We start from the raw sequence: 72,089 nt of genomic DNA, 5'->3' as shown, positions 1-72,089 counted from the left end.
GTTTGTAAAAAAGATTTCTGTTATTGTTTGGGATGCACTTGATTACTTTGATATTAAATAACCGTATTTAAATAGAGAATTGGGCCAAATAAGTTGTTCATTGTTAAGTTATCAGTAAAAGTTGAGCATGAAGAGTGTTGAATACAGAAAATTTATACCTAAATTATATACATCATGAAATTAGTTTAAAATTTTACGTAGAGATGAATTTTTTAGTCCAACATGATAGTGTCATTTCAGTAAACTTTTTGGATTATTACTATGATACTGATAATCAGAAAGGTTGGTATCAGCTGTATTTGTCATTACACCACACACAAATGGATATCATTCTTATTTGGTTGGGCACATTTTGATATGAATTGTTGATAGTTTTCAGTTTAGTAGGACATAGCTTTAAAACCTTATCAATGGATTAAGTTTGACAGTGTCAGCTGCTTTGTTAATATCATTTTAATGATCTATGCAATCAGTGATTTTAGTATATAACAGACAGACATATGAACCACCTGCAATTTTGTCTGAAAGCAAACACATCTAATGAAAGGATGGAGAATTATAGAGCTTGTTATACCAGTAGTAATTTTTACCTGACATTCAGTCAGTCTGATCCAAAAATTTTATTGCATGTTTTTTACTTTTATGACAGTTTTTAGGCAATCATACTTAAAAAAAAAGAAGAGGTATGCTTGCCAATAAAACAACTCTCCACAAGAGACCATATGACACAGAAGTTAACAATTATAAATGAATAATTTAGATATTTCATTCTTTAACGATTTTGTCCTGTTAATCTGATCATTTACACTCTTTTAATTAAATGCATCACTTGACTGCCACATTGGAATGGACTACTGACATTTAGCTATGCAAATGACCCACATTTATGTCACATCATCTATGACGTAACTCTCACAACATTGAGCGCCAAATTTTACTCAATCCAGTTTCTCTGTCTCCATATTAAAAACGTCTTATATATGACTTCATGTAGGGTTCTACCAAAGGTTCCCTTCACCCAGTAAAAATATGTAAAATTTCAAAATTTCAATAAAAACTTTTTAAGATAATGAAAAAAATGTTGTTTTCACGTTACTCTTTGTACCCGAAATTTCCATAAAACTCCCCCAATTCAAACTTAGACCATATGCGGATCCAGGGGGGGGGGGGGGGGGGGGGCCAGGCCCCCCCTTTCTTGGGAAAAATTTGGTTGCTTATATAGGGAATCATTGAAGCATGACTGGAGCGGGCCCCCTCTTAGGTCAGTCAGCGCCCCCCCCCCCCCCCCCCCCCCCCCCCCCCCCCTCCCCCTAAGGAAAAGTTCTGGATCCGCCACTGTAGACTGGGAGTAAATTCGTTCTCTGCCCTAAATGGGAGTATTATTTCACAAATGAAAAGTAATGTGTTGAAGTGTTCTGTATTTTCCAAGAAATATATATTGATTGTTGATTTAGAACATATTGGCTGCTATTTTACATGGAGTTTCAGTGGATGAGAGGTCTAAATAGTCAAACTACTGTATCACTGGCAAGTCAATACTGAGGTTTTGAGTTCAAATCCAGCACAGGGCAGGTGTACTTGACCAATGATCAATTATTATCAACCATCAGTACATTACTATAATAAGTGCTATGTATTTACTATCAATGGCTTTATGTTTTACACTTCAGATGGTACTATGAAGGCTAAAAGAGGAAAGTATAGATTGAGTCCAAATGAAGAGGCACAGCTAGTTAAAGATGAAACTGAGAGAAGACGTAAACAGAGAATTATACAAGTAATTAAACATAAAAGTTTAATATTCATATACCGCATATAATACCTGTAATCTAGAAAACATTGCTGAATCACCAGTAGAGAAATTGTGTCTTGACAATGGCTAAAAATTATAGTTTTAATCTGTAAACATGGTAAAGCTCTTCATCTTTGTATTTGGCCTTCCAACTGTTATAATATGAGCGTCACTGATGTGTCTTATGAAATCGAAATGTATGTCTGGCATAAAAAATTACAAGCCTGGAATCGATCTTTCATGAGTTTTTTTCCTTATTCACTAGTTATAAATCTATGAAGTTATTCAATGTTTTTTTCTATACAATGGTTAATTCTTTAACACATTTACATGCTTAAAATAATTCGAGCTTGCTGCCTCTGTAAAAAAAAATTTTTTTACACCATATTTATTTAAAACTAATGAAGCTAGACAAGTATATATGGAAGCTAATATTTGCTTGAAAAAGTACTTTTTATTTTGTGTTCTGAAAGAGAAAAACAAATAAAAAAAGTTGATTAACAAACATATGGTACATTATATCTTGTTATGCACTATTTTTTTTATAATACAAAGACTAAATAGTATATATTATGTTGGCCAGTTTTGGAGAATCCTTAGTTCATAACTTAAGAAAAGTACATGTATTGGTATTATTTTTTTTCTAGAAAGTCTTAACCCTTTCCTCCATTGTTTTTTTTTTAAATACTTGATTCGCATAAGGATTTTTCCAAAAAATACTAAAAATATGCTTTAAATTATTAATGCATTGCGAAAAACAAATATTTCATCTAATAAATTAAAGTCTGATATTCCTACAATATTCCTTTTCATATTGGATACAAATTATATTAAGTCTACTGCAGACACTTTGTAGTCAAAGTGTTTCAACTGAGGTACTACACAGGCGTCAAAAGGTGTCATTATGGAGTAAAGGGGCGGGCATCAAAAGGCATCACTATGGAGGCAAGGGTTAATCAATCATAAATATTTTACAGTAAAAGAATACATTTTGACCTGAATTTCTTTCATTTCATGTGCTTATTCAAGTTTTATTATCAAAGTTCTGAATTGCTATGCATTAGGTAAAACAGGAATTATAGATTAGTGTATTACCACAAATAATCTTATAAGTAACTTAAAAGTGTCATTAATATTAATAAGTATTCTCATTTTGTCAGATTTTATAAATATACCTGAAAAGCTATTTAAAGTTAAAATTAAATTCTGACTTCAGGCCTAGACAGAATTACAAGCTATGACAATACTATGTACTTTAAATCATGATCCTACTTAATCAATTAAAGCTGTGTAGTCCAAATCCTTAAAGTATGTTTCTTTGAAAAGCATAAATATGTAATAATTATCATCAATTTTTTTATTTTTTTTATTTAAAACAGATATATTAAAGTTAATTTTTTTGAATGTATCATTGACAAAAAAAAATGCATGCATTTCAAAGAACATTCTACTTAAACATACTATTGCTAATTATTGTGACCTATAAGTTGTTAATGTCATGTGTCAATGGTCTCTTGTGAAGAGTTGTATCATGGACAATCATACCACATCTTCTTTTTCATAATTCATATGGTGCTTTCATTACTCAAGACCCTAAGTAAAGTAAGAGTGCTTTATTGAACTCTTTTTGTCATTTATAAAGTCACATGGAGGCTTATTAGAACATTTAAAAAGGTTCACAACTCACAGCTAATTGTAAAGGCCCATAACTCAGCCAAAGACAGTTATTTGTTATTGTCTTAAAAACTTTAATAAAAAGAAACTTAAGATAGCAAAAGTGACAAGCAAGACAAGAACTACCAATAAATCAACATCATTCAAATCATCAATCCTTATAGGAGTTATTGCTCTTACTTGAATATTTACTCTATTCTTGAATCTATATAAAAACTACAATAAATAGATAGAAACATGAAATAGCAAAAATGGCCAGGAAGATAAGATCTTTAAATAAGACACATAAGTTACAATGGCTGAAATTGTTAGCTAACTCCTTATGGGTGATAATTAACTCAGATTCTGTGCTGTTCTATATTTATCTACATTAAATGTCTTTAAATTAAACAGGTATACAATATACACCCTTACTCTGCTATTGTACGTAAATATTTGAACCATATTTATTTTTGATGTATATGTCTTTTATCTATATAGGTAAGAGAACAGTCCAAGCAAAATGCTGAAAAGATAAGACAAGCTGTAAAACTAGAAAGAGACAGACAAGTTACTAAGTTGGCCGTAGAATTACAGGTAAATCTGCTGAATATTTTACTTATATTATTTGGTGAAAGTGAATATTGATGAAAGAAAATAGAAATTGAAACATATTGACTTCGGATTTAAACATCTCAATAATATTACTCAGTTTACAAATTTTGATGTTTACTTGTATTTGGTAGATGACATTGTAGAAATAGAAAAAAAAACAATTTCTAAATAGAAGGTATTCTTATTTTCAGAATCAGTTAGAACAAGAGAAAGATGAAAAAGTTAGGAAGTTGGAGGCTCAGTATGAAAATTCATTGAAAAGCATAGGTCAAGGTCATAAAGAGGCAGGTGAACAAGTAAGTTATAGATAATTAATTATAGACCACATTGAGGTACCTGAGATTATATAACAAAAACATGAATTGAAAACTATGACAAAAACTGAAACTTAAATGTGTAAGTGAGAATTTATGATTGAAACCTTCATTAACTATTTGAACTTTTTAAGAAGACTAATTATGAAAACCAAATTTGATTATCTCCCCATAATGATAAAATGATGGGAAATTAACCAAAGTTATCATAGTCACAAAGAAGGGTTAGCATTCAATTTTTGGTAGAAGCCTAATAAATGTTAAAACAATTTTCTTCTAAAAATGAATGTAACTTTATTCAGGTTAAAAGACTTACTTAGCCAAATCTATTTATTTTATTCAATATTATGAATTTTTATAACAATAGATAAAAATCTTAAAATTATTTCCCGAAAAATTTGATTAACATGATGAATGTGATTCTTTTGTTTCTTACACAGTATGACAGAACTGAAGAAAGGGAGCTTCTGCAGCAAGAAGATAACAGAAGAGCTGATGCAAGGGGATCGGCAGCTATGGACAAACTCAAAAGGGAAAGAATGTTTCGAGAGTTTGAAGAGACAAAACAAATAAAAGCAAGGTAATGTAGACTTCCATCTTAAACATCGAAAATGTATTAAGAAATTTTAAAAAGACTTGTTATTGATAATGACAACATTTGTTTATCATATTTAGCTAATGTAAAAAGGTGTGATCATTTCCCATCCTTTTAAATTAATGGTACAACAGTAGAAATATGTGTATTGCTTGATTGACACATACCCTATATCTCTTCTAAGTTATATACAGTAAAACATTGAGCTAAAATTCAAAAGCCATCAACTGGTCAAATATATTTTCTATACATTCTATATTTTAGACAAGCTGCTTTAGAGGAAGAGAGAAAAAGAGCTGCTATGATAGCCTCATTGCCACCACCTGATCCTGATCCACTTCTAGATATCAACATACCAACAAGTAAGTCACTCCCTGATCCACTTCTAGATATCAACATACCAACAAGTTAGTCACTCCCTGATCCACTTCTGGATATCAACATACCAACAAGTAAGTCACTCCCTGATCCACTTCTAGATATCAACATACCAACAAGTAAGTCACTCCCTGATCCACTTCTGGATATCAACATACCAACAAGTAAGTCACTCCCTGATCCACTTCTAGATATCAACATACCAACAAGTAAGTCACTCCCTGATCCACTTCTAGATATCAACATACCAACAAGTAAGTCACTCCCTGATCCACTTCTAGATATCAACATACCAACAAGTAAGTCACTCCCTGATCCACTTCTAGATATCAACATTCCAACAAGTAAGTCACTCAACAGATCCTGATCCACTTCTAGATATCAACATACCAACAAGTAAGTCACTCCCTGGTCCACTTCTAGATATCAACATACCAACAAGTAAGTCACTCAACAGATCCTGATCCACTTCTAGATATCAACATACCAACAAGTAAGTCACTCCCTGATCCACTTCTAGATATCAACATACCAACAAGTAAGTCACTCCCTGATCCACTTCTAGATATCAACATACCAACAAGTAAGTCACACATACCAACAAGTAAGTCACTCCCTGATCCACTTCTAGATATCAACATACCAACAAGTAAGTCACTCCCTGATCCACTTCTAGATATCAAAATACCAACAAGTAAGTCACTCCCTGATCCACTTCTAGATATCAACATACCAACAAGTAAGTCACTCCCTGATCCACTTCTAGATATCAACATTCCAACAAGTAAGTCACTCAACAGATCCTGATCCACTTCTAGATATTAACATACCAACAAGTAAGTCACTCCCTGATCCACTTCTAGATATCAACATACCAACAAGTAAGTCACTCCCTGATCCACTTCTAGATATCAACATACCAACAAATAAGTCACTCCCTGATCCACTTCTAGATATCAACATACCAACAATTAAGTCATTCAACAGATCCTGATCCACTTCTAGATATCAACATACCAACAAGTAAGTCACTCCCTGATCCACTTCTAGATATCAACATACCAACAAGTAAGTCACTCCCTGCTCCACTTCTAGATATCAACATACCAACAAGTAAGTCACTCAACAGATCCTGATCCACTTCTAGATATCAACATACCAACAAATAAGTCACTCCCTGGTCCACTTCTAGATATCAAAATACCAACAAGTAAGTCACTCTACAGAAACTAGATATCAACATACCAACAAGTAAGTCACAGATGGTCACATTATAACACAAAAACATGTGTACCAACAAGTAAGTCACACTTCATGAGTCACGTTATAACAGAAAAGATGTGTCTATATTGTTTTTTGGACAAGGCTGTTTCAATGAATGTTTTATTTGTGTTGATATATCTGTTTACTGGGAATTCCTTTGAAGGGTCTTAGAATAGTTATAAAATCATAGAGTCAATTTATTGATTTGCATCTAAGTAAAATTATATAAAATTTAAGTATTTTTGCACTTTTAAAGCTTGGATTGTATACTAGACTTTTTGTATAGTTTCATGTTTCATTTATGTTTGTTTCAGAAAAACCTGTAAAGATGACAGATGTAGATAATTTTACCACAACACATTACCATATTTTAGAACAATATTCCATTGATAAGGCTAATTCTGTTACACAGGTGAGTACAACAGTTAAATTGTATCTTCCTGAATCTACAAAATTTGTTAAATAAAATTGGCCAAATTCTCCACATAACAAGAGAAAATATTATGTCAATATGGGCTGCACATGTTAATACAGCATTACATAAGCTCTTATAGTTGCAGAAAGTTTTACCATGCACACTTTAACTAGTATGATATTTATTAATTTGATATAGCAGTTTTTTATACGACCCAAAAAAAAATTTGGGATCGTATAATGGTATGTCGTCGTCGTCGTTCGAAGACACATTGGTTTCAGGATAATAACTTAAGTTTAAGTGAATAGATCTTCTTGAAATTTTTTCAGAAGGTTCAATACCACAAAAGGAAGGTTGGGATTGATTTTGGGGATGATGGTCCCAACCGATTAGGAATTAGGTGCCGAAAAGGGGCCCAAAACAAGCATTTTTCTAGTTTCAGGATAATAACTTGTGTAAAAGTATTTCAATTGCTCTGAAATCATACCGCAATGTTTAAAACCACAAGTAGAAGGTTTGGATTCAATTTAGGGGTTATGGGGCCAAAGTTTAGGAATTAAGGGCCAAAAAGGGGTAAAAACAAGCATTTTTCTAGTTTCAAGACAATAACTTATGTTTAAGTGTATGGATCTCTCTGAAATTGTTCTACAAGGTTCAATACTGCAATGGAAAGCATGGGATTGAGTTTATGGGTTATTGCTCCAAGGGAGTTTCAAAAAGTTGGAGGGGGGGGATTTTTTGTTTACCATTTTTTGAATGGTTTCCTTTTTTTCAAATTTTTCAAATTTCGAATTTTGAAAAGTTTCAAGAAGAAATCTTCAATTGCACAATATTGTGCAATAGATTTGTTAGATCTTTGACCACATTAATTTTGTGACAAAAACCTATATTATGTCAAAAATTTGATCACAATCCAAATTCAGACAGAATCAAGCTTGAATATTGTGACCAAATTTGCCCCAACTGTTCAGGATTCAACCACTGGGGTCGTATGAAGCTGAGCCCTGCAGAGCACCTGGTTTAATCTAAACTGAGTATTTTAATTGAATAAGGTACATATGCTATTGTAATGATACATTTGTGTGAAAGTTTAAGTGTCATTTTTGTTTTAAATTCTATCAAAATAAATGTGATTTGTATTTATATAAGAAATGTATTTGACTTTTTTCACACGTTAAAAATCATTAGGATAAAAATCTCACAAAATTAAATGTAGAGAATAAACATGTATTCCTTTATTCAGTAGATTTAAATGATTAAAGTAAACTTCAAACCTAAAAAGGATACAATTACCCCAAAAATGTTAATATTCACAAATAAATCCTGTTACAGTATTTACAGCATAATATATTTTTTTAAAGTACAAATTATGATTCATTTATTTTTTATTTTTTTTACAGGGTGATGCTCGAGCAGCAGCTGAGGAAGAAGAGAGAAGAATTAGAGAGAGATCTCAGGAGTTAGTCAGATTGAGTAATGATAGAATGGCCAGGGCAAGAGTCAGACATAATAATGCTCTGGAAAAAGAAATACTTAGTCATGTATGTTTTCATCAAGTTACTGTTATGAAATAAATACATTTAATTTTTTTTAAAGATGATGAGAAATACATATGTATGACTCAGATTGGCATCTGTTCTCTTATTGAAATATCCTTCAAATCAACATCCAAATCTGACATCGTATTGAAATGACATTCCAAATGGATGGCCATTTCTTTGCCCTGCTATATTTTTTTTAGTTTTTCTCAAATCTACGTCCAATTAATAGCCTTTATAATTGACATTTTTTTTGTGAACTTGCCACAATGACTTCTCAACTTTATATAGTAAAAAAACTGTCCTATTTCTAATTTTGATACATCTTTTTTCTGATTGTAAATTGTTGGTTGAATCTTTTAAAAACTAAAAACAAATGTTTTGAGTTTCTCATATGACTTTTCATGTAGTAATAGTCCTGTACAAGTTTTTTAAGTTTTGTATAATATTCTTGTTTATATCACAATAATTTATAACTTATTTGTTTATTTTAGGACTATGATAAGATGATGATGGACCTTAGTGATTTACAGAGAGCAGACAGAGAAAGGAGGTTACATGTAGTTGCAAACATTCCAGTAAGTTTACTATCTTCTTAAGTAATTTTTTTTCCCAATTGAATAGTTATTTCTATTAACAGAGTATTTTTTTCATGTTTAATTGATTATCAAAGAGGTTTTACTTCACATATTTATTTGGTTATTTTTAATATAATTGTTTAACATACGGTTATCTAGTCAAAATAATTATGACATCTTGAAATGTGCAGGAAGGCTTATCAGCAAAATAATAAAATAGCCTTTAAAGACTAATAAACATTTTGACTTATGATTATCTATTTATGTCATGTGACTAAATGCTTCCTCTTGATACAAGATTGACCTTTCCTTTTATGTCCTTAATTTGCAATTATTTTCCATGGACTGTTCCAGATTTCAATTATCTAGTTTGAAACAGACACGTCTGAAATAGATGTAGATTGTTTAGTCAGAAATGTCTTCATGTCTGAGACAGTAAAATGATCCATGCTTTTAGCTGTCCATTAGGTGGCATGTTCCTTGCTTCATTAAATGCTTTTATTAATATTTGAAATATTTTTCTTTCGACAGAAACAAGTTTTTGAGCCACCTCACAGAAGGATAGAGGACAGAGAAGACCATCAGAGAAATTTAGAAACAGCATTTGAAGACATGTACATGGCTCAAACAGGTAGGTGTTTTCTCATACCATCAAAAAATAAAATACTATTGTGGTTTAGAAATTTTAAAATTCATATACGAAAAAAAAATTAACAAAATAATACAATGTAGAAAATGAATGATTACGACATGACAAATTTGTGACAAATACTGCTGAAAATAATAAATGAAAAATATTGGATAATTGATGCTATGTGAAATCATCCTGTGAATACAATTTTCAAGGTACAATATGGTTCTTCAACAATGAACCTGTTGCACATTCTTATTCCATTATATTATTTTCTTTTATTCATCTTGTAAAGCTATGCTTTTGTTAACACAGTGCATAGGTTAAAAGAGGAGTTTTCCCATCTCTTCCAGTAATAAAAATGAATTAGTTCATAGACTTATTTATAGCCATACCCATCATAGCCACATCTGTGTCCCTAAAGTTACAATTATCTTCCTGTTTGAATATTAACCACTCTAATTATTTGATTTATAAAGTTAAAGACCTATTAAACTTCAAAAGAGAAATCTAACAATTAAATAAATCATTTTCAGATTACGTAGGTGATTTAAGTTTAGCATTAGACCCACACCCACCTCCAGAGACGCCGTCTGCCACAGAATCATTAGAGGTATCTATGATGACTGACGGAACACCTGTACAGGAACCTACATTACCCAGAATTCCACCTGTTCTTAAGGATATGACTAATATACCAAGAGCACCGGGAGAAAAGTCACCTGTGAAGAAGCCAGGTATGAATAGATTGCAACATTGAGTAAAGTCTTAGTAAGCTATCACTAGAGCAATATCCATTTTTCAAGACTTACCAAATTAGTTAGATAACTCTAGATAAAGTTGTAAATTGAAAAGGCAGATGTATAAACATTAGCTGATTATCTGTATAAAGTTTGTAACAGAGGCAAACCAAAAACCTTCCTAACAAGGCTTTCTTTTTAAAATGTTCAGGTAAGGTCTGATTCTGAAAAAGGTATCTTTGGGTCAGATCGGGGTTATAAATGACGCTTTAGAAAAACAAATGATTGATATTTTTATGCCCCACCTACGATAGTAGAGCGGCATTATGTTTTCTGGTATGTGCCTCTGTTCGTCCTTTTGTGCGTCTGTGCATCCGTTCGCTTCAGGTTAGTTTTTGGTCAAGGTAGTTTTTGAAGAAGTTGAAGTCCAATCAACTTGAAACTTAGTACACATGTTCCCCATGATATGATCTTTCTAATTTTAATGCCAAATTATAGTTTTTACCCCAATTTCATGATCTACTGAACATAGAAAATGATAGTGCGAAGTCCAGGTTAAAGTTATTGGTCAAGATAGTTTTTGATGAAGTTAAAGTTACATCAACTTGAAACTTAGTACACATGTTCCCTATGATATGATTTTTCTAATTCTAATTCCAAATTAAAGTTTTGACCCCAATTTTCACGGTCCACTGAACATAGAAAATGATAGTGCGAGTGGGGCATCCGTGTACTATGGACACATTCTTGTTTAAATTAAGTTTAAAACTGTTGAATAAACGAATTATTTATTTTATAACTGCAAAACTGAACTAAAAGTTTGATATTCTACAGATTAGATGAAAAGACTGATATGTTTATTTCACTTTTTTCTTTCAGAAAAAGTGTTGAAGAAATTAATGAATAAAATCAAATCCCAAAGAGAAGAATGGATATCTAAATCTAATGTTGATCTTGATATTCCTGATGATACTACAATTAAGGTAGGCTTCTGTATATTTATAATCCTATGCTTTGTTTCTTCATTTGAATTCTGATCATGTAAATGACTGTAGTGTGATAAGTAAAGAAGCTTATTCACAATATGACAAAGCAAGCATTACTTTTAAAACCAATGAAAACTTATGTCGCATTTTATATATACTCTTTTTAAATTTTCAAATATTGATGCCGCTTGCATCATTTCCATCTGAGTAATCAGTGAAAATATTTTAAAAGAATTACAAATGTATCTGTTATCTTTATAGGTGCAAGAACCTGGTAGGAATGAGTTTTCTCTATCTAGACATGTTCCTGGTACTCAGACAGATGAGGTACCTACCAAGCTCAGTGCTCCTGAAGGTACAGCTGACATATCTGTTGACTCAGTTTTAGAACAACAGAAAGAGTTAGAGTAAGTGATCTTTTTACATATATAAATAGATGTCAAAATTTTAAAGGGACCTTATTATAAGATAAGTCTATTTGACGTTTTAGATTTCTGAAACTATTGATTTTAATACCTCAATTTTAGTTTAAAAAGTTCAAAGAATCAGAATTAATGTGCAGAAACATTTTTATCATCAGATTTGCACAAAAATATTTTGAAGATTTAATAGGTGGAATTCTGTCTTTATTTAAAATGGACCCATCCTGTAAAAAGGTTATCTTGAGATATCTAAATTGATTATACTTGACAAAAAAATATCATATACCTTTTAATATGTTACTAAGATTTCAAACAGCCAAAAGCACATGCTACTGGTAAAATAAAAATCAGATTGATTTCCTAAAAGAAATAAAATGATACTTTAAACATTTACAGTCCGATATTAAATCTGATGGCATATGGTACAAATATGATGTAAGTATTCATGCTGAAGCAATCAACATCATTATCACATTTCTCCTCCTCATGAATCAAGGGTGAAATGCATATATTTCCCTCCTTATGAATCAAGGGTGATAAGCATATATATCCTTCCTCAAAACTTCAAAGTAATTTTCCACCAATGTATTGTTACTACTATTCATCTTCTCATGTTCTTGATATTTGAGATCATGCTATATTTTAATCCTGGATTCCATATATATACACTTTATCAAGGAATGGTAAATGGGCAATGCCAGAAATTTTGTTTTTTATTTTACATAACAATTTGAACTCCTTTGAACATTTTCATTTTGAAACTAGCAATACGATGGTTGATACATTAAAATCCAATTAGGCGACCATAATTTCATTGTATATGGATTAAACAGAAATTCATTTAGCAACAACATATTAATTTCTAAAAGATATCAATGGATTGTTTTATTAATTGTTGAAAGCTGATTAGATGATGGATTTAGTATTGAGATAGAATTAGTTTTATACATCTTTAAGAATGTTACTTTATGTCCATTCTATACAAATATGCATCTGTTCCAAAAATATTCATTCCAGTTGCTTTAAATTAATAAGTTTTTGTGTAAAAGACATTTAATTACAGTTTCATTAGAAACCATTATCATCAAGTGTGGCCAACTTTTTTGCACACAGGTGATCTAACATACTGCAAATTGGCTTTCACTTTACATCACAGCAAATAGCTTGTCACATTAGAATACTTGATGCTGTTGGGTGTCTATAACTGGTTTTATACTTACTGTGGATTGAGTTTCCTGGTTGAACTTATATTCTAAACTCTGTAATGTTTTATAGCTCACACTTTATTCCATATTTAAGTGCACAAATAAGCTTTCAGTACCATATACCCTTTACAAGGTGTTTGAAATTCAGCAAAGTTGAGTTTTGTTGTTTGGCAAGTCCAATTGAAGAGTTGCCACCATTTTACAGTAATTATTTAATGTCGATGAAGCTTTCCTGTTAGTATCTTCTCTTTTGACAAATTTTTTCTTGTCTTTGCCTGAACAGGAAATTTATGTTTTATCTACAAAGATACTGATTTGCTATTTTTCATTAAATTTTGTCCTGCCTTGCTCAAGAAGTTGAAGTTTGCTTGCCTCATCATTTTCCAGTCATGTTATCTGTCAAATTTTCTGTTCTTTAAAACACTGGCCAGTGGCAAATAACATAAATCCAATTCATAGTATGACAATCTCCAACAAGGAAATTAATTTATTACTATTATTCAGGGATATTTTAAGAATTTGTATGATACAAAATTATTTTATTTTATATATTTACTTTTGAGATTGGTTTTTAACACCCATGTCTTGTCGAAATGAAAGTAGGAATTGAATTTTGCAATATCATGATAAATATCATTAAATCTGTCCTTCTATTTTAACTGAAACAATTTTATATTGTTACATTATCATAAATGAATAGTTATCAAAGGTACCAGGATTATAATTTAGTACGCCAGACGCGCGTTTCGTCTACATATATGACATCTTAAAGGTCATTTGCTGTTTTCTAATCTTCATTGACTTGATTTTTTTACAGAAACCAAAAACGAGTGCTAGAGGAAAAATTGAAGGCTTTAGAAGGAGAGCATGCTGCGTACAAACAAACAGCCCAATTTAGACTACCTCAAAATCAAGGCTATCCTCTGGTACACACACAGCTAATGAATGGACATGCTGCACCAAGAGAACAGATGTCCTCGGGATATTCTTGGTCTGTACCCCAAAGTATGCATCAACCTCCATTGTCAACTGGTTCCATCACAGCACAGCCATATTTGACAACAGCTGGTACGGCCCAGCCACAAATCCAACAACAGTACATGTCAGCCCAACCACAAATCCAACAACAGTACATGTCAGCCCAACCACAAATCCAACAACAGTACATGTCAGCCCAACCACAAATCCAACAACAGTACGTGCCAGTGCAGCATACTGACAGAATTGGTATGACAGTATCAGAACAACCATATCCCTTGCCAGTTACTCTGTTACCTAGGGAACCAGTTGTAGCATCATTACCAAAGCAGTATATTCCTTTGTCTCATCGACAACAGGGGGACATGCCCCAAATGTCAACAGCAAATATGAGTAGTAGGATGCAGCCTCCTACCTACACATCAGCTCTCTCACAGATCCAGACCCAGCATGAAGCTGGAAGTTATGGAGTGAGACAGCCAGCAGTCCAATCACAACAACAATATGTTCCTCCTAGTGTAGCACCAGTTTCTGTGTTTAGTCGTGAGTCTGTTCATCATCATCCTTCATTGTCAATGAGTTCATTATCTGGGTCATCTGGAGAGTATTATCCACAAACTTTTCCTACACCATCTCTCCCCATTCCATCCACAGTTGGCCTGATACCAGTAACATCCTATGCTGCTCAACAAGACCAAACTAAAAAGATCAAAGATTATCAACAATACTTACTACAACGTCATGAACAAAGTAAAAAAGTGCTGGCCGATACCAGAGCTGAAATTGAAAAAAGAAGACAGGAGTTACTTCATAGGTTTCCCCAATTGGCTGGTCAATCGCCTGAAACCAACAAAGGAGATGAACAACTCCAAGTAGTAAATACCCAGGTAAATATTCCTCAACCTGCTCCTCCTCAGGTAACCCAGACAACTGCAAAAACAACAGAACTATCACCAAGTAAGAACGCTATATCTTCACTTGTGACACAACTTGCCTCAGATCCATACTATGCACAAAGATTGGGACTCGGGAAAGAGATAAACAGTAAACCAGAAGTTAGTCAGACTAATAATAAATATAAAGATGTAAGAAAGTCTCTTCCTTTTGATGAATCTCTTCAAGAATCACCTTACACTCAGGTTCATGACTCTGGGGGTAAATTTAGACAAACAGAATTTGACTCTACAATGGAATCAGATGATAGGAGAGATTTAGATGATACAGTAATGTCATCATCTACAGACAGAGGGAGCCCAAAATTACCAATGAACGGAAGACGATCAGCCCAGTCAACTGAATCAGATATGGATACATCAGGTCAGAGTACAGGAAAAGATCAAAATGAAATCTATGATAACAGACAACAGGAACTAAAGAAGCAATTAGAGGAAATCCAGAAACAGAAAGAGGCCATATTACAGAGGCATGATATGGCACATCTTAGACTACATGCTGAACAGGAGAGACTTAAATACCAGATGGCAGAGGAGGAGAAAAGATTGACTCCTGATGTCACTTCAGAAGGTATGTAATGCATTGTTATATTTAGAGTTATTTCACAGATTGTTGATTAATTTTTAACCAAAGAGATTGAAAATTTAAACATGAGTCCTTCTTTCTCATAAGAGATTATACTTTGTGAACTTGCAATCTAAGTATTGTAATAAAAATAGGCCACAGTTATCACAAGTTCCAACTGATTGGCAATTATTTTATTATGGATCATTGACAATTATTTTATGCATATTCCCATTACTTTAGTTGTCAACTATAGAATTATTATCAGAATTTGAATTTACCGAGATATACAATTAATAGATAGCTGTTTCTGATATTTCTATCTTCTTTCCTCCTAAATTATTTTAGTTGGCCTTAACTAATTGCAATGAAACTTATACACAATGTTTATAACCATCTCTTACACATAGAGATTAATTTGGGTGGCATCACTTTCACCTTTCTTGAGTCATTTTCCTTATTAAATGGAAAAATTGATGATTTTTCAACTTGATCAACTTGAAACTTGGTACACCTGATCATTATGATGTGAACTTTTTAATATTATATGCCAAATTACAGTTTTGACCATTATAATTTTCATATTCAGTGTAAAATTACATTCTCAGGTTAAATGCATTTGTTAAGTTAATTTACCATGAAGTTGTGGTCACATCAACTTGAAACTTTGTACACATGTACATCTTGATGATAAGTACTTAACAAATTGGGTGTTAAATTTTGTGTTTTAACCACAATAATAAGTTTACTGAATATAAAAACAAATTGTTAGTGTGTCCCAGTCATATTATCACAGATATGACATTGTTTTGAAGATAATTTTCAATAACAGTAAATTGTCATTAGAATGTGTTATAAATTTTTGTGAATATGAATGTATATGTTACATGATAAACTTTTGCTCAAGTGGTAGGGTCTTCCATATAACAAAATGATGATTTAATTGTCCTTTCTCCCTGAACAAAGTGTTACTTTAAAGATTTGTAAAAAAAATGGCTTATAATAAATGAGGTTTTAATTTTAGACTTATTTGTAAGTGTCAATCAATAACTTACTAATAAGGCTCTAGTTTCCAAGGTAATTCATACTGCAGATTATATTCCTAATTGACAATGAATTAATTAATTATTCCATAGTGACCACTATTTATTAAATGACAGGTGGGATTATATTGAATGTCATACTTGTTTTGAAACATCTAACCTAGTATAAAAGAAGCTGTATCTTTTGAAAATGATTTTGCAACAGACAGATTTATTATTGTGTAATCTTTTTTAAGTTTTTACTTTATCTCATTAATTTTTCATAATAAGGCTGCTACAATTAACCTTTAAATAGTTGGTTATTGTATTGTTATTGGATATAGCTTTACATAAAATATTGGATATTTTCCATTTGTATGGCTGAAACAGCGATTAACACAGAAGATATTGTGGTGAATTAGAAATTAATGAATTTTATTTGAATTTTTATTAGATTCAACAACAGAGGTAGACACTGATGAGGAAAGGAGAGGAGAAATATTAACAACTAAACACTTGAGAGGGCCACCACAGAAACAAAAATTAAATCTTCTTGGTGAACATAGACCACATGAGCTTAGTACCATACAGGTAAGAAAAAGTAAAATAACAAAAATACAGAGATCTGAGGAAATTCACAATGGGAAGTCTTTAATGAAATAGTAAAACCAAAACCTCAAACTCATCAAAAGAACGGATAACAACTGCAATATTTCCGACTTCGCATAAGCAACAGAAAACAATTTAGGGCATTGTGTCCTGTATTAAAATATAAAAGCCATCTAGAAGAATTTAGCATACATTGTTTAAAGTGTGTTTTATTATAATTCAAAATAAGAGATGGAAAGATAGGAATTGTTATTCTAAATTTTAGATATTAATTATGATGAGTTAAGCCCTGTAATCTTCATTAATAAATTATAAAAGCTGCTTTACTTACTACATGAATTTCTGTATATTTTGAAATTCAATTCAATTCAATTCAAAATATTTTTATTGTTTAAATATCAAATGTACATTCAAACAAAGGGATAAGACTAGAGGCAGTGCCTATTCAAATCCTTTCTTATACAAGATGGATTAAATTACATGCATGATAGTATATAATTTTCTGATAAATAATAGATCATACGTTGTTGCAGTGAGTCTGGGGAGGCAATCCCCCCACTTCTTGAAATATTTTATTGTGTATACATATAGATAAATAACTATGTGAACAAAGTCATAGCAAGATCTACTGAAAGACTAAAAGTGGTGTTGAATTTTATATCACATTAATAAGTGTTGGTTAGGAAAATCTTGAATTGCTCTGTTGTATTGAACAGGAGGTAGATACTCCAAGGAGTGCACAGAGATCGTTAGAATCTGGGAAGCCAAGCCTTTCATCTAGTGGTAGTTCATTGTCAAGAAGATCACTGGATTCCTACCAGATGTCTACAGGAACTATCCCAGAGGAGAAGGAACCCCAAGAACAGTTTGTCACACCCACTTATCGTAGGACGGCAGAGGAGACTGGATACCAAACTCAACAAATAGAACAGATACTGGAAAGAGCTAGAGAGTTTGACCCCAGTGTTGTAGACAGACTTAAGCAACAAACCAATGATATATTTGCCAATATTGCTACTCCCCCACAGAAAGGAGGCACCCCAGGGAGTAACTTGTCATTATCGATGGGATCACTAACTCCTGATTCTTTATCAACAGGTTAGATCCAATAATATTTAGGACACCTTATATTTGACATTATACATATAATCAAATTATGTTCATTTACTAAAATGTCCTGATAGTTTTATTTTCAGTATTAAAATTGGTTCCAAAATGTCAATTGTGTAGAGGGAAACAAATTTTACTAAGTACTGTAAGATTAACTTTTGTTTTGGACATAAAGAACCAAATCAAGCACCATAAATAATATTATTTTTCCTCTTTCTTTGTGCTTTTTAAGTATTTCAGAGTTTTTATCCTGCAAATTTATTAATATAAAAACAGACATAACTTATTTTGTTAACAAAATTTAGTTTTAGAAAAGTTCATGATTAAATGAAAAGATTTGTCTCATTATATGCTTTACTTAAAATTTCACATACCAGGATTCACACACACACACACACAAAGTATAGTTAAAAGCATATTCATTTATACAAGAATTATTGTGACAGTTCTATTAAAGGGAAAGATGCCATTTACAATGTACTTATGTCTATTTGTACCTATTTGTCATATTTTTTTGGACCATATGAAATGAGTGAAAATAAATGAAGGACATATGCCTATTTGAAGGATGTTTATTTACATCATCATTTTGAAATAGTCTCAATACTAGAATTGTTTAAAAAATCATTTAAGAAACCTGAACAGGAAAGAATTTTGCTGAAGAGTTGCAATATATATTCATGTACTTAGATTTATACTAATTAAGATTGTTATTATATACTTACTGTTATAATTTCAGGTCCCATCAGTGACAGTAATGTATCTACGCAGTATAACTCTCCTTCAGATGCCCCAGCTTTTAAGATTGTCAATCAAAAAGGAAAAGACAATAGCCGAAGTGACAGCTCATACCGTAGCGGAATGTCATGGGCTGATGAATTATCAAGCTACAGTGGACAATATCATTCCATGAAGATGGACGACAGTAGTAAAACATCAGCAGATTCTAGACTGGAACCAGGTTCTAGGGTGCTTAATTCTTCTAGTCAGGAAAAACTCAACCTTCAAGCAATGGATGTTAAAAGACCAAGTAAAAGTCCAGCAGACAGGAAATATGATGTATTTCATATGAAAATAGAACATCCAAACATAGAAAAACCAGGCAGCCAATTCATCTTTAAGCAAGCAGATGAAAGTATTTCTTCTGATTCTTCCAGTAGGTTAAATATACAAGAACTGTCAGAAATAACCCCATTAGAGAGATCAAATAAACAAGGGGAACTTTCTCAGTATCCATTACTTGACAAATCTGGACAGACGGAACAGTCTTCCAGTGATGATCGTTCAAGGGGATATACGTCAAGTTCTGCTGTGAATGAATCGTCTGCTAGAGAATCACCATTGGGTGGTGCTGAAGACAATGTGGAAGACAGCAAACTTCTAAGGACTGGTGAAAGCTTAGCATCAACTGCTACATCTGCAAGTAGCTACATGGATTTAGATGCTGTGAGTGGAATAAATAGACCTTTTGATTTCATTGGTCAATTTAAATTAACTGGAAGAGATCACTCTGTGCCTAATTCAAGTGATGATTTAATAGATCTTGATTCCAGCAAATATACAGAAAAGGGTGGTTTTACCAGTACACCATACACAACAGATGATAAGATATCATCACAGCTATTGTCAGAACCATCTCAGTATGATTTGACTCCAGGAGACATCCAAGGAAGAAGTGCAGCTATTCCTCAACAATCTTTTGGCATTAGTTCAAACCGAACTCCTGCATTTGTTTCAAGAAGTGGTGATTTTGGATCTGATTTCTCTGATCAGGGTTCTGGTGAAAAGAAAGTAAGTGGCACGTTAAGTCAGTATAGTTTAAAATCTGAAACACCAGGAGTTACTCTGATTGGTAAAGAACTAAGTCAATACACCATTGGGTCAGAAAATGTGTCACCACTTAGTCAATATAGTATTGAAACCACAGAAAATATTTCCCCTGATCCAGCAATTAAATCTTTATCCCAGTATAGTTTGGAACCTTCTGCTAGCCATGACATCAAAGATGATTCCTCTCTTAGTCAACATAGTCTTGATCCTTCAAGACAAATATCTGGCTTCAGCTTATCAAAGGGAGATAAATCCATGACACAATACAGCTATAGCACTGATTTAACTGCAGAGACAACTCAGTCTTCAGGGCGAGATCATGTTGATGGACATTTAAGTCAATATTCGCTCCAAACAAATGAAAAATCTTTAACCCATGGACAGCTAAGTGACTCAGATTTAATGCATACTTCAAAAATGCCTTCTACAGATAATTTGTCTCTCAGTCAGCATGCTCTAGATTCTACAAATGATGACAATGACAGCATTGTAGAGAAAAAATTTGCAAATTTAGACAATTTGATAAAGGAATCACGAGATCTCATTGCAAAACACAAGAAGTTAATCACAAAAAACAAAGATTGGGAAGAGCAATCAACAGAATCGACACCTGAGAGGAAAAATGAAAATCAGAATAGAAACAATAACAATTTGATTGAAATGATGGGCCTGAGATTAGAGCCAGAAGTGATATCAACAAAGATAGATACATCAGAGTCAAGCTTTAATGTGACAGATGATGTCAGTCCAATGATGATCACAGCTTCTAGTGCTGATATGACACAGGACCACTTCAAGACAGCTGATTCTCTCTCCATAGATAATAGTGTAGGACACAAGTATGGAGATTCAGCTCTTTCACGGTTGTCACAGGTAAGTTTTTAATTTTGTACTGAATTAAACCATGACATTTCATAAAACTGCTAATTTTAGGAGCCACATAGCCTTGTTATTGAAAGGCAATATCATAGAATGTTTGGCATTGAATAAAAGTACTATTGTATGGCCTCTATCACTACAGGTCAGACATTAATTCAACTACTAATGTGAGGATCCAAACATTAGGTACTACATAAAAGTTCTATTGTTCGGCTCTATCATCAAAGGAAAGGAACAGCATAAAATTGCTTAGTGAGGCATCTTTAATCAGACAGTACATACTATTTTCAATCAACATATATGCAGATGTAACCTTTATCAAAATTAATAAAAAGAATTAAAAAAAAATAAGTTCAAACACTGTCATTTGTTAAATTGTTACAAAACAAACAATTTCTGATATTAAGATTTTCACTTTCATTTTTATCTTTTTCATTATAAATTATTTGAAGAACAAAACGTGCTAAAATGCACTATTATAAAAACAAACAAACATCAGAAAACTTAAAACCTTGTAATAAACAATTTTCCATGTTTGTTTCAATTTGATTCTTTTTCTTCAGCTTGACACTACAGCAGGTATTTCTGATGAACCAGACCTGACATTGGTTACAGAGAGTTCTGAAGTCAGCATCAATCAAGAAGGACAACTCACTCATCGATCAGAGTGTAGCAATAATGATGATTCAGTATGGTCTTTTGAACAACATGAGCAAAGTGCCAGAAGTTCTCCAGATATAACAGAGAATGATTTTCCTGATTTAGGTATCATAATTTCTATGATTTCCATATAGAATAAACTTACTTTGTTTACTTTTAAGGGAATTATACATAGTTAGTTCATAATTGGTAATTTAACTACCGTATACAAATAATTGTTCAACTATGGTATCCTGCTGCTATTTTAAATGAAAGATTATTTCAAAATTAATGTTTACATCGCAGTCTATTTTAAGCAAACACAGTTCAAAAAATTAATACACAACCAATCTGCAAACTTAATGGGTAATACTACACACTTAGATTTATTTTTTTTGGACAAAAGATCTGCACTGGCAAAGATCATTATTGTGTTTTAATATTTGTCTGTTAATATGATATTATTTCTTTTTATTTATTTATCTCTATTGTTGCACAAATCTTAAAACTTGTATTATTTTTTGCTTATTTATGTAGTTTTGTCATCTCCAAACTTTTAGATGACTATTAAGTTTGACTGTTTAATAGTTTTTCTCTAAAGATACCTTCATTCTTATTTCTTATCCCTTCTAGGTGAAGAGGAGGACCACTCAGGCTTAGCTGGTCAGACATTACAAGAATCATTTGATAGAAGACAGCAATCAATGTCTTCAGTGAAAAGAGATGCAGGAGAAGATGTGGTGTTTAGAGCTGTTCCTGTTGTAGTCAGTCCAACCTTATCATTCTCTATGAAGTTAAATTCTGATATCAAACCAAAGGCACCTTTAACATGGGCATCAGAATTATCAGGGAAACAAGAATTACCTGTTTTAGCAGCTGGTGCAAAGCCTAGTTTTAAACTTGCTGAACCAAAGCATGTAGCTAAGAAAGATTCAGATAATAAGAAATTTGAGAAGCCAGCAACAGCAGTATCAAATTCAAAGTCATCAGGAAATTTGAATCGTGCTCTTCAGCCTAGAAGTGCAGGATCTGTCCCATCAATTTCATCATCAAGTGGTGATGAGAAATCTCTAGTACATTCTAAATCTGCTGGTATTATTAGTCTTGGAGATTTCTTAAAAAGACAAGTTTCAAGTGAAGATGACAGTACAGTACAATCTGAATCATTTTCTCAGAAAAATAACTCTGCTTTGGTAACAACAAAGAATAAACCAGGACCTAGCATCAATACTAAACCAGCTTCTGTGAGTAAACCTTCTCCGTCTTTCTATGGTAAGGCAAAGGAGTCATCAAAAGGATCATCTTATAGCATAGGGAAGAAGGCAGAAACAGGAACCAGTTCAAGTGGGAAACCAGGAATATATGGGAAATCTCAGGGAGCCAAACCAGCTGTGAATTCTCATATGTCCAAAACATTGTCTTCATGGAAGAAAAGCAGAGCTGTAAAATCATCAGGTTTGTTAAGCATTAAATGATCCTCTTTAAATGGACATTGAATTTACATGTGTTAAATAATAAAATAATAGAAAAAACAAAATTAGATGAAGTAAAAACAAGTAAATTTTAGTAATCATAACACTCTATAAGAAACGAAATAGAATTTCCGAGAATTTTAAATACTTTTCAATATATAATAATGTTACAGGCATTTGACCGAGATAATAATATCTTATTTATGTTAGGGAGAAGGTTCATTTTGGACAAAGTGACTTTACTTTTGTAACCATTCAGTGGCGGATCCAGAGGGGGGGTTCCGGGGGTCCGCACCCCCCCTTTATTTTGGCCGATCAATGCATTTGAATCGGGACATATGTTTGCACCCCCCTGCACCCCCCCTTTGCCCTGGGCTAGCACCCCCCCTTTCGAAAATACCTGCATCCGCCACTGCCATTCCTATTCCTCATCAATCTTGCAATTTCAACTTTAAAAATAGTGTGCTTTTTAATGAGAGATTTACATCAAGAGTTTATCATGTCACAGTTTATTTTAGTGTTTTAAATGTATATTTGATGAAGTCTGTGCATGATGTTGCTAGAAGAAAACAATTCCTGTTGATCATTGACGTGAAAGTGATAGCATAAAATGATATGTTCTTATAAAGATTAAAAAATTAAGATGTTTTAATACAAGAATAGGTACATCTCAGTAATTTTTTTTTAAATTTAAAAAATAAACTTTATTACATATTTTAGGGCCTCCTCCACCACCGAAACAATCTTCTCATTTTCCCAATGGAGTTACAGAATTCCCTAAACCAAGTTCCAGAAGTGAAGAAGATGAAGCTTATGAACGTCGTATGAGGTAAAACATATCCAATCTTATACATTGGTGCATGGTAACTGTATTCATGTACTTTGGTGCATGGTAACTGTATTCTTGTACTGTACTCTTTATTTACAATAGTTCCAGTTTGTTGCAGAGCTTTTTCATTGTGAACTAAAGTTTTTAAATGCAATCAAGTTTTTATGGAAACAAACAAAATTAATTATGCATTGAAAATAATCACTGGAACTTTGTGAATAAAGATAGTTGCAATACAAATAAACATAATCTAATGTTGTAATATACATAAAATATATTCATCATTATCATGTTTTGGATGGCTTATCACCATTTCTGATATAGATTGCTACTTTAGAAGGAAATTCAGAAGATGAGCTTTTGAGTCTGTGAGCTAGAAATTTTAGTTATAGATTTAGATTTGAAAATTGATCAATTTATACATTGACCTGTTTAGAACAAAAATCAAAACAATGTTTTTTTCTTCAAAATATTGTACCTAATAAACAAAAAATAAATCAGGAAAACATACTGATATTAAAAAAATACTTGAAAAATTATTAAACACCATATGAGAACTGTAATTACATTTTTTGGAGAGTGAACTACAAAAATCTGATCCAATATTGGCATTTAAAATGAGTTAAAAGTAAAATATCATATCAAACCTAATATTGATTTCTTTCTTTGAGTTTTCTATACTATATATATCAGATGCATAAGCTATTGTAATTTTGGGTGGAAGCTTATTGTGTGTGGGATATGGGCTTGTAAGTGGAAGTTGCAGCTATGTCACAAACATTCTTGTTTTCTAGTAGATTTGTAAATGCAAAATTTGCTAACTGAAATTGTGATAATGTTGATTAAAAGGAAGTATATAGGCCATGGTCAAAGTCTGTGGCCAATTTTCTTCTTTTTGATCGTTATATCACAACTGAATTTGACAAGTTTACTGCAGTTGTTATAAAGTCATTCTATAGTGGCTGTTTTGATACTCTGATGCCATCAAACTGTTAATTGTATGGTAAAGCGTCATGTGGCATTCTCCACAAATCAAATTGTAAGAAAAATTATCACATTTTTCATATTAGAAAACATAAAATATAGAAAACAAGAATAATTGTGTAAAATCTCACCTACATTTGTTTAACCAAAGACTGGTTGTTTTGACTGATAAACAAAATGTTGACCATAAGAACATATTGTTTATTACAGAATAATACCAGTGCTATCTTTACCACCCATGTTTTCACTACTGTTCTAATTAATCCACTGTTATTTGGTGTGAAGTGTGCACAACTTGCCAGTGTTCATAATATCCTCACCCTGCCTTGCCTACATTCACAAAATGTTGATGTATCCAAATTAATGTTGTTTTCTTAACAATGCACAAAAAAATTAATGAGTTTGTTTCTAATATTTGCAGAACTTGGACATAACAATATTTGTACTAAATGCTCTAAAGAGAGAATTTAAAATCTTTAAGTAAAAGAAATCAAAGTTGATATGATGACAATTTTTGGTTCTTGAAATTATTATTTAGGGAGTTTTTATAGCTTTTAATTTCTTAATCACTGCTGCTGAAAAGAGCTTATATCTGTCTTAGCTATGTTTGCTCTGAGAAGACTTTGTTAAACTATTCTAAGATATTGTAGATTGAAACATATCAAAAGCATAATAGATGCATGCTACATGTACATGTATGCTATTCCATATGTATATATTCATTAAATTATACATCTTGGCTGATATTATTAAAAAAAAAACTAAATAGCATTGTGTGCATGTTACATGTAACTGAATTTGCCACATATATCAAATATATTTTTAATGTTGTGACTATTTGTCTGTTTTTTGTTGAACTTCGTATAAATCAAATATTTACAATATATTTCAAATTCATATTTCTTTAAATTGAAAATATCCGAATTTACTTTGGACAATTTAATGTCAGTGAATCCTCACATTATATATACATAATAAAAACAACACTGTTCTAGGGTGGTATGGTTGGAATAACAGATAACTACTTCGTTCTGTTTGTGTAATACATACACCTTAAAGAGTCATAATTCCCTTTTGTAAGACAAAGATAAAACATTAAATAAAACCTGCTTACAGACAAATGTCTGGACTCTAGTTAAAAAAACTTATTCACATGATTAATAATAATAGAATTATGAATATACAAGTTTGAGAGAATATTTTACATTAAATGTCCAGCCCAACTTGCTGACATTGTCATTCACGTTCTTAATCAATACTTAATGTAACCCCTAGCTAGATACTCAGAAAATTCTAGTAGATAATCTTCAACAAATTATAAAACTGTATTTGCCAAACTTATTTACTATGACTACAGAGAATCTGGTTAATAACTATAGAGTGGGTAGGTGAGTTCCAACCTGTTTCGTAAAAATCTTGGAACAATTCAACTGATCTTTTTCTAATTTTGTTATCTTGTATTTCAAAGGTTAATCTAATATTTACTAGTGTTTGCTCTGTTGCTCTTTCCTTTATTGATTGAAAAATTAGGCTTTGTTTTATGTTTCGTTGCAGTAACAATAACTGTTTGACAGGTTCTCTTCAAATGTTAATAGGTTGTTTCTGGTCATGTGTGAATACACGTTAGCTTCCACCTATGCTGTCCAGGACTGCTCGCCCTTTTGCTTATTATTGTATGGGAAACCTTATTTGCTGGCATTTTGCCAGCTGCCTCTTGATAAGAATTATAAGGAAACCTTTTTTGAAATAATTATAAGTTTGATTCTTCCTGTAAAGATTTTTCATTTGTGATGGATTGGATGTAAACATGTTGGCTATGGTAATCATGGTAACACAAACTGTATTGTCACAATATTGATAGGAACTACTCTCAGTCAGAACTAGTTTAACCCTGACATATGTTCTATTGACTGTATCAAGTCACAATAATGTTTGTTACAAGATTTTTATGTGTTTGTATTTTAACATATAATGTTGTTGTAAGATAATTAGTTGTCTCTGTTGCAATTCTCAACTTGTTCAGACTTAGGACAGTTTTGAAGTTGCTAACATGTGTGAACAAGTCTAGTTCATAGGAGACACTTCAAAATGTATCCATCTCCTTATCATGTGTGAACAAGTCTAGTTCATAGGAGACACTTCAAAATGTATCCATCTCCTTATCATGTGTGAACAAGTCTAGTTCATAGGAGACACTTCAAAATGTATCCATCTCCTTATCATGTGTGAACAAGTCTAGTTCATAGGAGACACTTCAAAATGTATCCATCTCCTTATCATGTGTGAACAAGTCTAGTTCATAGGAGACACTTCAAAATGTATCCATCTCCTTATCATGTGTGAACAAGTCTAGTTCATAGGAGACCCTATGTATCCATCTCCTTATCATGTGTGAACAAGTCTAGTTCATAGGAGACCCTATGTATTCATCTCCTTATTATGTTTGAACAAGTCTAGTTCATAGGAGACCCTATGTATTCATCTCCTTATTATGTTTGAACAAGTCTAGTTCATAGGAGACCCTATGTATCCATCTCCTTATCATGTGTGAACAAGTCTAGTTCATAGGAGACCCTATGTATTCATCTCCTTATTATGTTTGAACAAGTCTAGTTCATAGGAGACCCTATGTATCCATCTCCTTATCATGTGTGAACAAGTCTAGTTCATAGGAGACCCTATGTATTCATCTCCTTATTATGTTTGAACAAGTCTAGTTCATAGGAGACCCTATGTATCCATCGCCTTATCACATATATAATCCTTTGACTCTGAGTTGTTTGCAATTGTAGTTTTTAGCCTCAGTAAGGTTAGTTGAAGATAAGGTACTCTTGATAGGCCATCAATTTTAGGTCAGTTTGTTAAAATGAATTTGACAATTTAAGTCTTGTTGGTCAGGTAGGTCTCTTTGTTAATTATAGTACAGATTTTAAAGACTTTGATATTTTAATATTTTGGCAAATACAGTAACACAGTTAAGATGAGTAACTTTTTACTTATAAGATAAAGATAAAGATATTTTATTTCCTAATCATAGGGCTCATAACAAGCATGTAATCACATAAAGTAAAAACAAAAAGCCTTTCTCTCCCACTCCCATACATGAACGTGGAAGTCAATTTTAATAGGTTTGGTCTTAAAAAATTAATTAAACAAAGATTTTCACTCAAACCAGTGCTAGGGTTCATCTTGAACTCGCACATTTTAAGATGTGGGCTATTGATTCATGTTAAAGGCCTCACTACTAGACTTTAAGAAAAAATAACCACAATGCAAAGACTTTACTTAGGGTTTTGTAATTAATTATACCATATCCCTATAAAATAATTGTGCAGAGTTTGACATTAAAGAAAAATGCAGTGACACACACTACACATTTAACTGATGTTTTCTATGTCATGTGACCAATTATCTAATATGGCTGAGTGTGCCCACTTTCACAATACCAAAATAATAGTGAGAATTCAAAAAATTAATTGATTGTATTCCCAAAAGCACACGAAACTCTTGTTGGATACTTTTAATTCAAATCATTCTCTAGGGAAAAAAATGTTAGAAATCTCAACCCTATTTAAAAAAAAACTTGAATTCAAAAACAAACTTTAAAGCAATGATTTTGGCTGTATCATACTAATAACCATGAATTCAGAATTAAAAGAAAACAAAGGAAATTTATTTAGCTTGTTTGTATATTCAAAAATTAAATGAGTTTTTTCAAACTTTTATATAATATTAGAAAACAGTAAGCATTAATTTTCATGCAAATTTAAATGTGGTTATATATTTGATCTGCAATTATTCAGCTATGGATTGATCAGGTTTAAAGAATACAATTAAAAATTCCTTTCAATAATTTATTTATCCAACAAGGTTTTTTGGTGCATTATGACCATGTTATGATTGATATTTGTAGGTGAGATTAAGGTTCCTATTGATCAGGTGGTGTCAGGTATGCTGAATAAAGGGCCAGTAAAGATTGAATGTTTGAATGTTGCATATCTCAATCATTGCATAGTCAAATTTTAAAAAGTGTCCAATGAAAATTTACAAAATTCCTTTGTTTTTGTTTTTTTTAACTTTGAAGATATAGTATAACCCTTCTATACTCCCTAATGTAATTTCAAGAAACCGTTTTTTTGTTTAAAGACAAAATCAATTACATCTTTTCGTGAAAGAAGCAACATGTAATCTTTACTGGCCAGATATATGGCTGTACCATGCATCACTGCTGAAGCATGATGGGAACCAGAGTTTCCATCTTCCACTTGCAACTGGGGATTTATTTTGTCTTTTTTCTGTTGATTCACTGACTTATAGGGCATACAACCCTCGATTGTTTAGATTACAAAATAGACTGGGTATAGAGGAACCTGAGGAAACCCCAAGTGAGGAGAAAAAGAAGAGTCCAAAGAGTAGAGAGACAACAGAGGAAAAACAAAAAAGGGCAGCAGCTAGTAGAGATAAAGTCAAAGAATTCCAAAAGGTTTGTATCTAAGACCGGAGTAGAATAGTAAAATAAGCTTCTCATGATTGAAAAAAAAGTGAATAGCAAACAAATTGGTGAGAAATTTTGGTTTAACCACTGAGTTTAATTATAAATCCTTTTTATATTTTTATTTACATCAAAGACATTGATAAACTGTGTAAAGCTATATAAACAAGTGATGTATAGAAAACATTCAACCTTGGTGTATTATATTCTTTCCTTTTGGGAAAAACTAATATTTATTCAAGAGCATGTGATGTTTATTGATTTCATCTGGATACTTGTTATAATAATTATTTGGATGCGATCAAGATAATTAAAGTATGCAGTATGGGTTTTGGTCATCTTTGAATACCATACAATGATCGATAACTTCTATGACTGTTTGACTCTGATGGAGAGTTGTCTCTTTGGCAATCATACCACATCCTCTTATTTTTTATCTTACATAGTAAACATATGATTTGCCTATCTATATCGCCTCTGTGGTATCCTGGTGCCATGCATGCCTTGAATGTTGGAGATTGTGTGTTTGATCCAGAACCAGGTCAAACCAAAGACATTAGAATTGGTATTTGGTGATTCTATTTCAATACAGCTGAATTTAGTAGTTTATCAGTCCATTCCATGAAAACAGTTTCTGGAACCTTTGAAGTTTACCCACAATCCATCTATTAATTCCTGTAGGAATTTTCAAGTCTCATTTAAGTTATGAATTGTATATTAAACTCAGTGGTTAGAATAGACATGAACATATCTTCCACAAATAGGTAGCCTTGTTTTAAAAATGATTTCATTGGCTATGAATTGAAATAAAAAGCTTTGTGTCTAGCAGTTTTATTTGCATATTTGTTGTCTGCTAGTGTGTTTATCACTTTAGAAAATTATTTGAATGAAAGCTTTTCCTATATTTAGCTTGAATGACTTTCATTTTATACACAGCCATCAAGATTATTTGTAAGTGAAATGTACATTCCTGTCACAGGTTGTCTGTAAACCATACATGTAAAAAGAAAGAGAAATTTAAAACAGAACTCATCATCATTCCACATATAAGAAAAGTTTGAACTTTAGGTTCTAAATTGTTTATCATCTGACTGCAAGTTAAAATTTTACCAAAAGATGATTCCATATACTGTAAATTCAGAAATTATTGCGATTTTGTCATTTTATACTTGAATGTAAATTTATATGAAAGAACAGATACAAATGATTCTTATTTGTGGAATAGTGTTTTAAAGATTGAGCATGACTGGCCAGTAATTTAGAGATATATCTTTTAAGGACTCTATTTCCGATGTAGGTCAGTGAATAAACTAGATAGATCCAATAAGTCATAAAGGTAAGCTTTGGCTCTCAAATTTAAGAGTATGAATGAAGTCATTTAAAAAAAATCTTGTCATCATGTTTTTCTATAGTTTTGTTTGTTTGATGCTTATGTCAGCTCATCATAGTTTGAAGTTATAATCTGTAAGTTCTCATTGCTTCTTTATTAAAGAATCAGTTCCCCAATAAAATAAAAATGGGTTTGCCATTTTTTTTATTTTTTTTTATATATATATTTACATAAAAGGAAGTAAAGAACATGATTCTAAGCGTGTTAATTTGCTAGTCCGTTTTATTAGGTTTTTGTTGTTGGATAGATTTGATTTTTTTATGAAAACTTTAAAGCTCAGTTTTCTAATGGTTGCCATCTTGCAATTTTTATCTAGTATTGTTTTTTTATGGATTAAAAATAGGATTGAATAAAGAAATCCATTATTAGGACTGGATTTCTGTTGATGTAAATTATCACTCCTATTTTATGAAAAACAATTTTGAAAGGGCTTATTTTTTCTCTCATTCTATAACCTACAAATTCAAAGTGTTGTGATATAAATTGTTTTTATGTCTGAATGTTTGTTAGTCTGACCAGTATCAGTTTTAGTTATTAGTTGAAGCAGTATTTATGTGCACATTGTTTTTTTGGATTTTTTTTGAACTTTTGAAAATATATACCAAATTAGGATTTTGACTAAAATGTAGCAGTTCAGTGAAGTATGAAATGTGATAAGGGCTGTGCAAAGGTGCTTGGTGTCTTATGGACACTCTTATTTTTATCTACATATTTGTATAATTGTCACAAATATTTGATTAAAATCTTTCTACTGAAAGGTAAGAAAAATGAAGAGTTTTTAGTTATTTGTTGAGAGAGATATATTTCTATTACTGGCCAGTCAAGCCTTATTTGTCCATGTAAATGTAGTTTGACACATATTTTTAATCTCACTTCATGTTGTAAAACCTTTGATGTATTACACAGAGAATGATTCAGCTGTTTACTATCAATGCCCCAAAGACAGCAGTATGTACCAAGAAAGATAACTCTTAACTGTGTCAAAACATTTAACTAGATACAGCACATTTTGGTTTCTTAGAAGAAAAAAAAACGCAGGATTATATTTAAAATAAAGAGAAACAATTTTTAATGTAATAGTTTTATCTAAAGACACAGTATAAAGAATAAAGAAAAAAAAAAGTTTTTGTCTTTATGTGAAAGGGGAGAAAATTTGTTGTCTCCCAAAGGTAACTATATTGAGAAGATAACTGAATAAAGAAACAGTGCAGTACTTCTTAAAGTAATAATTCAGAGAGGATAGAAATAACCTTTACAGAGTATTATATTAATTATCTCCCTAGATACTTATAGAAAATTGACTATACTTTAGACAATAATATTTATCCGTTTTATGAAATTACGACTGAAGACAATTTACAAATGATTGACATAGAAACCAACATGTGTTGTACTCAAGATGTTGTCAGTAACTTTAACGATGTGGTAAAATAGGAAAATTAAAATCAATAGTGTTGAAATAATGAAGATTAATTCAGAGTTGTGATAATCAAATGCTACTAATAATGGTTATTTTACTTATTGAGTAAGCAGTATCGTAAAATATAATAATCTACCTATACTCAGTCATTAGTCATTCATTACTTAGTACTTGTATTCATAATTATTTCATGAATTTCAGGATTCCAAATCTACGTCAAAAATCCCTGTTTTAAGGTGAAGGTTTTCTACTGAATTTATTCTGTATGAAGGAATTCCCCTGATTATATATTTGGTGAATGATTTAGCGTCCTTTTATCCTATACCATACCCTCTTTGTTCTTCAGATTATAGCTGTAAACACAATATAATGCATGAAACACAAATTGTTATTGACACAGAAATGCAAACAAACAAAAATTATTATTCTTTTAAGGATCTTTCTTAATGATTCTACAGTTTTTTGTAAAATTCTCATTAAAACCATACCTGTTGAATAGTATTGAAATGTTGCAGGGTTCATTCGAAAAGACAAAAATAAGAATCTATTGCATTGTTACAACATATTTTTTCATATATTTGCTAACTTCTAGTAATGCATCTTATTGAAAAGTTAGTTTTTTTCAAACAGGTAAGCAAAAAATTTACGCTTTTCAAAAGTAACTGTTTGTTTATCATAGATTATGCCTCAGCCATACATTTGTGAAGATATAATATTATAAACACAAACTTTTTCTCTCCTTAGACTGTATTCGATAGAAAGTAGATTTCATTCATTAGAAAAATCATTTTTGCATTTCTTCATGTTTCATCAATCCATAGATCATGATAAACCATATAAAACCAGCCTAATAACTGATAATTTTACTCGCTAACAGGAGTGAGATACCATTGTGTGAGTACACTAATATTCTGATACCTAAAACTGTCACATCTACATGTATCATATATAGTGTTGTTTTACACATGAGTGTGTGTGTGTTTTCTTCATATAACTAAATGTTTATTAAGTGTGTTGAAATTTAGTACTTGGTTGTAGTGTATAAAAGTGTTAAGATTGGAATATTATATAAAAAGAGACCTCTCAAAATCAAACATTAGATAATATGAATTTCATTTTATTTGTCTCAAAAATTGTAAAAGTGCCACATTGACACTGGCTTGATCAATTACTAATCTCCTCATGTTTCAGACCAAAGACTAGTAGTAGTACATTTAATGATAGTTCATACAACAATCGACAATAAAAATTGTCTTTTTTATTCACTGATGAAATTATTGTCTCCTGTGTGTTGTGGAAATTTCATGAATATATTGTAAAGTATATTTATATATGCTTATAAACGTGACTAAAAATAATGTCGAATTTCATTCAGTGAAAGAAAAGAACTCTAATGTTTTCTTGGGAAAGATATTTAAAGAATTACAAAATTCCAAGTTGATTTGGTTTGTGAGAAAATAATTATAGTATAACTAATCGCCGTATTTGAATATGAAAAAATAAGACAACGTGTGACCGAACGACGCATGGATTAAAGGCAGCACGAGTTTAATACATAGCGGCGTTAGGTCACAAGTTGTCTTATTTTTGATATTCAAATACGGCGATTAGTTATACTTTTTATTACATTATCAAATTGCTTTTTTTATGAAATTAATTTAGAAAATGTAAGGAACTATATGTTTTTCCTAGGCATGTTTTGCTTCGACGTTATCGACGTCTTGACAACGCCTATTGTTGTATGACGTCAGAGAGTGAAATAACCACGTTTATTTCACATGTGAAATTATCGTTTTTTATCTAACTGGGAAATCAATGTAATTCATTGCAACCAATGTAATAATTTTGTATACTACAACCATCTTATATAAAAATGGTATCAGTTGATAAATGAATTGCAGTTTATATATATATTTTGTAATGTGTTTAGAGATCATAGGTCTCTCTGTAGAAAATGTGAAATGTAGTTTTCTATACATGTATCATGTCATGTTTGTTGAGATGATAGGTCTCTCTGTAGTTACAAAATAAGTAAATAGCTGATATATAGATACCAATAAAAAAAATATGAAATGATACATATTTTAAAAACTAGAATTTCTGTATTGTCAGTCACTGTGTTTCTGAGTATATCTTACATACAACTTATAGTAAGGATGATAAAAAGGTAATGAGGTTTCTACAAATAAATCATTTTTGTGTTTGGTACCATCATATTTCTCAAGAGATTACCTCAACTATGATATAATCTTAGGAAATATTTTATTTGAATTTCAAGTGTTATTTCTTGATAACAGTTGCTTAAATAAGAGTTGAACATTTTTTAATCAGCATTAATAAACTCTTAATTTGCTGAAACAATATCTCAATAAAAATATACATCCTTGCTTTTTTTCGCTGCACGTCATTGGATCTTTGCAAATGTAATCACCCAAGAAAAAAAGCATGACTTCCTACATGTCTTATGTGCTGGACTATACATAATATATCTCATTGTTAGCCCATGTTGTCAAAGACTATCCAAGGTAGTATCACTTCTTAGCATCCGTTCCCTTCTATCATTTATCTACAATTGTTTTTCTAATATGTTGGCAACTTAGCATATTTAAAGCCACTTGATCTAATAAAATCTAAATATTCTAGTAAAGTTTGATTCTTTTAACTAAGCTACAAATCAACGAATATAGTTCAACTAATATAGTTGTTATCTTATGACAGATTTGTCTTAAAGTTGTTTGATTTGTATTCATGTAATACAAAAATTAAACTTTTTGTGGGATATGAAAGTGAGTTTGATAATTTATCTTATTTCATTTGTAGAAGCTTCAGGAAAACATGAGAAAGAAACAACTACAGAAAAAACAGAGCTCATGACCAATTAGATAAGGATTGTCACATTGGGAAGGAGAGAAAAAACAATATAGATAGGAAATATATGTCTGTAGAAAAGTACTCCTAATATCAAATTAGAACAAGTTTTCTGTTATTCACAGCATAGAACATACCTGATATGTATATTTCACAGAGAATCTGTAACTGGTTTTTTTAGTTTGGTCATTCGACATGTTAGGGAAATTAGAAGCTTGTATAGTTGTACTAAAAATGTTATTTATTAATGTAATTAAGATTAGTTTTTATATCTTGCCTGAAATACTATTTGTAATATATTGATTTTTGGATATGATAGTAACTTTTGATGGTTTTTCATTAAAAATGTATTTTTATATCAGATGACTTGTAATACATCATGGTTATAAAAACAAGAACCAAAAAAAGAAACTTTTAATTCAGTTTTATTTAAATTTTTCTTACATTTAGTTAATAAACTATTTAGTCATGAAGTTTTTACTCATGTTTAAATCTGATCAGTTTAAAAAGACATATAATATGTTAATTGTAAATTTAGCTTACTTAATAATTTTAATGGCACATAGACTAATAGATTGTGGAATGAAGCTAAATTAGAATTTTTAGTGCTGTAATTTATTTTTGTATAAAGACTGCCAGAAGGAGTGTGTTGATTCTGTGATATTATGATATAGATACATGTATTGGTATTTTTATATGCGAAATAAAAATTTAAAACTGAAACCCTTGTTTTAGTTTGATCAATGACTCTGAGGTCTAGCTGTCTACATCCTTCTCAAAAATGTTATTTGACAAACTGCTTGAATTTCACTTCTAGATTTTATACGGCCACAAACAAAAATTTGGGATTGTATAATGATATGATGTCGTCGCCTGTGTCGTCATCCATAGACAGATCTGCTTTCTGGACAATAAATTAAGTGTAAGCAAATGGATCTCTATGATTTCTTTTCAGAAGGTTCAACACCACAAAAGGAAGGTTAGGATTGATTTCAGGGATAATGTTCCAATCCGTTTAAAAATTAGGGGCCCAAAAGGGGCCCAAATCAAGCATTTTCTAGTTTCAGGATAATAACTTGTGTCTAAGTAATTTGATTGCTCTGAAAAATTACCACAATATTTAATACCACAGGTAGAAGGTTGGGATTCATTTAGGGGGGTTATGGTGCCAATAGTTAAGGAATTAAGGGGCAAAAAGGGCAAAAAACAAGCATTTTTGTAGTTTCCAGACAATTACTTATGTGTGAGTGTATGGATCTCTCTGACATTGTAAAACAAGGTTCCATATCACAAAGGGAAGTCTGGGATTTAGTTTGGGGTTATTTGCCCCAAACATGTAGGAATAAGGGCCAAAAAGGTCTAAAACATTTTTCTAGTTTCCAGACAATAGCTTGTTTTTTGAGTGAATGGATCTCTGAGTTTGGAAGTAATTGCTCTAAGGAGGGATTCAAAAAGTGTTTTTACTGAACTCATACACAATATTTTTGGGGGTTCATATTTTTTTTTCAAAAGTTTTCAGATTTCAAATTTTTGAAAAGATTCAAGAAGAAAGAAGAAACCTACAATTGCACAGTATTGTGCAATACATTTGTAAGATCTTTGACCACATTTTTTGTGTGTCAGAAATCTATTATGTCAAAAATTTGATCAAAACCCAACTTCAGACAGTATCAAGCTTAAATATTGTGTTCAAATTTTCTGTAACTGTTCAGGGTTTGACCTCTGCGGTCGTACCAGGCTGTGCTCAGCTTAGCTATCTTGATTAATGTTAAGTTTATGTGATAGTTGTAATAAAGCTTTATACTTAGGACTATCAACATAATATCAATGATTAGTAAAGAAGGCGAGACTTTTCAGTGTGTGCACTCTTGTTTTTTTAATTGGCAGATTTTTATAAAGTTCATCCATACTACAAGGAGAAATTCTGGATAAATGGAGACCCTCTCGATCTATAAGCCACTTGTAACTACATGTATTGTGGAAAAGTATAAAATTAGTGTTTTACAGCTTACAACACTTGTTACACCTCTTTCATACCTTTGTGGTATTTTTTTATCTAGAACACCACATTGTATTACATATACCTTTAAAAGATATTGGTCTCACTGTGACCCTATTATGCACTATTTCTTTTATTTTCAGTTGAACAGGCTTGAGTTTTATACTGTAACTTGCAATACAAGTTGAATGCATATTGTCATGAAAGTTCTTTTTTTGCGCACAACCTCTGTGTTGACACGATAATGCTTATTGTAGATGCATTAAAATTCCACTAGGCAACCAAGTTCTAATATAGTTTTGAATGACATAATTTAAAATCTAATTATTTGGTTTTCAACAATTTATCAGTCTCCTACCAAGTTAAGAGTTATCTTTCTCTCATAAGCACTTGAAGAAAGATTTTGCAAAGGTTTACATCTGAGACGATATAAAACAACAATGTGTCCCCAGTACACAGGTGCCACATCCGCACTATCATTTCCAATGTTCAGTGGACAGTGAAAATGGGGAGAAATCTCTAATTTTGCACTTAAATTAGAAAGATCATATCATAGGGAACATGTGTACTAAGTTTCAAGTTGATTGGACTTCAACTTCATCAAAAATTACTTTGACCAAAAACTTAACCAGAAACAGAACAGACGGACGAACAAACGAACACAGACCAGGAAACATAGTGCCTATAAACGGGGCATAAAAAAACTGCATAGAACGCTGTAAAAACCTGGAAATGGCAAATGTTAGACAATTCAAACAAGAAGTTTTTATCTTGCCTGTGAACAAAGTAGCAGTATGCAAGACATATGTATTACTTTCCAGCGGCGGCATAAACTATTTGTATAAGCCTTTATATTTCAGTCAGTGAAGACCTGGATGCTTCACATCTTGTATGCAGATACCTAATGTTACAAAGTTTTTGTCAATCATGTCTATTGTCCTTGACCTCAATTTCATGGTTCAGTGACTACTTGAAAACATGTGTCTTGTCATGTGAAATTCTTATTTTTTATGAGTAATAGGATGACTATATTTGGTATATGTGTTTCTTGAAAGCTATACATGTCCTTCAAACAGAGTTCACCTGACCTCCACCTTGTTTCATGGAGCAGTAGGCAAGGTTAAAGTTATGTGATGAGGTCCCTTTCTCAAATACAATACTGGTAAGCAGTAGATCAACTATACTTGGTGAATGGACTCATTGTAATGGGCACATGCCAGTCTGGTAGGTTTCATCCCCCTTGACCTCATTTTCATGGTTTATTGGTTAATATTAAGTTATTGTGCTGTTTTTGTCTGTTTTTCATGTACTTTAATAAATGGTTAATATAAAATAAGAAGATGTGGTATGATTGCCAATGAGATAACTCTCCACAATAGACCAAAATGACGCAGAAATTAACAAACATAGGTCACTGTACAGCTTTCAACAGTAGGTAAAGCCCCTACTGCAAAAGTCAGCTATAAAAGGCCCCGAAATGACAATAATAAACAATTTAAAAGACCAACGGATTTATTTATGTAAATATATTTGTGCATGGAATGAATGTAAGATGTGCAATTCTGTCTGGCAGGTATCATTTGAATTTGACCTCATTTTCATGGTTCATTGGTCAATGTAAAGTTTTCGGGTTTTGGTATGTTTTTCAACTTCAATGCATGCCGTATAACAAAGATAAATTATTCAAAATTTTCTGAAAAAGGGCATATTAAACAGGGAAATCATTGGTGGTATTTACCTCCTAATAAATATGGTCACTCCTTTAATGTATCAATGACATTGGTTATGTACAGTTTAGTTTTCAAATGCTGAGGGACCTTTAATCAACTTTCTGTAAGGATGCAACAAGGAGAATGTACAGGCTTCTACCAGAATAAGGTCACTTTCACCTATATGTTTTGCTTCCCTGGTCTATTTTTAGTTTAACAATAAACCTTGTTTTTAGATTCAAAATGACTTTTAATCATCTATACTATTAAACGAGAAGACCTCATTTTGGGTGTCGCTTCTCTTCTTTCCACAATAAATTAATCAACACGGTTCTGTGTCCTATAGGTGCAGTGCATATTGCCATTTGTCATCCACACATATGATTATTCAGATTGAGTTATTTTTGGAGAAAAACAAGAAAAAAGGCATCCGGATATTGTCCCGTCATTGGGCGAAATTTTAAGTCAGATTAGACTTCCGGTTTTCGTTTTTCTGTATACTTTGAACATACATATACAAAGAATAAAGTGTATTTTCAGAATTCTGTCTGCTATCATTTTCAAGTTAACTATCCACGGCAGTCACAGAGTTTATTAAATAGAGAGGGTCTGTATACTATATCAATGACCACTATGGATCGATTAGTAAACTTAGAATTGAAAGTAAATACACTATATTTATATAGTAATGAATGGTCATAGTATACAGATAAGCGCTAAAAATATTCATGTAAACTTTTGATACCTTTTCTGAAATTCTCCAGTCATTAAATCTTTTACAAAATTCATTGATTACAAAAAAAGAAGATGTGGTATGATTGCCATGTTGAGACAACTCTCCACAAGATACCAATATGACACAGATATTAACAACTATAGGTTGCCATACGACCTTCAACAACGAGCAAAGCCCAAACTGCATACTCAGCTTGAAAAGGCCCCGAACTGATAATGTAAAACAATTCAAACCAGAAAACTAGCGGCCTTATTTATGTACAAAAAAATGAACGAAAAACAAATATATGTAACACATAAACAAACAACAACCACTGAATTACAGGCTCCTTACTTGAATGTTCATACATGTAACTAACTAAATGTATGTTCATATTGAAATTGATAAAAAAAACAAAAAATGGGAATATTGGAAATAAAGGAAGAAGGATATAAAAAAAAGTATTTTCCTGTCCCTAATAAGAGGAGGGATATGACCTTTATCGGGACTCCAGGATCGTGTGTTTTTAAACTCGGGATTTCGGGATAGACCCTTTTTGGGATCCAGGAATTCCTTTATTTTTTATTTCGGGACCTCAGGATTTTGTTTTTTGAAGCCCAGGATTTCGAGATTTCATGTTTTAAAGCCCGGGATTTCTTGATCAGGACCACTTCTGTCCCCCTCCATTAACCTATGACTTTTTTTCCAGTCTTTTTTACAAAATTCTTCCAACAACACTTTACATACATACTTTAAACTACGCTCTGAATGCCCGCGTTTTCGCGGGTGTGTTCTAGTAATGCTAATGGTAAGGATAATTTAGGAGGATAGCTGTTTCTCATCAAAAGTAGTTTACCTTGATGTATTTTTCAAAACAGCTTAAAATGTTGCTTTAATGCTTTCCAGTTAGAATCACTGATTGCCTCAAGTGGATTTGTTTATTTACTATCATAACAAAATAATAAAAAAAAAATCTATAATCCGTCCAAGTATTATTTACATTTATATTTGCACAGTTGTATTAAAGGAAATGGTGAAAGTATTTATCTGAAGGATGATGGATCAGCTCACACAAAAGTAAAGCAAATATCTCATGCTGGTACTATGAGCCAGTTGGGTAGTAAGAATACCAATCTGATTTTAGATGCCATCCTTTAGAAAAAAAGCAATTTTAAAAAATCATTTTAGTTTAAAAAAAATATAAACAACTGCATCAAAGGATGATGTAAAATTGAAAAGGGAGCATAAAACAGCCCAAGGACTCCAATGGGCCTTCAAAAGGGCTAGAAAATCCTGCAATTGGAGGTGGACTTAAGCTGGCCCCTTAACAGAAATGTATACTAGTTCATCAACAATGGATGTCACACTAAACTCAGAAACATATTAAATGTATCTCATATCAATAAAGTTAAATAAATTCAGTAAGAAAAGTTTTGTATATTTATTAGCAAAATCCCCGTCATAAAATGACAACTAAAAACATTTGAAATTACAGGTATTAACATAATACATTTCATTTCAAAATAAGGAGATGTGGTATGATTGCCAACAAGGCAATTATCCGCTAAAGTTCAAATGAAGTGAATGTAAGCAATATTGGCAACTTGTAGTGTACAGCCTTCAACAATTAGAAAGACCTATATTGTTTAGCCAACAATAAAAGGCCCTGACATAATAAATATGGAACTGTCTAATTTATAGCAAAATAGTTTGCGAAAAAGAAATATGACAGTAATGAACAAATGAACAATTAAGGTCCTATGAAATGGTTTTCGATCATATGAGTGATGACGGTGTGGTGTGATCAGATCTCCAATGTTTATATTAGGTTTTGGATTTCAAATATTTTGGCATCAAGCACTGCTGAAGAGACATTATTATGGAAAACACAACTAATGCAGTAAAGTTGGTACTGTTGGTACTTTTTGGCCAAGTTGTTTTGTTTGTAAATCTTATTGGGTGAACATTTTTGGCAATAACAGTTTCTATCTATTTTGGTTTCTGCAAATAATAGGTTCTTATAAGGCTTTAATTGATAATTGCAAGCTGAAATAATTGCATTAACCTAGTTTATAACAGCCCTAAAAATGTCTCTCAAGGGCAATAACTCCCGTAATTTGTCAATTGACAAAAATTGCAGTTTTGACTTATTTGTAAATTTTATTGATATGGTCATTAGTTTTAAAATATCCCAAAAATATAACATTACAGGGGAACTGACAACAAAATTTAAGTTTTGTGATCTAAGCCAAATGCTCAGAAATCTGCTGGAAATTAGAATTACTGGGCCAATCACTTCAAAATAGGTTTTCTATTTTTTTGAAAATTTACATGTAGATACCCTTGATCAGTTTATCATTTTAACCCTAATGTCTGATTTGCTCTAACTACTTCTATTTTAGAGATATAAGCCAAAATCTGTATTTTACCCAATACATTCTCTATTTAATAGCATCATCCAAGTTTGATAATACATGAAATCATCAGATAGTTTTTAAATATGATTCATTATGGAACATTTAGGTAAAGTTTGGTTTTAATATTTGACCCAGTAGTTATAAAGGAAATATTTCATCAAATATTTACAATGACAGACAGTTGCTAAGTGAGACAAAAGATCATTAAGTTATGACGCATATAAAGACACACACTATTAAAATTCCTGGGGAAAGGCACATAAATATTTAGTCAGGTTGAGTATAGTTTTTTCAATATCAACCCACTCCCTTTTTTAATTTCCATAAATAAACTTATAAAATGTACATAAAAGATCGAATAACAAAATCAGTACAGTTAAGGCACTTTACTATAATAAAGATATAATATATAACAAAAACAATAACTAACAGCTTGCAAAAGTCATTTACCAGATGGTTACAAAATCTCTATTGTACTTCATAGAAGAATACACATTACAATGTCAAAAAAAACAGATCAGGATGACGCAATAACATATGCAATACTCAAAAACATTGGCATTATGCTCAATTTTCAAAAGAGAAAAGCAAAACATTTTGTTAAAATCTTTATCAAGTATTTAATCATTTAATTGAATTACATATCTGATATTGAGACGCAGTTCAAAATTTCATCAAAATTCCAAAAAATTACTCATTTACATATGCATCATGTATATTGCCTTAAAATAAATAAGGAAATCTTTTCATTTGTTAATAAATTCAGGTTTTATGTATAAACCTTTGAGATATGACAGTTATTTTGTCAGTTCCAGAACCAGAATTGGATATATCATTATTTAGCACAATACAACTATATAATATCAAAGTCAACATATAAATAAAATATTTCATCAAAAATATAACACACTAAATGACAACCAGTTGTTACAACTAATATTTCATTGTATAAAATACAAAAAATGCACCAAAAATGATAAGGCTTTTACTATATCTTTATATGATTCTTCAATTCAAAACATTTAAAAAAAAATCAGGATTTCTAGGTTTTCTTATAGAAATTTATATTCTAATAATACTGTGAAAAAATGGACACATGAATTGCAAATATGAAATGTGACTGAAACAAATTATAAACAGTATCCATTCACATTTAAAATCTATCACAATCCTGACTCTTTGAAACAGGCAGTGGAAATACTGGACCCATAAAAAATGAAATATTTAGATGGATATGTTGCACAATTATTATGATATGTATAGTTTAAAAACAAAAAGAAAAATTAACAATTTTGTCTTAATGGATTCAAACTAAAATTATGGACTGATCACAGTAACAATTCTAAATTCTACATATTTGAATAATTCAAAATGGTTAAGCCATGGCACAGATCTGTTGACTATTCTATTTGAATGTCAAAATATTGTAATTTCACGACAAATTAGAGTACAAAACAAAATGGTAAAACTAAGGTCAACATCATTATAATTTAATTCACACTTCTAATATATACTACCAAAAACTTTAATCAACTAGAATAAAGATGTTGCAGTATGTGTAGATTTAATATGAAAATGTATTTGGATCAACATGTTGTTTAATTATTCTTTTTAACATTATGAATGTGTTTAAAAAGTAATTATTTTATTTTTATAAATAAAATGTCAAATCCAGATATATCACATTAATACATAATGCAGCAACTTTTAGAAAAAAATATGCTTTGTACTTAAATAAATCAGTTCAGAATCAAAAGAAACAAACCTTTTACATTTATTGATTAAGAAGCTTATAAGCATACAAGTATAAATTTTGGTCTCTTGTGGCAATCATACCACATTTTCTTTTTTATATATGTGTGATCATGTGTAGTTTAATTTTCGAAATTGGCTATAATGCTTTTTATTGTAATTCCAATGAAAAGAATTATAAATAAAAGATATGAAGGACAGATACATAAATTATTTTTTCTGCAATTCCCCTAATATTGTTCATAAAACATAATAAATAATATAATATATGATATTTAGCTGCCTGGAGATTCAAATATATTTTCCCCTTGTAATTAATAATTAAATTCCCTCTGATAATTTAAAATTTTTACACAGACAAAATTTCCTCAAGTCAGGATATCTTTTCTGAACACATAATGGTTGCTGACCATATAAGTCTAATCGACTTATATCTGGATTTAGTTTTACACTTCCTTCTTCAAAGTTAACTACTGCAGTTGCTTCAAATAGTCCATTCTGAGGATTAGTTTCTATGGTAACCTCATAATGAGCTATGTCTAACAAAGCTTGTTTACTGAAATTGGCATATCTGTAATCCTGGTCTTTCTCACGTAGAAACTTCAATACCTAAAACATAGTTGTTTACTATTCAATACAAATCTCAAAAAAGACAATTTCACAAAATTCTTTTTCAAATAATGATGTTAAAAACTATACCACCAAATCCACAAATGAGTGAAAGGAGTAGGTCCGATTAGGGCAGATTTGGCCTCAAAGTTTACGTTCATCTAACAAAGATTTTGGACACTTTTTAAACACTTAAGTTTCTATTTCAGTTAATTCAATTAGTTTATGTGAAAGACTTTAACTGATTTAGTCATGAAAAACGCTCCAACTCAAGCTAAAATATGAAAAATCTATCAAATATGCCAAAAAAACATAATTTTTCAGATTCTACTTTCTAGTAAATAGCTAAAATATTACATTTTCACAATTTTTTAAAACTGTTTTATTTTGGGGTCAAAAAGGGGTCTTACTGAACCTACTCCTTTGTATTTTAAGTATTTAAATTTGGAATAATTGCTTACTTTTAATTTAAGGTCAAGTCACTGTAAATTGGCTATGTCACAGATTTTAGTAACATTTGGAATCTATTTTTTTTGCTTTTTGAACTACAACTGAAAATCCTAAATATCATTCATTCATCTATTTTATACTCTGAAATATTACTGATTGAATTCTTTCAAAATGGGTGATCATTTGCATGAAGGCACATAAAATTGGCAAAAATCTGTCTAAATTTGTCTTCAAATCATCAAATCTCCAATTTCAAATTCATTTTTTTTGCTTCCTAGGGTGGTGTCTAAAATAAAAGGGAGATAACTTATTTGTCTTTTGTAAATCCATGTAAATGTAAGATTATAAGCATATTTTATGACTGAAACACAATAAGGTTAATTAACAGTGAGGTGAATTGATGTGGCACTTGTGTTGGTGGGATGGGTTGTTTCCCTCTAGGATGATGTATAAAATAAAGGGGAGATAACTTATTTGTATTTTGTAAACTTTTACACAACATGAACAACAGTATCAGTACAAACCTTTTCATTTGGAATCATTAGATATGCTGACTTTATTTCTTTCAGCTCCAGTTTTCTGCAGTGTTTTCTAACAGGAAGTGTTAATCTGTTTATATATGCAACTAGTTTATCAGCTATCTTTTTGACATATTCATTGTCAATATGTTGTTGAAGTCTAGACAAGCATGAACACCAATGTGTGTCTATGTGGGCATCTTTACAAGTCCTATTGAATGAAATTTCTTGTGACAAGCTTATTCTGTGTGATTTTTTAGGTGATGAAGGAGAAAATCTTGATTTATCTAACACATCTGCAACAGTTTCATAAATATCAAATGGTGTCACTAATCTGTCTTTATTCAATTTTAAATTTTTTAACAGCATGGGGTGTTTTTCAAGAAACTCAATAGGATATCGTATAGACATCATTGGCATTCGTTCTTCAATTTTTCCTTGAACAGTACTTCTTACTTTCCCATATCTAGCACCATGATCTGCCATCACTATGACAACTGTCTTTTCTAATTCACCAGAATGTTTGAACCATTGGAAAAATTTCTTTAAATCTGAATCTAAATGTTGACCAGGATCATTTTTCCAATGTGTTAATTCAGCCATGAATAGAAAGGCAAATTTTGGCATACTTTTATATTTGATGAAAAAATCTTTTACATATCCTAGTAAATAATGATGATGAGGTGTATGACCGGTACAATATCTTGGACTGATTTCACGTAAAGTTGACTGCCACACAGCTTGCCAAAAAGGTCTCATGTAATGGTCAGTTGGTGGTTTATCAAAACCATTTAGTCTCAAATTAAATGTGCCAATAGAAGGTTCATCTTCTGCATATACTGTTGCATATCCATGCTTTTCAAATTCTTTCCAAATAAATGGGTACTTATCCACGTATCCTGATTCAAACATATGTTTCCTAACCTCAGGAAGTTCCATTTCTGTTTTACCTGTAAAAAGAAATGTTTGGAATGATGTAAATTTTCATCATTGATAGTTCATGTGTAATATGCTATTGGAAGGTTTACATGTGACATTCATTCTTATTTTATGTGTCCAGATATATAAAAAGACCAAAATTAGAGTGAAAAGTTTTGGAATGGAATAAAAATATATATATATTCATGTAGGTAATAGCATATTTTCTGTGAAACCTATCAATTTACAAGTACATGTAGTGCAAAACCAAACATTTTCTGGCTTCTTGTGTATTTTTGTTGTTGTTGTTGTGTATGTACTGATTTTGTGTCATGGATAGAGTTTTATCCCATATTCTTTGTTTTTCAATTCTTTATACTGGTAAAATATTTAGTGTTTTTGTTCAAGTCTTATAGTTATTACAATTGTATTCACCTGTGAGTAAGGGAATCACATTTGCTGTTGTACCATCACCTAAAATATTATATCCATTTAGTATTGTAAAATCTAATTCATCACGGAAGAAGTTGTATGTCAATGGTAGTAGTCTCTGGAAGGACAAATGAGATAATGAATCTAGACCTATAATAAGAACGTTTAGTCCAGTTCCAGGGTCAGATGGTACACTACTTTTTCTCTTCAGAACTTCTGGTTTTGGGTATATTTGAACTATGAATTGATCGAAGTCAAAATTTTCTTCTTTGCCCATACCATCTTCCTGATACAAGAATGGACTATCCTGTCTATACCATTCCTCAATATCTGTAACTTCACTTAAATCACTAGACGTTCTAGCTGTTGTTTTATTTACCCTGATTTTAGCAGCCTCTTCCTCAGGGTTAAATAAGTTACATTTTACTTGTATGAAATCATGTTGAATGATCATATCAAATGGATGTTTTTCTTTTACAACTGGTTCTGTATAGGTGAAGTAGTCATCATGTACCCTCTCTATTGCTAAATATTCACATTTTTCTATCTTTGCATTATCAGTGGATGTCTTTAAAACAGTTTTGTTAAGTTTCACAATCCCATTTTCCAAATTAAATAAGTCTTTACCATAGCTGCAAACTAAAGGGTCCAAAGTTTCAAATTTGTCTTTATTTGCATCATTATAAAGAGACAGTCTAGGAAACTGACATGTAGTTGAAATATCTCTTTTCCCTGTCACACCAAGATCTTGAAGATAAACTCTTTGATCTGATTTAGATTTTTCAAAATACTCCAGTGTTGGGAAAGTGGCTTTCCAGACAAAGTTCAAATTTGCAGTATTTTCTAGATCATTGAAATGACCTATCAGTACTATGGTTGTCAATAAAACTACACCAAGTAGACAAAGAATTACATTTTGCTTTTTTCTGAACCGCATGACTTCTATCATGTCTATGGGAGCAGTGCAACATGCTCATCTTCCATGCTTCTCTTATTATTTCATTTGTAAACTGGCACATTTTTGCTGATCTTGTTCATCTCTGACTCATGGTTCATTTTCATTCTCTGTAAAATAATATATATACATAAATTACCACTTGTTGCAATTAAATCTAATTACATCTGATTACTGTTAATTCAGAAATTATTGCAATTTTTTTATTATCATGATTATTGAGAAACATTTTCGTAAAAGCAATAATTTAAACTAGCATTTTGATTTTTTTTATATGAATCAAACAGGATTTTTTTTCAATACCGCAAAAATTAAAATCCCATTATAGTCTTAAATGACAAAATCACATTATTAAATGCACACAATAATTTCTGAATATGCAGTATATAACAATATTGATCATTTAACAGTACAATAAAGCTGCATCCATACTTAATACCATTAAAGATGAATACGTTTTATTTACTTATATTACTTTATGTCTTCTAAATATCTCTGTAAAACCAAATGTGGCCATTGAAAATGTCATATGACGTCAACATATTGATTTGAAACTTTTCCACATTATCATTTCTTGATTACTTTTTAATTTGTCTCTCCAACATATGTCCAGCTGTTGTATCTTCATGCTAATTATAGTAAACTAATGAAAATAGAGGATCCAATATGTCTGTATAGTTCATAAGCTGTTTTTCAAATTAATATCTATTTTGAAGTACGTTCATTGTATATGAAAGATTAAGAAATTGCATAGACAAAGGGAGCTTATTTAAAAGCTTTACCCTCGACCGTCTGTACATCTGTCTGTACATCCTAAAGTGGGTTTCCTTTCTCTAACTTTAGGTTGGTTCAACCAAATGTTATGAATCATCATACACAATGCTTATTACCTCAAAATACAGATCAACTTTGAATTTTGGTGATGTCACTTTAACTGCTCTAGAATTGTACCCCTTATCAAATGGAAAAATTAATTATTTTTTTCATTTCTGTCAAAAGCTTGTTTTTTAATACCATTCTATAACTCACTACAGTACTTTTGTTCTAATCGCTGACTTAACAATGAATCAATTGGGCCAAAGAATCATTTTCAAGGGTATAGCACTTTGCCAGGTTAAAGAATTCAATTCAGTGTATAATTTTGAATTGGACCCAAGTCATATATCCTATATCTACATCAGATCTACTCACAATAGTAAGAGCCCAAATACTTCAAATTAATTATTATCAGTTAAATGAAATTAACACTTTGACCCTCAGCATGCTCAGTCGTGTCAGAAGTGCTTTCTTGATTTATACCTCTTCAAAAAAATCCTCAAAACTCTACATTTGAAAGCCATACATAGTAGGTATGAGAATATGTAGAAACTTTGGGAGCTACAAGACCAAAAAGTAGCTTAACAGAATAGTCAAATCCATCTCTAAATGTCTTCTTTGTCTGAGGAAGTTGGAATCGTGTTTGTGAAAGAAAGGCATCAGTAACCATGGTAACTATATCTGATGAGAGAGCATTAATTGATTAATTGTTCAGAGTTGTTTTATATAAATGAAGAGAAAGATTTGAAGTGTCTGAAAATCAACATGATGAATGCACTTAAACAAACAGACAAACTGTATAAAATTCACCTTCATTGAGTCTTAACAAGTAAAGATGATCACTAAAAACAATGAATAAAGAAATGCATATTTTCAGGGCCATATGAGTATCTGGACCATACATTGTATATGTACAGCAAAATATTGTCATAAAATAACCCCCAGGGATAATATTTCTTAACTTTGTAATTTGTAAATTGTATAATGAAACTGTGTCCCTAGCTTTCTATGAAATAATGTCCCAGAGAAGGACAAATTTCCTGAAATCCATATGAAATGTTGTCCATATAGTGATAAAATTTCACAGATGATGAAATGAATAGCATGAAATTTTGTCTTGTTAAAGGGAGGCTATCCAACATCCAAGACTATAGTATATTGTGAAAATATTTCATAGATGGATTGTCATAAAAATTTGTCTCATGAAAGAGTGGTTATAAACATTTAGCATTTTGTAAATTATATCATTATTAGTGTTTTATTTGATTGATAATAAACAAACCAAATCGAAAACATTATTTGCTTGAATATACCCTAAATGTTGCCAATAATTGCTTTATGATTCCACTTCATTTGAACTTGGTTGATAAAATTGAGAATGTAAATGGGGAATGTGTCAAAGAGACAACAACCCAACCATAGAAAAAACAACAGCAGAAGGTCACCAACAGGTCTTCAATGCAACGAGAAATTCCCGCACCCAGAGGCGTCCTTCAGCTGGCCCCTAAACAAATATACTAGTTCAGTGATAATGAACGCCATACTAATTTCCAAATTGTACACAAGAAACTAAAATTAAAATAATACAAGACTAACAAAGACCAGACATGCCAGAGGCTCCTGACTTGGGACAGGCACAAAAATGGGGCAGAGTTAAACATGTTTATGAGATCTCAACCCTCCCCCTATACTGCTAGCCAATGTAGAAAAAGTAAACGCATAACAATACGTACATTTAAAATTCAGTTCAAGAGAAGTCTTAGTCTGATGTCAGAAGATGTAACCAAAGAAAATAAACAAAATGACAATAAATAACAGCAGACTACTAGCAGTTAACTAACATGCTCCATGTTCAGACTTCAATTAAACTGATTGAAAGATTATGATTTCATCATATGAATATCAAGCACAATCCTTCCCTGGAAGTATTAATTGTCTCATTCACAATCATTCCACATCTCCTTAATTTTATATGAACCAACAACAACCACTGAACTACAGGCTCCTGACTTAGGACAAGCACATATTTATCCTTAGTAAAAATTGCTATTTAGCTATTTGGTTTTACCTTTATTGCAATCATTCATGCTTATCTACTTTAATATATTCTGTGGATTTATTTATTTTCCTGGATATCAATTTTCATGGATTGAGAAAAAAAATGTTTTTCAAGAATACTTGAATTCTTTGTTTTGCCATTTATAATCTTCATACAAATAGGAAATTTGGACTTCATTGAACTTATAAATTTGGGATTCATGTATACCTATGTTGCATGAAATATAGCGTTCAGTAATATTCTTTGTGATGCCCCATATACTCTCTTCTTCAGTTCAAAGATTTAATACTTATGTTAAGTGTATCTTCTTGTCTTTAGAAGCCTATAACATAGACCCAATATGAAATGCACATCTGATTGTGGCTTAGGCTGCATGTGGTTAATTGGTCTGGATTGGGGAAACAAACAATATTTTATTTGAGGCCTAAAATTACTGTAAATTCATAAACTATTACGATGTTTTCTATATTGCAAAAAAATGCGTCAGGTTTATAATCGCAATAATCTTAACTGGCATTTTGAAATTCTTATTATGAACAATTTTTTGCAAATTCTATCGCAAAGAAAACAATCGCATTTTAGTTTAAAATGACAAAATCGCAATAATAAATGCACACAATAATTTCTGAATTTACAGTATAAGACTTTGTAGGTAGGTATCACAGAAAAAAAATTAAAATAGCCTTGCAAGATGTCAAAATTATTTGAACTAGCTAGCGTAGCTATAATCCGACAACCCTAAATTCCGACAGTCCAGTAGTCCGACAGATCGATAGTCCGATGGTTCGATATTCCAACAGTCCATTAATCTGACAGTCCGATGGTCCGACACGAAGCTCTTCTGCTGATGGGAGGAAGGCAGTAACATACAAATAAAATATCATCTTGTTTCATATTTTAGAATAACATTTTCTAAACAGTCTTTCTTAAAACATTCCATTCAATCAAATTAGGTGTCTCTGGATTAATACTCTTTTTATTAATTTTAATTTATACAAACTATAATGACTATTAAATCAAAATTTTGTATCTGACTGGATGTTGGTATTTGGGCGCATCATCAGGTATCTACTGTATGTGTCAGTTTCTTTGAATATATTAATCAGTTAACTATAAAAACTTAATTATGTTTCATGGAAACATGTGAAATTGCAATATTATGTTATAAATTTCATCAAATTCATCAATTATCATATTTTACAACCTTTTTAACGTCTGAGCATTCTTTTCTTTAGAAGGTGCGAAATGAACAGATCTAGCTGAAAACCAATGCAAGTGATTCACTGTCGACTATGAAATTTTGTTAAAAATGGTTATAAAATGTGTTTGCCTAGAGTCAGATGCGTACATGGTTTGTTTGACACATGCTTTGTCAACAGAAAGAGAGGAAGTAATGGGGTTATTGATAGGCGAGGTAATGGGATAATTTTTTATAACTCTTTTTTTAATTTATACTTCATACATCAACATCTTCTTTCCTGGTGCCAATAACATAAATTAAGACTTGATAAGCTTACAAGATTAATATAATGCAAAGGCATTCCAAATTAGCTCCTTACAATGCTGTTTAGCAGAGGCATTTTGCATGTCACCCTCACTAGAATCCTTTACAGATGGTACCTCCACCTTAGGTTTGGAGGATCCTGCCTGACTAATTAATAATATGAATATGTTTAACATTCAGCAGAGGGAGATTTAGGGGATGGTGCCCAGGTTGCTTGCCTCAACCCTTTTTCTGGGAAAGTTTTGGTTGATTATATAGGGAATCACTGAGTCGTTCCCATAATAGGATGAAGAACTGAAGATATCATTTAACGGAACACCACCATTATACACCTTATTGCTATTCAAAGAAACTGTTCAGCTAGACCTGAGAATCTGCACCAGTAGATTTTTTGACGTTACAAAAATTACTTTTCCATTGTGGCTTCAGATATTTTCTATTGTAATGTCAAAATTTTACAGTAACCTTTAAAATATCCAGTCATGGGGACAAGTAGCAATAAGGTGATTTATGTTATATCACTTATAAATCAGACACTCTGCAGTCTACGGTTGGTCAACTTGATAGTTAATAAGATGGCGTCTAGATTAAAATACATTGTACAAACAAAACCATGATAGATATAGGAACATGTGGTGTGAGAGCCAATGAGACAACTCTCCATCCAAATAACAATTTATAAAAGTAAACCATTATAGGTCAATGCACGGCATTCAACACAGAGCCTTGGCTCACACCAAACAAAAAGCTCTAAAGGGCCCCAAAATTACTAGTGTAAAACCATTCAAATGGGAAAACCAACAATCTAATTTATATAAAAAACGAGAAACATGTATAAATTACATAAACAAACTAAGGACAGCTACTGTACATCAGATTCCTGACTTCAGACAGGTGCAAACATTTGCAGCGGGGTTAAATGTTTTAATGGTACCAAACCTTCTCCCGTTTTCTGAAACAATAGCATAACATAACAACATAGAAAACCACAGGATAAAATACATATAGTATCGAGCCAATGCCTTAAAATTGTTTATTTCAGACTTATTATAATTTGGATATATGTTTTAGTATGTTATAAATCAAATATGAGAACTAAAGTCAAATCAGTGAACATGAATTAGACAACCAATGCCCCTTTAAAGCAGTTGCAGCATTTATGTTTGAATAGAATTTTTGGTCTATTTTATATGTGTAGTAGTAAAAATGGTCCTATATATACATGTATATCCTGTTTGAATGGTTTTACACTAGTAATTTTGGGGCCCATTATAGCTTGTTGTTTGGTGTGAGCCAAGGCTCCGTGTTGAAGCTTGTACATTGACCTATAATCATGATAATGGTTTACCTTTTTTTTTTTTTTAAATTGTTATTTGGATGGAGAGTTGTCTCATTGGCACATCACCACATCTTCCTATATGTATATATCATTAAGTACATTATAGTATGTTAAGTTCTTTTCCTAAACTTATTTGTAAACATTATCATGATTATGTGAAACTGAGTATTAATTAATGATTGCATTAAATATCTCTATGATAGATTAACATCTTCACATTTGATGGTTGCACCTTTGTCCAATTGTTATTTTTTTTTCATATTTCCTACATTTTAACGATTTTAACTTATGGAGTAAAAATTTCTACTTTTTTTCTTCTTTTTCTAGATTGACGAGAATCGTATATCTCACATCTCAGCTGTTATCATGCTACAGAGATCAGATAAACAGGCTGACAGAGTAGAAATATCACCAGAACAGTTGTCAGATGCTTCCACTAAGGCAGAGGTACATGTACAGTTCATTATGAGTTACCCACTTTTTTGCAGTGGACACAAGTGTCAACTTATGTACACACGTTGATGCTTTTTGACACATAAAACAAATATCAATTAAAATAATAAGATAGTATTACAATGCCTAATAATACCTGTTTTTCACTGATTTAAGTGTTTTTCATCAAAATAATTACCATGTACATATAATATATTCATCTAATTTGAATAAAATTAATTAGATTTTGCAAGGAAAATAAATCATTGAGTTATAGTAATCATGTTTTAAATACCCATTTAGTGGACTTGTCATATTGTTAGGAAAAAAGTCCATATATTGTTGTCTCAAACAAACTGGTAATTTATATGGTTTGTTTTAAGCTGTGTGAATACTTCAGAAAACTATGGGCAAAACAAGGACATGAATGATGTAAGAAATAATGTTTATCAATATTCAAAATTTTACTGTAGCAGCCATTTTCCTGGTAGCTTTTATGTGTTGGTTTTTCAATAGTGGGTTAAAATATATACAAATTATGATCTAGCTAGTGGAATGAGATGTTCAAGAACAAAAAATAAAACTGTGTGTCAGTACCAAACCAAGATTTCAAGTCAGGTTAAGGGCATATGATACAGTTTTGATCCCATATTGAAATTTTGCTGACAATTTGTATATGGGCTATTTTTTGCCTGATTAAATCAAATATGTAATAAAAAATATATACCTTCATGCGCTACTTTTTGAGTAAAAATATGGATTTGTGGAAAAAAAATTCCTTTCGACAGTAAAACATATCAGATATTTAATTTAATTATGGAATTTGCTTGATTTCTTGTTATTGAAATTTTTAATAAATTCCATGTTTTTTCTGTACTGAAATGTTCTGTGCTGTGCACAACACTTTCTATTACTAAGAAAATAGTATATTTTCAATAGAATGTACTGTGCCGCGCACAACACTATCTAACCAAAATACATTGTATGGAAAATGTTATTAAACGCTCAAAAGATTATAATACAAAATAAACTTGGAATTTATTAAAAAAATTTAAACACAAGAAATTATGCAAATTCCATAATTAAAAATAATTCCAAGTTCAAATAATAGCCTGTTATCTTTTTTGTTTTAAAAGATAAACACAAGCTGTTATTTGTAAATTCTGTTTTATATAAATGTCCTTGAAATTTGTGCAATTTGTTTTTCAAATAACTTATATTTATCAAATGTTCATGAATGTAGAAAAAAAACGTATATTTTTGCCATATTTATCAAATTTAAAAAAATGCTTTATTTACGTTTTTATGGAAATTGGCACACATAATCTTCTAACATAATCAAACCAAATGGCATTTTAAAAAAGAGGGGTGCATGAACTCCTTTTCAAGTTATATAAGTTTGAATAATAAAAATCAGCTGAATACTGAATCTTTTCCCTGTAAGTCATAGTTTGACGTTGCGAACTTAACAATTTACATAAGCAACATCATTTCCTCCCCTGTAACTGTATCATATGCCCTCAAAGGATTGAAATGAATTCTAGACTCCAGGCAATGCTTGTTGAAATAATGAAATGCCATAGCTTTTTCTGGAAGATAATTACTTGCAAAATTACATGTATACATTCTTATACAAGTAGGTAGTTAAAAAAAAAGATTTTTATTTTCAACTTTAATGGAAGTAAAAACTTTATTGCAAAGCTGCCAGGGAAAGTTTGAAAAATGAGTTATAAATTAACTAAACACTCAAAATTATGTACACTGATATAATGAAGAAAAAACACAATAAATATATAAAAGATAAATTAATAATTTTAGAGAATGGCAAAAGAATTGTGTAGACCAATGAGAGTACTAGGCTGGTATCATTCACATCCACATATAACTGTGTGGCCGTCACATGTTGGTAAGATTTATTATAACTTCAGTATATCATTGATGTACATTGATCTCCTTAGAACACAAGACAATCTTATTTTGATGAGTATTTTTGTAGGTGATTTAAAGGAAATACTAATAAAGATAGGCATAGGCAGTGTACAATGTTATGTTGGTTTCTTATGTTCACATTTTTATGTGTACAAATTTTTAACTTAATTTGGTGATGACAATTTCATTCTAAATATAACTAAATTGCATTAACCATACAGTCTTGTAATAAATTTTATAAAACATATTTAAATGAGAACGTTTAATTCTTTTATCAGTTGGTAAAGTGTATCCAAATTCCATGATTTATTAAAACAATGTATTCATATTTTACATAGGCAAACTATATATTTTTGTATTTGTTTATTTTGTAGATGTACAAACTCAAGCTATGTATCAAATGATGGACGAAGGTTTTGTTGGACTAATATTTTCAGTATTCAATGAAGATAAATCTACAAAAGTAAGTGAATGTAAAGGGGTTGTATTTGTATGAATTTAGAAGATCACACACTGACAAGTTGCAGCAGTTATCTTCATTCAAAGTAAGATCAAGGGACCAACAGGAAGTTAACTCAGTATCCCCAACATATGTGTTAGATGAGGGGAGATAACAAGGGACCAACAGGAAGTTAACTCAGTATCCCTAACATATGTGTTAGATGAGGGGATATATGTTAACTCAGTATCCCTAACATATGTGTTAGATGAGGGGATATATGTTAACTCAGTATCCCTAACATATGTGTTAGATGAGGGGATATATGTTAACTCAGTATCCCTAACATGTGTGTTAGATGAGGGGATATATGTTAACTCAGTATCCCTAACATGTGTGTTAGATGAGGGGATATATGTTAACTCAGTATCCCTAACATGTGTGTTAGATGAGGGGATATATGTTAACTCAGTATCCCTAACATGTGTGTTAGATGAGGGGATATATGTTAACTCAGTATCCCTAACATGTGTGTTAGATGAGGGGATATATGTTAACTCAGTATCCCTAACATGTGTGTTAGATGAGGGGATATATGTTAACTCAGTATCCCTAACATATGTGTTAGATGAGGGGATATATGTTAACTCAGTATCCCTAACATATGTGTTAGATGAGGGGATATATGTTAACTTAGTATCCCTAACATATGTGTTAGATGAGGGGATATATGTTAACTCAGTATCCCTAACATATGTGTTAGATGAGGGGAGATAACTAGAAAAACTACACACATTACTAGAACTAAATGTAAATTGTCTCAGTAAATAAGCTGGTTTAGATTATTTTTTTGCTTCCTATCTTCTGTTGACAAAAAAAAAATGTTATTTTTTTTTTGTATGACATAAATGTCAAGGGAGGTAATTCAGTAAGCCAATTACACCTTTTCATTAGTGGGAGTCACATAAAAAAAAAAAGGAGGATATAGGAGATATCTCAATAACTCATAGTAAAAAATACAATAAAAACAAACGATATGGGAGATAACTCAAACTTATTAGAATTAAATCTCTCACTCGCTTATTTTTTATGCTTGGTTGCTGTGTGCTCCCATAGCGACCAAGCATAAAAAATTAGCGAGTGAGAGTTTTAATTTTAATTAGATTGGGAAATAACTCAATAAATTATAGTGAAAAATCATAGAAAACAAAAAAATATGGGAGATAACTGTATAAAATTATAGTGAAAAACAAAGGCTATGGGATATAACTCAATAAGTTATAGTGAAAGATAAAATAAAAACAAAAAATATGGGAGACAACTCAATACATTATAGTGAAAGATAATAGGAAAACAAAGTATATGGGAGATAACTCAATAAAACAAAGTGAAAGATAAAATAAAAACAACAAATATGGGAGATAACTCAATACATTATAGTGAAATCAAATAGGAAAACAAATATTATGGGAGATAACTCAATAAAACATAGTGAAAGATGAAATAAAAACAAAAGATATGGGAGGTAACCAAATAAACTATAGTGAAGGATAAAATAAAAACAAAGGATATGGGAGATAACTCAATAATTTTTAGTAAAAGATAAAAAATTTAAAAAAAGCATATGGGAGATATCTCATTAACACAGAAAAATTAATAGAAAAAGAGGGATATGGGCGATAACTCAATAAATAGCGTGAAAAATAATAGAAAAACAAAGCATTTAGGAGATATCTCATTAACTCATAGTGAAAGATAAAATAAAAACAAAGGATATAGGAGATATCTCATTAACTTATAGTGAAAAATATCACAAAAACAAGGGATATTAAGTATCCATCTATGGCACAAAAATGAATATGAACAAAAGCACCCTGAAATCTGTTGAACAGTGCTTTTATTGCTGTTATTCATCTCAAAGTCACAGTAAGGCCTTCAATAGAGACCATAAAAAACTCTTTAAGTAATTTAGCTCTACAAATTACACATTGTGATGAAAGTTAGATAATGAGAGGCAATTATTGGAAATAATTAAGTTAACTAGATACAAACATTACAAATGAATAAATGTCATTTTTCCCTTACAGTTAAACAGAATAGAAGTGACCTGCTTTCAGTCTATCAATCAAGCTATGGAAGACTATCCTCCTCAGTATGTATTAAAATACCATTTCATTTACTGAATTTAGTTATTTGCAAATAACAGATCTAAATACGTACATAGTTGTGTTTAATATTTTCTATAAAACAGTATACTTGTGATGTCTCATGGTTCCATAGTAAACAGTAGAATTTGTCGCCATGTTTGATGTACATGTATATGTCCTTATTTTTATCAGTTATGGGTTGTTTGCACGTGAGAGAGCTGTCTTCCATAAGTTTGACTCATGTTGGACATTTGACTCATTTGTAGTTTTACTTGTACCACATCTTCTTATTTTACATAAGATTATTATAAAATCTATAAAAAGAAACCATGAGCAGGTTGACTTGGGCTCAATGGTAAGAAAAGTAGATGTTAAAATATTTGCAAAGCTCACTTTATTTAAATTTGATTACATTTTTTAATACTTTCTAGATAAGATAGGAATTTCAAGATGTTTCGATATACCTTTATCATTTTGATTAAACTTTTAATGCCCCTGCAGTAATGGAGGGGGCATTACGTTTTACCCTTGTATGTCTGTAAGTGCCCAAAATTGGTTTCCATTCTCAATCTCTAACTTAAGTTTGCCTCAACTAAATGTTATGATCATAATGCTTATTACCACCAAATCCAGATTAAGGTCTAATTTGGATAGCGTTGCAAAAACTGTTCTTGAGTTACATGTGTATACCCCTTTACTACTGGAAGAAAAAAGCTGAATTTTTCTTTCTCCGACTTAAGTTGCCATAACCAAATGTTATGAAAATTACACACAATGCTTATTACCATAAAACTCAGATAAAAAGGGAATTTAAGTAGCATAACTTTTGTGAGTTATGTCCCTTTATTACGTTATATGCATTCTGGGGCATCATTTGTGTCCCATCATGGCATGGACACATTTTTTTACATAAATAAGGCCGTTAGTTTTCTCACTTGAATTGTTTTACATTGTCTTATTGGGGCTTTTTATAGCTGACTATATGCGGTATGGGCTTTGCTCATTGTTGAAGGCCGTACGGTGACCTATAATAGTTAATGTTTGTGTGATTTTGGTCTTTTGTGGATAGTTGTCTCATTGGCAATCATACCACATCTTTTTTATACATTCCCCATTTATTTATAAAAAAGATGTGGTATGTTTATGTTTCAAGTTAGTTGACTTCTTAGTAAGCTTCATTGGATACTATTTCTATTCAATTTATTTATTTTCAATTTATATTGAAAAATGCTATAAATAACATTTCAATCCTTAATTGGGACAATATCCCTAATGCGCCTTGAAATGAGGAACTCAAAAGTCATGTGTAAACAAAAAATCTCTGTGAAGTGATATATATATATTTGTCACATTTTTATAATGAAAAAATGACTGAGCTGAACCATTTGTGTCAATTTAGAAAGCAGGGGAACACAGAATAAATGTGTAAAAAGTATGGAGCTATTAAATGTGTTCAAAGTATTAAATTTTCAAAGCACTAATTGTGTTAAAAATGAGATTTTTAACCATGAGGAGCAGCATCGCAAAAGGATACTCAGGGTTTGCTAATTTACGAAAAAATGAATCACACTTCGTACCCCGAAAATTTAACCACATATGTAAAAATGTCTCAGCTTTGAAACAAGCCATCATACATATAAAGTTTACGACATGGGCTGAGCAACAGAAGAAAACGTTACCATTACCACCATATTGCCCAAAATCTGATGAGACAATTCCTGGTCATTTCTTACATATACAAAAAGTATAACAATATTTTTCATAGAGGAATTTGCTAAGATGGCTCAACTGAAATTGAGTAGATGCATTATCCAATTCTAAAGTGTTCTTGAATAATAAATGCTCAGTTGAGGGGGTTTTGATACTGAAGTATGCAGTAGAACTCAAACATATCAGTGTCAGAACTACACAAAGTTATAGAATATTAATACTGTGGAACTAATTTTTTCATGGATTGAGGAAAATTTTCATTTTTGTTGATATTTGATTTCTTGGTTTTGCCAAAGTCTGCATACATTCCTTTATACAATTTATAAGTCATTGGACATTGGAACTTTTGAAATCAATTAAAATTTATATCCAAGGAATAATAATGAATCCACAGTATTAATTGATTGAAAATGACTGTTAATTTTATAATGAATGTTATTATTTGTACATTCTAAAAACACAAAATAAATATAAAAATAGGGAGATGTGATAACATGTCAATGAGAGGTTAATCAATGTGAGTCCAATATGATGTGGATATTAACAAGTTGATTTAACTTAACACTCACACAGTTCTCCATAGGACAAAAAAAAAAACAGTTGTGACAAAAGATAACCACCTACAAGAATCCTGCCATTGAAAAGGCACACTTTAATGGGATGAAGTTAAACTGTTTTTTGAGATTTTCAACCTGAAAATTATGCAAGATTTTAATTTATGCAATACATGTACTTGCACCATCTTCCATCAAATTTTTTAAAAGGTGAGTTTCAACTACATCTTTATTCATTCTGTTGCTAAATTTAAAAAAAACTGAAAAAATACATAATTACGGAAGTAACATACACATGAACCCAATAATGATATTATCTTAAATTATAGGTATGCAAGAAAAGAAGTACCATTTTATATTGAACCCAGTAAAGGAATAGGTAAAGCTTGTATGGATTCCTTAGTACAGTTACCAAGAATACTCTGTCAAGAGGAAAAGGAGGCTTTCAGTAAAACAACAGACGGAACAGACTTGGATCTCATTACCAAACTTCATAATGTATCAGGTAGTGAAATATTTTACTGGAGCAAATCTTTCTTTTAAACTTTCCAGGACTTTAAAATGACCCCTTTTAGTAAAACAATTGATCATATATGTTTTACATCTATAAATGATAAAAAAAAAATATAGTAGTTAAAAATAGTTGAAATGAATTCCAGTTCTCCTTTGTAACTTTTGCATGAAATTGATAATCTGAGAGCAAATTCATTATGTTATTTGATGTTTCAATGGTGAATAAATGATCAAATTCAACAATACATTTTCATTTCTTCCACTATCACACTTCCATATTAAGTGAGTTCTCATCATAGTGAATGTGTGTACTTAGTTTCAAGTGGATGTAAGGACAGTTTCATGGTAATTTATTGAAACCCAAAACCCAACAGATATTGGGTAGAGTAACATATGGACTGAACACAGACCATAAAACCATAATGCTCCACCTAACCTCCACCTGACAAAGGGATAACATTATTCTTGTTTACTTAACCAAACATTTTTGTAAATTATAATGAAAATGAGTACTATTTTATATTTTCAGTTTATACCAAATCTCTGTGCCATATAACTGAAGTAATGAGTGGACCTTTGATACAAGCATTAGAAAACAGATTAGAAACAAACAGATCTAGAATACAGACATTACAGGCTAGAAAACTAGACATTGAAAAACAATTAAAGGAAATAGATAACAGCTGAGATCAACAGTACAAAAATTGTGTTTTTCAAAATGATTACAGATGAATCCAGCATAGCATGATGTCAATTACATACTTGATGGAGATTCCAAGCAGAGGTCTAATTGTATTGTGTACTTCTACATATTTGTGGAATTTAAGTTACTACCTGAGGATATAAATGTATTTCTTTTACCACATTATTGTTGAGTTATTGAAGATGTATTGAATATAAAATGTATTAAAATGAAAACTTGAAATAGTGAGTTGGAATATTATTCATATTATGGGTGTATTTTCATTTGTTGGGTACCCATTTTCAATGGATTTAAAGGTAAAAACAAACAAACAAACAAAATTTGAGTTTCAAGAATTATACATTTCCTTAATGCTTAAGCTTGTAAGGAAACTTTTTTTAAACCATAAAATCAAGTTCTCAATGTAAGTAAGACTTTTCAATAAAACAGCAATCGAACATACCACAGTATTAAATTTAATTATTCTTCTTTCATGCATCAGTAAAGGTTTTAAGGTTACCAGGTATATACAAAATAATTCACAAGAGTGCACACACTAAAATGTCAGGCCTTCTTTACTAACCATTGAAACCGTTGAAAACGAGGTCAAGGTCATATAAATCAAATGAGAAATACATATACACCTTACAATCATTCAATATACTAAATATAGTTGACCTATGGTAGTGCTTGTAGTTTCTAAGAAACAGGCTTAACCAAGAAAACTAAACATTGACCAACGGACCATGAAAATGAGGTCAAGGTCAGGTGAACCATGCAAAGCGGACATGTACATCATAAAATATTTCCATACACCAAATGTAGTTGGCCTATTGCATATAGTATTAAATAAAAAGACCAAAACTCAAAAACTTAACTTTGACCAAATAACCATGAAAATGAAGTTTAGTTCAGATGACACATCAATTGGACATGTACACCTTACAATCCTTCCATACACTAAATATACTAGACCTATTGCTTATAGTATCTGAGATATGGACTTGACCTCCAAAACTAAACCTTGTTCACTGATGAAATGAGGTGGAGGTGAAGTGAAAACTGTCTGACAGGCAGGAGGACCTTGCAAGATACACACATACCAAATATAGTTATCCTATTACTAAGAAAGAAATTAAAAGTACAAAAAATCTGAACTTTTTTTATCCTAATGTCACTGAACCATTAAAATGAGGTCAAGGACAATGGACATGTGACAGATGGAAATTCATATCATAAGGCAAATATATACAAAGTATGAAGGATCCAGGTCTTCCACCTTCTAAAATATAAAGCTTTAAAAGAAGTGAACTCATGAATCACTATCCCTATGTCAAGCTTTCTGCAACAGAAGTCACAGGCTCAACAAAACTCATAGCAAAAACATAATACAGTGGACAATACACAGAACACAGTGGATAATACCAGACCAAGAACATTTTATTTCAACATAATACAGAGGCAAATCTTTTAAGTAACAAAACACAGAGGGCAATACCATGGAAAACATAAGTAATAAAACAGAATACTGAGGACAATACTAGACAAATCATAAGAAACAAAACAGATGACAATACCAGACAAAGAAAACAAATAACAGGACACAGAGGACAATACCAGACAAACAACAAGTACCATTACACAGAGGACGATACCAGACAAACAACAAGTACCATTACACAGAGGACGATACCAGACAAACAATAAGTACCATTTCACAGAGGACGATACCAGACAAACAACAAGTACCATTACACCGAGGACGATACCAGACAAACAACAAGTACCATTACACCGAGGACGATACCAGACAAACAACAAGTACCATTACACCGAGGACGATACCAGACAAACAATAAGTACCATTTCACAGAGGACGATACCAGACAAACAACAAGTACCATTACACCGAGGACGATACCAGACAAACAACAAGTACCATTACACCGAGGACGATACCAGACAAACAACAAGTACCATTACACCGAGGACGATACCAGACAAACAACAAGTACCATTACACCGAGGACGATACCAGACAAACAACAAGTACCATTACACCGAGGACGATACCAGACAAACAACAAGTACCATTACACCGAGGACGATACCAGACAAACAACAAGTACCATTACACCGAGGACGATACCAGACAAACAACAAGTACCATTACACCGAGGACGATACCAGACAAACAACAAGTACCATTACACCGAGGACGATACCAGACAAACAACAAGTACCATTACACCGAGGACGATACCAGACAAACAACAAGTACCATTACACCGAGGACGATACCAGACAAACAACAAGTACCATTACACCGAGGACGATACCAGACAAACAACAAGTACCATTACACCGAGGACGATACCAGACAAACAACAAGTACCATTACACCGAGGACGATACCAGACAAACAACATTTTTCTTTAACATCATAAGTAACAAAAAAACAGAATACAGTGAACAATACTAGACAAATAATAAATAACAAAACACAGAGGACAATACCAGACAAAGGGCAAGTAACAGAACACAGAGGACGATACCAGACAAAGAACAAGTAACAGTACACAGAACACAGAGGACAATACAGGACAAAGAACACAGAGGACAATACCAGACAAAGAACAAGTAACAAAGCATCTGAATATAGAGGACAATACTAGACAAAGAACAAGTAACAAAACATAGAGGACAATACCAGACAAAGATCAAGTATTAAAACAGAACACAGAGGACAATACTTGACAATTCATAAGTAACATAACACAGAGGACAATACCAGACAAATCATAAGTAACATTACACAGAGGACAATACCAGACAAAGAACAAATAACAAAACAACAGAACACAGAGGACAATACCAGACAAAGAACAAGTAACATTACACAGAACACAGAGGACAATACAAGACAAAGAATTAGTAACAAAACACAGAGGACAATACCAGACAAAGAATAAGTAACAAAACACGGAGGACAATACCAGACAAAGAACAAGTGACAAACCACAGAACACTTAGGGCAATACTACACAAATCATAAGTAACAAAACACAGAACACAGAGGACAATACCAGACAAGGAAAAAAACACAGAACACGAAGGAAAATACCAGGCAAAGAACAAGTGACAATCCACAGAACACTTAGGGCAATACTAGACAAATCATAAGTAACAAAACACAGAACACAGAGGATAGTACCAGACAAGGAACAAAACACAGAACACTTAGGACAATACCAGGCAAAGAACAAGTAACAAAACACAGAACACAGAGGTTAATGACAGACAAAGAACAATTTACAAAACACAGAACATAAAACACAGAGGACAAAACCAGACAAAGAACAACTAACAAAACACAGAACATAGAAGACGATACCAGACAAAGGACACGTAACAAAACACAGAACATAGAGGACGATACGAGAAAAAGAACAAGTAACAAAACACAGAGGACAATACCACACAAATAACATGTAACAGAACATAGAAGACAATAACAGACAAAGAACAAGAAACAAAACACACATCACAGAGAACGATACCAGACAAAGAACAAGTAACAAAACACTGAGGACAATACCAGACAAAGAACAAGTAACAAAACACAGAACATAGATGACGATACCAGACAAAGAACAAGTAACAAAACACAGAACATAGAGGACGATACGAGAAAAAGAACAAGTAACAAAACACAGAGGACAATACCACACAAATAACATGTAACAGAACATAGAAGACAATAACAGACAAAGAACAAGAAACAAAACACACATCACAGAGAACGATACCAGACAAAGAACAAGTAACAAAACACAGAGGACAATACCAGACAAAAAACAAGTAACAAAACAACAGATCACAGAGGACAATACCAGGCAAAGAACAAGAAACAAAATAACAGAACACAGAGGACAATACCAGATACAGAACAAGTAACAAACCACAGAGGACGATACCAGACAAAGATCAAGTAACATAACACAGAGGACAATACCAGACAAAGAACAAGTAACAAAACATAGAACACAAAGGACAATACTAGACAAATCATAAGTAACATTACACAGAGGACAATACCAGACAAAGAACAAATAACAAAACAACAGAACACAGAGGACAGTACCAGACAAAGAACAAGTAACATTACACAGAACACAGAGGACAATACAAGACAAAGAATAAGTAACAAAACACAGAGGACAATACCAGACAAAGAACAAGTAACAAACACAGAACACAGAGGACAATACAAGACAAAGAATAAGTAACAAAACACGGAGGACAATACCAGACAAAGAACAAGTGACAAACAACAGAACACTTAGGGCAATACTAAACAAATCATAAGTAACAAAACACAGAACACAGAGGACAATACCAAACAAAGAACAAAACACAGAACACTTAGGACAATACCAGGCAAAGAACAAGTAACAAAAACACAGAACACAGAGCTTAATGCCAGACAAGGAACAATACACAGAACACGGAGGACAATACCAGGCAAAGAACAAGTGACAAACCACAGAACACTTAGGGCAATACTAGGCAAATCATAAGCAACAAAACACAGAACACAGAGGATAGTACCAGACAAGGGACAAAACACAGAACACTTAGGACAATACCAGGCAAAGAACAAGTAACAAAACACAGAACACAGAGGTTAATGCCAGACAAAGAACAAGTAACAAAACACAGAACATAGAACATAGAGGATAAAACCAGACAAAGAACAGGTAACAAAACACAGAAAATAGAGGACAATTCCAGACAAAGAACAACTAACAAAACACAGAACATAGAGGACGATATCAGACGAAGAACAAGTAACAAAACACTGAGGACAATACCAGACAAAGAACAAGTAACAAAACACAGAACATAGAGGACGATACCAGACAAAGAAAAGTAACATTACACAGAACATAGAGGACAATACGAGACAAAGGACAAGTAACAAAACACAGAGGATAATATCACACAAAGAACAAGTAACAAAACATAGAGGACAATATCAGACAAAGAACAAGTAACAAAACACTGAGGACAATACCAGACAAAGAACAAGTAACAAAACACAGAACATAGAGGACGATACCAGACAAAGAACAAGTAACAAAACACTGAGGACAATACCAGACAAAGAACAAGTAACAAAAAACAGAACACAGAGGACAATACCAAATACAGAACAAGTAACAAACCACAGAGGACGATACCAGACATGGAACAAGTAACAAAACACAGAACATAGAGGACGATACCAGACAAAGAACAAGTAACAAAACACTGAGGACAATACCAGACAAAGAACAAGTAACAAAATAACAGAACACAGAGGACAATACCAGATACAGAACAAGTAACAAACCACAGAGGACGATACCAGACATGGAACAAGTAACAAAGCACAGAACACAGAGGACAATACCAGACAAAGAACAAGTAACAAAACACAGAATACTGAGGATAATGCAAGATAAATCACTAGTAACAAAACACAGAATACAGAGGATAGTACCAGGCAAATCACTAGTAACAAAACACAGAATTCAGTTGAAATACCAGACAAAGAACAAGTATGAACAAATCAATACAGAAGACAGTACCAGACAAAGTACCCATAACAAACCACATTATACAGAGGACAATGACTTATCTTATGACTTGTTCTTTGTCTGAAACTGTCCCTTACATTCTGTGCATTGTTCCTTATTCTTTGTCTGGAATTGTCCCTTACTTCTGTACATTTTTCCTTATTCTTTGTTTGGTATTGTCCTTTGTATTATTTATAATATCTTTTACATGCAATGTGAATTTTTTGACGTCATTTATCCTATTTTGTCTGTTTGTTTTGTTCACACATCGTTGTCAATATAATGATTTTTTCTGCGAATGTCATGCAAGTGATAAGTTTAGCTACCTATAAAATCAGAGTTTATCCACCATTTTCTACAAAGAAAATGTGTGTACCAAGTCAGGAATATTACAGTTGTTATCCTTTCGTTTGATGATTTTGTCATTTTCCATTTTGAATTTTCTTGGAGTTCAGTATTTTTGTTATTTTGTTTAACAATCAGCCGTTGTTTCAATGGGTCTTTGCTTGATTTAGTCAACAATTGATATCATAACAGTACAGAAACAAGTCCGCAACAAGTGGTGCACAGTTTAGTTTCATTGGAATTGAATAACTTGGCGATATACGGAACCTCAATAGCGAAAACAAATGGCATCAAATAAAAATCCAGGTGCAATAACGATGTCAAGGCAGGTCCAAAACTGTAGTTAATAATTCCACTCTTTTTGTAGGTCTAATCAAAATTCATTACCATATTTTTGATTTTTGTAACCAAGTATACATGTTTCTTTGATATAGGCATTGTTAATCTTTACCCAAAATTAACAACTAACATTGGAGTTATTGCGTATATGACGTATCTGATCATGAAGATCATTGTCCCGTTTTCCCTTGGATTAACTCTGAGGAACTTTTAGCATATTATTTTGGACTTGTAATATCAATCAATAACAGCTTTCTAAATTTCTATCAATCATGCCAGATCTGCTCATTCCACTGACTTGATTATTAAATGTTTGCCTACAACTTATTTTAATTAACGTGCTTGTTCAGTCTTGCAAGCATCTCCCTCTTGAAATCTCTTTTTGATCATTTAACTTCCTCGTCCTTTTTCTTTCGTCCTTTGTTTACATCTACATGTAAGTAGTGTTTAATTTTATTTTGATTGTCTTGCTTATGATATTAACTTGACAATAACAAAGTTCCTTTGGTTAAACTTATCTGATTTGATAACACTGATTACAAGGACTCGTCGTCTGTGTCTGGTTCGTCTTAGTCAGATTCTACTATCTGGATGTCATTATATGTTAAAGGTGCTGATAGAAGATCGACAAGACGATTGTCTTTGCCTTTCAAAATATTGACCTGACAGTTGAATCTTGAGATATTAGGCGCTATTATTGCTTTTTTTTTATCTGGGTGCGAATAGATTATTCTAAAATGCGTAAGAGCTGCGTATGGTCGGTTTATGTAATAAATTCGGCATTGTGCAGGTAATGTTCTTATTTTGGCAGTGTGTAATAGAGTGTGAAACCTTTCTTTTCGATTGTCGATTTGCGAAAGATCGAGTTTGTTGTTATCAACTTAGAATGGCGTCTCCTCGTCGTTTTGATCATCCAATCAAGCAAGGGTCAGCTATAACTGGAATCTGTGTACAAGACGTCCGGTTTTTTGGTAGCAAGTATTCGATTCACACTGGATGGTATAAAAGTTGTATTATATCTCAGGAAATCAAAAGCCTTCAAATAATCAACTGATCATAAACTTAACATACTTTTTAGTCAGAATGAGATGTATAAGAGATGTCTGTCTTATAGACGTTTGATATGACCTTTAGAGAGTAAGTATGATCCCATGCCCATGAAACATCGAATTTTTCTTACAGTTGTAGGTTCTGAAAGTTCACTAATTGTTTAGCACCATCTTTTCTGAATAGCAAACCAATCGTTCAAATAAGCATTTGCAATCCTGCAAAGCTATAACAATGAGTATCTGCATTAGTTCTCAAAAGACAGCATGAGCCACATTAAAACCGAAAGGCCTGATATTTAAATGAAAGAACTCTTTATGACAAGCAAAATCGGTATTTTCTCTTTCCTTCAACTTAGCCTGTCAGTTAACTTTACATTTAAAGCAGTAAAGCAAGAAAATTATCCCTAGAGAGCTAGTAAGCCATCAACAAAGGTAATGGAAAAGAAATAGGTTGGACTATTTTGTTGAGTTACTAAAGTCTACACAGATTCTTTTTTAAGCACCCTTGTTGTGAGCTACTATACTAGTCTACTTGTATATTAAAATATTGAATTGAATTACCAAAATGAAGTTGGTCTTTCACTGACAATGACTAAGCCTGAAGCCTTTCTTCTACTGAGTATCTATTACTTTCCTTTTTCTGTGGTACCTGATATGGTCTGTTTTAGATTTGTGTGTCATCTCTAGTCTTGTGTCAATTTTTATTTTCAGTGTGAAAAAATTAAGTCTTTCTTTGCAAAAAGATTGTTGTTCTCATTTAACAGGTGCAAGACGGCTTGCCTAAAACTTGGAGGGACTTCTACTTTGAATTATCAAGAGTGTTTAAGTTGGTCTATGGCTCTATATAACCGAAACTGCAAAAGACTGATTTTTTCGGCTGCAAAGCCTCTCCTCAATGTAAACAGTTGTTGTTCTGAATGGATCTTTTGTTTATACCTATTATGTCTGTTTGTTTTGTTCACATATCGTTGTTATAACAATGGAATTTTAAGCAACTGTCATATAAGTGAGAGGATAACCAGGTTAACCAAATTAATATTACTCCACCACAAGTTCATTATATATGACTATTGTTTTTTTTAAATTTAAGAAAATATCCTCATTATTAATAATTTACCCCGCTGATGGTCCTCAAATAATAAGTACAAATAAACAAAGTAGATTATTTTAACATCATATCTACATTAGTATGTCATACAACTATATGCAATGATATCTTTATACGTGTGTAAATAAAATAACTTATTAATCTGCTGTTCTGCTCTCTATACACATACCTTTGGGAAAAGTGTACTTCAATAAACATCTAGATACGTCGTTTTACATTACCCACACATTCCACAATAGTTGGCTTTCAACAAATGAAAATGAATCCACAATATACTAGAGTTCTTCATTTTTTTAAAAGGTTATGTATCCAGAGCCATATTTAAAATCCTCTAAAATAAAATATAAAATGCATGGTTCTCAGTATTGGAAGGTGCAAGTACTATAGTTATTTCAAAACAAAATTGAAACAAAACTACCATTTTTGGTAACTGTATATAAAGTTTCCTGTTGACGTCTTTGTTAAACTTGCAAATATGTTCTGAATGGTTTTTTTTGTTTTTTTCCAGCCAGTTGTGATGTATGTTCTGATTTGACTGCTGGATTTAAAAATAAATTTGCCATATCAGACTGTTCTTTTTGAAAGGCGATATTCGTTAGAACTTGCAATGTTTGCTCGAATTGAATACTAGTATGTTCTTGTGAATTTGAATATAATGAACGTAACATTGCATTTGAAGAGCAGCGAATCATATGCTCCAGTGTGCACTAAATGAATGTTACCTTGCACAGCAGGCTAGAATATGGTAAAGTGAAAGAGTTAATAAAAAGAAAACGAACTCGAAGGTAAATTCAGAAAGGGGGAAGTCCATAAAAACTACATCAAAACCAAACTTTCGACTTTATCAATCAACGAACTGAACATACTTTCACTTTAAATATATGACTTAGTCTCCGTACGGCCTATAACAGTGAGCCATACCCGGCCATATTTTCCTCTAGAAAATGCCCCAACATAACAAATCAGTTCAAACGGGAAAAATCAACGACAGGATTTATGACCGAACATGAACGAAAAACAAATACGACAATCAGAAATCACTGAATTATTTATAAAACGCCCAACCATCGCACTTACTTGGTAAAAAAAAGAGACGGGAGTTACAAATGGGCATCACTGATAACATAACATAATATACCAAGGGGGCATTATGGAACAACATAATATACTAGGGGCATTATAGCACAACATATTAAATAAACCGTAAAAACATTAGGAAATAGCTTAACTCGATAGGTTGGTACAAACCATAAACCCAACTTATATTTACAAAATAAAAGGCACGAAGAACTGATACAAGAGTTCTCGCAGTTACTGAAAGCTAGTCCAAAGACAATCTATAAGTATTTATGTTTCTTCTAGACTAAAGCATAATTCAGTACATATCGGATGTTATCCTAAAGCCTTCATAAATATGCTATAGTAGTCTGAGAAATGCATGACCGTTTGTGCAAAGAAAAACTAGAAGTCAATAGTATCGACTTAATAGACATGTTTATACGAAAAGGTATATTCACGACGCTGAGGTTGACAATTTACACTTTAAATGTGGGGACTGTGTCACAACACCAAAGAGATTACCTGTGAATACATTGTATTTTATTTAAAAACTGCATTGATCCTTTCGCAGGCAATTCCGTATGGAACGAATATTCAATAACATTTATACGATTAGAAATATCAGAAATAGATATTATTAATTTCCAGTATATTTTTTAAAGTAAATATAATAATACTGCAAAAAGGGAGGGGGGACGTTCATGTTAATACAGTAGATGTGCGGGGCAACGGAGATACGGGGTACATACGTGTGTGAATTCTTTGGCGAGCCCTTAATATATCTTGCAAATAGTCTTAAATACTA

The 72,089-nt window shown here is 31.7% G+C and overlaps 3 protein-coding genes across 13 annotated transcripts in view; 2 read left to right on the top strand and 1 right to left on the bottom strand.

Annotated features, from left to right (window-relative positions):
* The window catches only part of LOC134712544 (uncharacterized), a 43,429-nt gene extending 7,541 nt beyond the window's left edge, over positions 1–35,888 (top strand). Inside the window, exons 2-25 of one of the 11 annotated variants that reach the window (XM_063574190.1) lie at positions 1,671–1,777; positions 3,947–4,042; positions 4,252–4,356; positions 4,815–4,954; positions 5,234–5,331; positions 6,925–7,022; positions 8,426–8,566; positions 9,058–9,141; positions 9,673–9,772; positions 10,309–10,509; positions 11,392–11,495; positions 11,760–11,905; positions 12,317–12,355; positions 13,943–15,627; positions 17,098–17,234; positions 17,969–18,350; positions 19,102–21,065; positions 21,635–21,836; positions 22,344–23,165; positions 23,903–24,011; positions 29,313–29,478; positions 30,424–30,438; positions 32,499–32,533; positions 35,118–35,888. In XM_063574190.1, the coding sequence (XP_063430260.1) occupies positions 1,671–1,777; positions 3,947–4,042; positions 4,252–4,356; positions 4,815–4,954; positions 5,234–5,331; positions 6,925–7,022; positions 8,426–8,566; positions 9,058–9,141; positions 9,673–9,772; positions 10,309–10,509; positions 11,392–11,495; positions 11,760–11,905; positions 12,317–12,355; positions 13,943–15,627; positions 17,098–17,234; positions 17,969–18,350; positions 19,102–21,065; positions 21,635–21,836; positions 22,344–23,165; positions 23,903–24,011; positions 29,313–29,478; positions 30,424–30,438; positions 32,499–32,533; positions 35,118–35,136 (6,995 nt within the window). In that variant the 3' untranslated portion in view covers positions 35,137–35,888. Of the gene's footprint in view, positions 1–1,670; positions 1,778–3,946; positions 4,043–4,251; positions 4,357–4,814; positions 4,955–5,233; positions 5,332–6,924; positions 7,023–8,425; positions 8,567–9,057; positions 9,142–9,672; positions 9,773–10,308; positions 10,510–11,391; positions 11,496–11,759; positions 11,906–12,316; positions 12,356–13,942; positions 15,628–17,097; positions 17,235–17,968; positions 18,351–19,101; positions 21,066–21,634; positions 21,837–22,343; positions 23,166–23,902; positions 24,012–29,312; positions 29,479–30,423; positions 30,439–31,783; positions 31,826–32,498; positions 32,534–33,174; positions 33,192–35,117 lie in introns of all 11 variants that reach the window. The other 10 variants (XM_063574198.1, XM_063574200.1, XM_063574201.1 and 7 more) reach the window with 10 other exon arrangements.
* Positions 35,889–41,015: 5,127 nt separating this feature from the next.
* LOC134712542 (uncharacterized) lies at positions 41,016–47,748 on the bottom strand. Its single transcript, XM_063574189.1, has 3 exons — positions 46,688–47,748; positions 45,341–46,284; positions 41,016–44,366 (listed from the first exon to the last, which is right to left on the bottom strand). The coding sequence occupies exons 1-3, from the start codon at positions 47,631–47,633 to the stop codon at positions 44,079–44,081; spliced, it is 2,178 nt and encodes a 725-aa protein (XP_063430259.1). The 5' UTR covers positions 47,634–47,748; the 3' UTR covers positions 41,016–44,078.
* A 3,997-nt stretch (positions 47,749–51,745) lies between these two features.
* LOC134712541 (lys-63-specific deubiquitinase BRCC36-like) lies at positions 51,746–62,013 on the top strand. The gene is made up of 7 exons (XM_063574188.1): positions 51,746–51,928; positions 53,685–53,804; positions 55,608–55,695; positions 56,093–56,181; positions 58,245–58,309; positions 60,898–61,073; positions 61,611–62,013. Exons 1-7 carry the CDS (start codon positions 51,824–51,826, stop codon positions 61,766–61,768), a joined length of 801 nt encoding a protein of 266 aa, XP_063430258.1. The 5' UTR covers positions 51,746–51,823; the 3' UTR covers positions 61,769–62,013.
* Positions 62,014–72,089: the final 10,076 nt, after the last annotated feature.

Source organism: Mytilus trossulus, chromosome 3 (assembly GCF_036588685.1).
Source record: "Mytilus trossulus isolate FHL-02 chromosome 3, PNRI_Mtr1.1.1.hap1, whole genome shotgun sequence".
Taxonomy (NCBI): Eukaryota; Metazoa; Mollusca; class Bivalvia; order Mytilida; family Mytilidae; genus Mytilus; species Mytilus trossulus.
This window is presented reverse-complemented; position numbering and strand designations above follow the sequence as displayed.

Bases quoted from the DNA above. Each gene is read 5' to 3' on its own strand.
- LOC134712542 (XM_063574189.1), bottom strand. From the start codon at position 47,633: ATGATAGAAGTCATGCGGTTCAGAAAAAAGCAAAATGTAATTCTTTGT. The intron at 46,285-46,687 runs GTGAATACAATT...TTCTTTTTACAG, and splicing joins TGTGATTCCCTTACTCACAG to GTAAAACAGAAATGGAACTT. The intron at 44,367-45,340 runs GTTTGTACTGAT...ACTATGTTTTAG, and splicing joins TAATGATTCCAAATGAAAAG to GTATTGAAGTTTCTACGTGA.
- LOC134712541 (XM_063574188.1), top strand. From the start codon at position 51,824: ATGGTTATAAAATGTGTTTGCCTAGAGTCAGATGCGTACATGGTTTGT. The intron at 51,929-53,684 runs GTAATGGGATAA...TTCTTTTTCTAG, and splicing joins TGGGGTTATTGATAGGCGAG to ATTGACGAGAATCGTATATC. The intron at 58,310-60,897 runs GTATGTATTAAA...CTTAAATTATAG, and splicing joins ATGGAAGACTATCCTCCTCA to GTATGCAAGAAAAGAAGTAC.